This window comes from Zingiber officinale, chromosome 1B (genome assembly GCF_018446385.1).
Source record: "Zingiber officinale cultivar Zhangliang chromosome 1B, Zo_v1.1, whole genome shotgun sequence".
In the NCBI taxonomy this organism is placed as follows: Eukaryota; Viridiplantae; Streptophyta; class Magnoliopsida; order Zingiberales; family Zingiberaceae; genus Zingiber; species Zingiber officinale.
In genome coordinates this window covers 86,130,964-86,201,551 of record NC_055986.1, presented here as the reverse complement: position 1 = coordinate 86,201,551, position 70,588 = coordinate 86,130,964, and the positions used below count along the sequence as shown (strand labels likewise).

Genomic DNA, 70,588 nt, shown 5'->3' with positions numbered 1-70,588 from the left:
TCAATTGTCTGACCGAACTCTGCTTTGGTTTGAATTCTGGTCTGAGTCAACCTGGTTCGATCGATCGATCCTTGGGTTTGATCGATCGATCAAGCCAGTTCTTACAAAATAGAGTTAAACATAATATCCCTGTAAAACAAAGTTAGAATAGTATAATATATGAATAGTTAGATGCATGAGTAGTATTTGACAGTAGAATTATTCTGATCTCAACTTAGAAACCTTCCCAGTTTCTTCAGTTGGATCAGCGACCTAGAGTTTGTTCCTTTTCAGAATACGACCTCACTATCGCTCTTCTCTAGTTGCTTACCTTAACTTACCTGCCAAACATGGTCCTCCAAACCTGTTTGGATTTTCTCTGCTCAGTGTCTGATCCCTGATCCACTAAGACTTTTCCTACAATACTATATTAGCCAACAGCAATAATAGTAATACAAAATACTATGATAAAACTAAACTTAGATTTACCAAGATTCGCTAGTCCAATAGACCGATCAACCATGCTTGGAGTTCACTCATCCAAGACTTCCCGTTACCTAAGGTTGTTAGGACCTTCGGATGCGGCTAGAGAGGGGGGGTGTGAATAGCCGACCCCAAATTCGTATTTCTTTCTACAAATCAAGTTAGCGCAGCGGAAAAATAACAACAGAAACGTAAATGGAGAAATCAAACCTCAAGCACAGCGATGTAACGAGTTTCGGAGATGATACTCCTACTCCTCGGCATGTCCGTAAGGTGGACGAAGCCTATCAATCCGTCGGTGGATGAAACCCCGGATAACCGGCTAATATGAACTCCTTCTGGGTGGAGAAACCTCACCACAAAGTCTTTGCAACAGCAAAACAAAGGAGTACAACAATAGAGGAAACAAACAAGAACAATAGAAATTGTAAACACACTTGCTTGCCTTCTCGTCGGAGTCCGTTGATGAAGCAGCAGCTTCACGGCTCTAGCAGCTAGAAAACTAGCATGAAGCTCACGCGAAGCTTCAGCAAACCGAGAGCTCAGCAAAGCTCAAATAGCAGTAAGGAGGAAGAGCAAGAACTATTACTGTAGAGGCCCTCGACCTTGATATATAACCTGCGAAGAAGAAGACACATAAACTAGCCGTTGTGTCGCAATGGCTAGGGCCTGGACCGATCAGGCACACTCTTGATCGGTCCAGGAGTGTTCTGATCGGTCTTGGGACCGATCAGGCCTTAGGCTGATCGGTCCCCAGACCGATCAGCCAACTCTCTCAGAGAGTTGGCCTCGTCTCGATCGGTCTTGGACCGATCAGACCTTTGGAAAACCGATCCTCTTCTCCCTCTTCTGACCTTTCGGACCACCGTCGAAATTCAGTAAATTCAGCACGCTTGATCGGTCACCGGATCGATCAGGACCCCTCTGGATCGGTCCCCAGACCGATCCAGCCTTCCCTAACCGGTCCGGAGAACGAGCCAACCGACTCTCCATGTCCGGTCCAGAGAACGAGCTACCGAGCCCTCTCCGACTTCCACGTCCGGTCCAGAGCTACCGAGCCCTCTCTGACCTAGTCCGGAGAACGAGCTACCGAGCCCTCTCCGACTCCATTCGGTCCAGAGAACGAGCTACCGAGCCCTCTCTAACCTAGTCCGGAGAACGAGCTACCGAGCCCTCTCCGACTCCATCCGGTCCAGAGAACGAGCTACCGAGCCCTCTCTGACCTAGTCCGGAGAACGAGCTGCCGAGCCCTCTCCGACTTCGCATGCCAAGCTTCCATACTTGGACTTTTCCCGTGCCAAGCTCCCTGCTTGGACTTTTCCGTGCCAAGTCTCCATACTTGGACTTTACTCGTGCCAAGCTCCCTTCTTAGACTTTTCCGTGCCAAGTCTTCATACTTGGACTTTTCCCGTGCCAAGTCTCCATACTTGGACTTTTCCGTGCCAAGTCTCCATACTTGGACTTTTCCCGTGCCAAACTCCCTGCTTGGACTTTTCCGTGCCAAGTCTCCATACTTGGACTTTTCTCGTGCCAAGCTCCCTGCTTGGACCTTTCACCAGATGTCTGGTCAACCTTGACCTATCTGGATTTCCCTTACCTGGCTTCACTCACCAGGACTTTCCAACTGCCTGGCTTCACTCACCAGGACTTTCCCTTGCCTGGCTTCACTCACCAGGACTTTCACCTGGCTTCACTCACCAGGATTTCCCGAATCAGGTCGACTCACCTCGAGTCAATCAGATCAACCTTGACCAAAGATTACACCCACAATCTCCCAAGTTTGTATTCTGTCAAACATCAGAATACAACTTTTCTATTCTCGCCAAACATCATAATAGAAATTTTCTATTCTCGTCAAACATCAGAATAGAACTTTTCTATTCTCGTCAAACATCAAAATACAACTCGAGTCAGGTCAACTCGAGTCAGGTCAACCAGGTCAACCTTGACCTAAGGTTGCACCAACAATCTCCCCCTTTTTTATGTTTGACAAAACCATGAACAAGTTAGGTTAACCCGAAAACCTAACTTAGGTTTCCCAATATTCTTCCTTGAACATTCTCCCCAAACTCTAATGTTCTTCCTTGAACATTCTTTGGACATTCTCCCATTCTCCCCCTTTTTGACACACATCAAAAAGAGTGAATCAAGGTCAAGAGTTTATTCCTAATGAAAGTCCCATACCTTTCATTGAAACCCTTAATTTCCCCCTTGATACTAAAGTCAACAATCAACTTAGTGATAATCCCATATCACTCAAGTCTTTAGAGTAAAAACTCCCCCTAAAAGTTAACTCCCCCTTTGACTAATAGGTAAAACTCCCCCTAAAGGTCAACTCCCCTTGACCATTGCACCAACAATGTCTTGGAGAGTTTCAAACCTTTAGAAATCCAAAACACAAACTGTGTTTTAACTTTTAGCTGAAATTTCAAACAACACAGTCGAAAATCAGCATTTAGGCACGCCCGATCGGTCACCAGACCGATCAGGAGCTCCCTGGATCGGTCCAGTGACCGATCCAGCATCCCCTGGACCGATCAGGGAACCTCCTGATCGGTCACACATGTCGATTTCTGATTTCTGAATTTCTTCCTCCCGAAATTCAGAAACCCCTACAAAATTACAGAAAATTCCAAAAATTATAAAATTTTGAGGATACATTCCTCATAACATATACTATCATGGAAAAATAGTTTTCTATGAAAATAACTTCCATTTTCAAATCTTGATACAAAGTTTAAAAACTTTGAAATAGTTCAAGTTTACCTCAACTTTGTATCATCTTGCTCAATGATGAATGCTATCACTAGTAAAGCTTCATCAAGGTTTTTCAAATCAATTTTGAAATGATTTTAAACCATTCAATTTAGGACCACAATCTTAGGGCTAAGTGTACATGACTTGTACACAAGCTTTCCCTATGATTCTCCATTTTGAATTAGGCTCATCTAGGTACAAGAACTATGCACCTTGATCCTAACTCATGATCCTAATATCTCACACACATCTAAGGTGTATCAAACACATCCAAGTCAATTTTGATGTGAGATATGGGTTTAGGTCATCTTAAGCTAAGTTCTCATGCATTTTCTAAACAATAATTTGATTTCCATATCAAATTATGTTTTTGTCCTTAAATCAATTTAATTGATCATACATGCAAGAGATGATGACATGGCATAAAATAATATCATAAGTGAAAACATGTGCCAATGTCATGATGTCATGTCATAAAGTATGAAACTTAAATAAGGCATGACATATAATTAACCTAAGCATTATCATGACATTTCAAATGATAATAAAATAAATATGATGTCATGACATGGCATATGGCAAACAATATATGGCAAATAACATATAAAGGTATAGAAAATACCTAATTCTAGCCTTAGTTGCCATTTTTGATCATTTTGCCACAAATTCTATATTCCTAAGTGTAATAGACCTAAAATCATATACTAAAGATTTTTAGATCACTATGTGCCAATTAGATTGACCCTAGAGAATTCCTCGAATATGGTTGGCACATGCTAATCATCTTAGGAATAACTTTCCATTTCATTTTCAAGGCTTGATTACACCTTGAAAATTCCTAAAGTGCCACCTTTTGCCATGATTAGGTTAACTACCTATTCAAGTAAGGTTGGCACACCCTAAACCATCTAGCGTGATGGAATCACGCTCCTAGGAACCCAATACCTATTTGAGCTCATTGGGTTCACTAAATATTCACTAGGGATGACTTCCCTAGCAACCCTCCTAATGACCCTCCTAGGCTTTAAAGCCTTGGTCATTTGGGACTCATCAAGATCAACTCTAGGGGTGACTCCCCTTGTGACCTTAGTGATGGTCTTCCTAGCCCTATGTCTTGTTCCATAATCGAATGGAACATTATGGTAAGTGGGCTTGACCACTTGAGACTTAGGTTTGTGACTCAAACCTCTCATGTCCTTGGGCTTTTGCTTTTGACCCTTAGACCCTAGAGTTGACTTCTCCAAATTCTTAAGGGTCTTTTCTAAGGTGTCAAGTCTTGACCTCAAGACTTGATTTTCCTTTTCTAATACCTCAAGTTTTAATTTGTCATTTTTCTTTGAGGTATTCCTAGGCATATGTCTAGTTGTTTTGGGATTTCTACCTAGGTTTTCCTTAACCTTAGATGAATTAGTCCTAGGGTTGGCATTTCTAGTATTGTTCTTGTCTAGGCTAACATGTTTTGCACCTAAGCACATGTATCGGTTTCTAAGATTATCATGCTTATCATTATTGACAATTACAATAAAATTACTAGCATGTGTCTTATAAGGATTGCAAGAATGTGCCTTAAAGGATACCTTAGGGTTTGCCTTAGCTCCCCCTATAGATGTGCTTGGTCTCTTGTCCTTGTGAGGTTGCCTCCCCCTCGGACATTGCCTTCTATAATGTCCCCTTCGCTTGCATTGGAAGCACACCACGTGCTCTTTGCTCTTGCGTTTCGGGACTCCGGTTTCCTTGACCTTTGGTGCCGGTGGAGTCTTCCTAATCCTCTTTGGATATTTACTCTTGTAATGCCCATATTCCCTACACTCAAAGCACATTATATGTAATTTACTTGAAATTAAATCGCTTGAGTTACCTAGGGTTGAGGATGGATGTAAGCTCTCTTCTTCATCCCTTCCGGAGGTAGAAGCTTCTTCTTGCACCAATCTTGAAGAAGAACTCTCCTCCTCTTCTTCCATAGATATTGAGTAGCCCTCAACTTCTAATTCCTTACCTCCATGATGTGAGCTACTTGGCTCACTTGACTCCTCTTCATGGCTTGAATTGGAGCTCTCCTCATGGAACTTAGCCAAGTTGTTCCACAACTCCTTGGCATTGCTGTATCCACCTATCTTACACAAGATATCACTAGGTAATGAAAATTCAAGGATTTTCGTTACCTCGTCGTTGATTGTGGATTGGTGGATTTGTTCTTTCGTCCACTTCTTTTTCTTGAGAAGTTCTCCCTTTCTATCCACCGGAGGAATAAAACCTACTTGTACACAATTCCAATTTGCTAGGTTAGTCATAAGAAAATACTTCATTCTTACCTTCCAATACGCGAAGTCGCAGCACTCGTAGAAGGGTGGAATCGTGATGTCTTCTCCGAGTCGATCCATTCTCTAGCTTGTGCTCCCCCGGGTGTTAATCCGACGAAGAGAAACCTTGCTCTGATACCACTTGTTAGGACCTTCGGATGCGGCTAGAGAGGGGGGGTGTGAATAGCCGACCCCAAATTCGCGTTTCTTTCTACAAATCAAGTTAGCGCAGCGGAAAAATAACAACAGAAACGTAAATGGAGAAATCAAACCTCAAGCACAGCGATGTAACGAGGTTCGGAAATGATACTCCTACTCCTCGGCATGTCCGTAAGGTGGACGAAGCCTATCAATCCGTCGGTGGATGAAACCCCGGATAACCAGCTAATATGAACTCCTTCTGGGTGGAGAAACCTCACCACAAAGTCTTTGCAACAGCAAAACAGAGGAGTACAACAATAGAGGAAACAAACAAGAATAATATAAATTGTAAACACACTTGCTTGCCTTCTCGTCGGAGTCCGTTGATGAAGCAGCAGCTTCACGGCTCTAGCAGCTAGAAAACCAGCACGAAGCTCACGCGAAGCTTCAGCAAACCGAGAGCTCAGCAAAGCTCAAATAGCAGTAAGGAGGAAGAGCAAGAACTATTACTGTAGAGGCCCTCGACCTCGATATATAACCTGCGAAGAAAAAGATACATAAACTAGCCGTTGTGTCGCAATGGCTAGGGCCTGGACCGATCAGGCACACTCCTGATCGGTCCAGGAGTGTTCTGATCGGTCTTGGGACCGATCAGGCCTTAGGCTGATCGGTCCCCAAACCGATCAGCCAACTCTCTGTGAGAGTTGGCCTCGTCTCTGATCGGTCTGTGGACCGATCAGGACTCAGGTGGATCGGTCCACAGACCGATCCCCCCTCTTTCTTCTCTCGATCTTTTTCGCTCGATCGGTCACGCCGATCGGTAATCCTGAAACACATTGTTTGGTTACGATCGGTCACCGCACCGATCAACAACGTATCACCGATCGGTCACGGACCGATCCAGTTTAGAGCTCCCCTAAACCCTACCTAGTCCGGAGAACGAGCCACGAGCCCTCTCGACTTCGTCCGGTCCAGAACGAGCCACGAGGCCCTCTCGACCTAGTCCGAGGAACGAGCTACCGAACCCTCTCCGACTCCATCCGGTCCAGAGAACGAGCTACCCTCTTTGACCTAGTCCGAGAACGAGCTACCGAGCCCTCTCGGACCTAGTCACGAGCACCGAGCCCTCTCCGACTTCGCATGCCAAGCTTCCATACTTGGACTTTTCCGTGCCAAGCTCCCTGCCTTGTTAAGTCTCCATACTTGGACTTTACTCGTGCCAAGCTCCCTGCTTGGACTTTTCCGTGCAAGTCTCCATACTTGGACCTTTCCAAGTCTCCATACTTGGACTTTTCCGTGCCAAGTCTCCATACTTGGACTTTTCCCGTGCCAAGCTCCCTGCTTGGACTTTTCCGTGCCAAGTCTCCATACTTGGACTTTTCTCGTGCCAAGCTCCCTGCTTGGACCTTTCACCAGATGTCTGGTCAACCTTGACCTATCTGGATTTCCCTTACCTGGCTTCACTCACCAGGACTTTCCAACTGCCTAGCTTCACTCACCAGGACTTTCCCTTGCCTGGCTTCACTCACCAGGACTTTCACCTGGCTTCACTCACCAGGATTTCCCGAATCAGGTCGACTCACCTCGGGTCAACCAGATCAACCTTGACCAAAGATTACACCCACAATCTCCCAAGTTTGTATTCTGTCAAACATCAGAATACAACTTTTCTATTCTCGTCAAACATCAGAATAGAAATTTTCTATTCTCGTCAAACATCATAATAGAACTTTTCTATTCTCGTCAAACATCAAAATACAACTCGAGTCAGGTCAACCAGGTCAACCTTGACCTAAGGTTGCACCAACAAAGGTTACCTCCCCCTAGGACTTTCTTCATCTGGCTTCACTCACCAGAACCTAGAGTTACCTTCCTTTAGGGTTTTCTCCACCTGGCTTCACTCACCAAGACTCAACATTGGATCGGTCCACCAAGAATTCGATAGCGGGTCCTCCAGACCTATTGAATCCACCTAGCTTCCACAATCTACTGAGATTTTCCTTGCCTAGTCACAACTAGGACTTCCCTTGCCTAACCGTAGTTAGGATTAGTCACTCGGTTGACTTCTCACCCTTGTTTAGCCATGACTAGGACTTCCCTTGATCAAGTTTTATTAAACATATTTGTCGGACATTAAAACCTTGGAGGTCGATTGCACCAACATTCTTTATAGTAGAGTGGGTACACTGTGTAGATCGTTGGATTAGTCACCTCAAGGAGGTGAATAGTAAATAAATCCTAGTGTTGGCATTACTTCAAAATTTCTACTATAAATTATCATCAACGAAGCGATTGGAGCTAATTATCCTCTTTAACTCCTAGAGTGACCTAACACTTACCATATTAATAAAAGGTGTAAGATTTAAAATTTTTGTAAGGACTTTAACTTAATCTAAGTCTCCTCAATCACACAGGTAAAAAGGTATATATAAATTCTGTAAGCTAAATTACATGGTATAACATAATATGATCTAATAGCATAAATTATGACATCTATCATGACATAAATCATGACATCTAACATGACATAAGTCATGTCATAATTTTCATAAATTAATTTAGAAATAAATGTGATAAAGGATTTAATTTCCAAAACCGTAATCTCTTAATTAGATTATAAAATAAAATTTTAAATCTAATTCCATATTCTTTTAGAAAATATTTTTCAAATTAAGAAATTCCTAATCAAATTAGGAAATAAATTTTTAAATTAGATTTTCTAACAAATTAGGAAATAATAACCACGATTAAAGTTTCCTAACAAATTAAGAAAGATTTTCAGAATTAGAATTCTTAACAAATTAGAAAATATTTTCTAAAATTAAAAATTTTTATATCAAATTTAGAAATAATTTCCATATCCAAAATTTCCTAAAATTTTTAAATAACTTTAGATAACCTACAACATGTAAAACACATATCTACAATCTATATCAAAGCACACGATGGTCTCTATGCGCGTTTTAAAAATTTATTTTAAAAATAAACAGCGGAAGCATAATAATTTTATAAATTATTATAGCACATTCATCACACATATATAGGATACATATGAGTAGACATAATCATAGAATTAAAAACTCTTTGTCTAGATGACGTTAAGTGGGGACGACATCAACTAGCAATCCTGACAAGGATTGCCTTTATTGATATCCACGCCGAGATATCTTCAAGATGGCTTCTCTAAGCCACAAGTTTTTATCTTCGATTTGGTACTAACTAAAGGAAGAAACGGAGTGAACCGAGAGAGAATCCTAGCTCAACTTTGTGCCCAAGGGTGAGGGTAACCAGATGACATAAAGTGAGGTAACGGCAGCAACCTTTGTTGCTATCCGGTGTCACTAGAAAGTGGCAATGCTGAAATCGACAACAACGGGCATCAACGTCAAAATTGACAGCAAGGGATGTCAACGTCTGAATCGACAGTAAGGGATGTCGGTGCCAAAATCGACAGCAAGGGGCATTAGCGCCGAAATAGGCAGCAAGGGGTGTCAACACCGAAATCAATAGTAAATGACATCAGCATCGAAATTGACATTAAGGAGTATCGACATCAAAATTGGCAACAAAGGACATTGACATTGAAATCAATAGTAAAGAACATCGGTGTCGAAATTGGCAACAAAGGAGATTGGTGTCAAAATCAATAGTTAGAGGGAGAGGGAGAAGAGGAAATCCTAATATCCAATTCTAATAATGAATAACTTTTCTCATTGGGGAGGTCAATGACTTGAGGAGCAAGTCATTTCCGAAACTCAATAACCAATAGCAATCTGATCCATTATCATTATGTTTAGTTCAAACCAAACCATCTTGATTTATAACCAAACTATTTTCATTTATAACCAAACCAACTTTGGTTCATAACTAAATTGAACCAATTTGGTTTATTATTAAACCATAATAAATCCATCTCACCTACAATAGAAGTGACCCACCATTGTTTCCATCCAATAAATATCTTTCATATTTGTTTCTTATCTGGTCCTACCAGACTTAGTCTTTCTCAATCTAAGAATTCAATTCTCAAATTTATCTTAAGTCTTTCGGATATACTCGTAGTACGTGTGACCAATAAGTTCTTGATTTATATTGATCATTCATAATTAACTATTAATTATAAATTAATCATGAGTGATACCTTGTAGTATATCATGATCTCCTATTAATTAAAAAATCATAATCGATTCCAGAACCACTTCTGAATCGACAACTACATTTATTCGTGTGTCTATTCCTTTCACTCATTTTATACCCACATAGTTTAAGACATAATCTATGTATCAATCCCTACTAGGTTAACCTTTAAACCCGTCGACAGCTACAATTATTCAAATTACTCAAATATATGTCCAAGAAAATCATTCTCTTGACGTATAATGTTTTGGCCAAAGACTTATGAGTAATAATTCTAATAAGATGTCATAGAGTATATGTCTCCTTATAAAAGGAGTGATAAATTCTCTATGAGCTATTCAAACACCTTCGAATATATTAACTTATACCCAATTATCTCAGGATTATATATTCATATTGTTTAAATGTCAAAGTATAAGTTTTCATGATCAAGATTACTTGAATACCTCAAGTAAAATGAAACTTACACTCAAACTGTAATAAGATCTTCATAGACATGTATAGAATCACATGAAATTTCATAGCATATCACACACATCCAATGAACTAGTTATCCCATCCATATGTTAACTTTCAACATCTCAATGTTTTCAGTCAATGAAGACTGATTGCTTGGATAAACTAAGGAGCATAACATATGTTAGTCTTATAGAATTGATGATGTTCAATCTCATCAACTTATCAACTAGGGAATATTTCAATACATATATAATTACACATGGAGAGATACCTACTAATTATGATCAAATCATAATTTCTCTCATGTTATACATTATATTGTGAACTTTATTAATTGAATTTAATATCAATATCATATACATATAGAATGTATACTCAAATAAGAAATTTTATTTATTCAATAAATAATACAATATCTAAGGTAAACTCCATGATGCTATATTTATTATTTATATAAATACGAGACGAGATTTATTAGATTACCTCGCCCCATCTATGAAATAAGTGGAAGGAAGGCATCTGATTTGGAAATATTATCTGAAGATGTTGAGCAAAGCGACTAAGTAAAAAAAAATTGGTTCAACGGTTAGACTCTGAACTACTTCATGAATCGATTACCGATTGAAGACATCAACCACTTCTGGGAATTTTAAAGAACCCTTCACTGGTCGGTCGAGATCTCTCTCAAATGAGTCTAGATAGGAACAAGAGAAACTCAGTCTCGAATAAAGCAGAAAGGTTGAATCCGAACCTGTATAAGTGTCGTCCGATGATTGTCTTATGATACCTCTCAAATATAACAATTTCAAGTTCTAAAGTGTCCTTAAGTCTATACATGCCCAGATATATTAGTTTGAAAGTCATTAACAACAATTATCAAAAAAAATTTAAGTTTATGACTTTAAGGTAATTGACACATACATATAACTTATTGTAGGGATGTTAGTATCAGGCATGAACATCATAAATACCTTTACTACACTGCCTTCTTCATTATATGTTAACTCTTCTGAAATTTAAATCTATAGGTCCATCAATAAATTTCGGTTAAAACTTATTGATGAACCTAGAGAGCTTTAATTGGACTCATTCTAACTCTTGCGGATTTCTTCAATGCTCCATAGTCCAAATATGACATTCTTTATTGTTAAAAAAATATATATATTACTGATGGTATTGGCGTTGATTTTTAAAAATCAACACCTCAACGATGCTGATGTGTTAATCTGGTGTTAGTGTTTAAAAATTAGTATCATGAAAAATAGAACAAAGAAAATTAACAGCATAAAAGTGAAATCATCACTTCGGTGACCCCTCCAGAGTACTCCCCTACTGTCTGGAAGGGAGGTAAATCACGAGGGCTTTCGTCCAACAATTGGAATATATGTAAGGAGGGGTTGAGGCAACTAATTAGGCATTTCATGTACACCCGTTGAGAATCAACCTTAGACCTATTGATAGCAACACCTTTGTATGAACCAACTGTACCAACTCGTGAGAGTAAAACAGAAAAGATGAAAGATGTTAGATGCAAATGAGAGAAGAAATAAAATATTACATGTAAAGAAGAAAGGAAAGAAAATAGTCCATTGTTGGCAAGAGGAGGCAAAATGGAATTAGATGTGCCCTTTAGGAAGAATGAAATCATGGTGTGCCTTTTAGAAATTCTGAAATCTTAGGTGCGTCGTTTGAAAAATTACCAAAATTATATTATAATATTTAACTAATTTTAATTAAATTAGAGTAATTTAAATTAATATTTTTTTACTAGTCTTAGAATATTTTTAGGTGTAGTTATTTAGTAATTTTGAGTATATAAATAAAGATATTTTTAAAAAATAAAATATCTTTATATATTTATATTTATATTTATATTTAAGATAAGATACCTTCTAATACTTAATAATAAAAACAAAGAAGTCCTCTGACTTAGCTAGGATGGTAGGATAGTAAGTGAGATGGACATAGTTAAGATGGTAAGCGAAGGATAGATTTATCAAAGAATTAAATTTCTAGATTGATTAGTGTAAATTTGAAGGTCGGATCATTTAGTCTAGGATCTTTTGGATCAAGGGAGTTCCTATAAATTCATTGGTAGGGTGAATTATATTTCACCTATCCACCCATTTAACATATAGGATATAATATGTAATCAGATTTCTTAGTCCAAAAAAATGGATCAGAGGATGATCCATTCTAAATTGTGGTCAGATCATAATTACGATCTATTGTAATTGATTGTGATCTCTCCTTGATTTCACCGTCCCTTTCAGATTATAGTTCGGATCGGAACAGACAGATGGAAGTCAGCTCTTGCTCAGCGCCCGACAACTTGGACATTTGCCCACTTCTGATAGCTTCTCACCACCCTCTCTGATTCAAACTATAATCTGATAGGGACGATGAACCTAAAAAAGATTATAATCAATTACAATCATATCACAATTATGATCCAATCATAATTTAAAATGAACTATCCCCTAATCTATTTTTTTTTTTTTAACCAAAAGATCTACTCCTATATAATCTGCCCCATCAATGATGAAACAAGGACGTATAATCCACCCTATTAATAAATAGATAGAGATCCTGCACCAGTACAGATCAGTCGTGGATCGGCGGATCCTCTGTAAATTCCCACCTGGAGCAACTCACTTGTGCCTTTTTTTGCCCAAGAATGAAAAAAATAGCATATTTTTTTATTTGTTAACATATATTTCCCTTCATTTTTGAAATGTAATTATATGAAATAAATTGGATCAAAACAAGCAACGCCACCCCACTCAATGTTTCCTTTCCGCCTTATAAAAAGCTTCCCATCCCCTTCCTCCGCTCTGTCTTCTCCATTCCTCCACGCTTCTTCTTCCTCAAAAGGAGGGTTTTAAGAGCGAATCCGTCATTCCCGTCCTCCTCCTCCTCCTCCCACTCCATTCCCCCTCAAAAAAACATATCTTTAGCGAGAACGGAGATGGGAGGAGCAAATGGAGACGCGGCGGAGAAGCAAGAGGAAGAGGGGCGGAGGAAGTTCGCGGTGCTGCTGTGCGCCGAAGACTCTGAGTACATGCAGAAATCCTACGGGGGGTACTTCAAGGTCTTCGTCAGACTACTGGGGGAGGAGGGTGAGACGTGGCACGTCTACCGCGCCGCCCACGGCGAGCTGCCGACGGCCGACGAGGCGGACGCCTACGACGGGTTCGTGATCACCGGGAGCTGCAATGACGCGGAAGGAGACGACCCGTGGATCCAGGGCCTCGTCGTCTTCCTCAAGGCGCTCGACGTCAAGAAGAAGAAGGTCCTCGGCGTCTGCTTTGGCCACCAGGTGGACGACGCTCTGTTTCTTTATTTACTTTCCTTCTCTTCTTTATATGTTTAAAACTAAAATTTGTTTTTTTTAAATAAAAAAAATAGCATTTTTCATTTTATACATATCTTTCTACTTCAATGTCTAGTGTGTACACTAAAATCTAAACAACTTGAAGAACTAGAGATAACTTAAATAGAGGTAGAATTTATCCCTGAAATCATTTTGTATTTACTGTTAATTTTCTTCTGTTCTTGTGGAAAATTATAGTCACATAACCTTAATGTCACATGTTCAATGCACCCAATATAATCGGATATTTTTTGAGACGTGTACCAATTTTTTCCCCCAGTGGTCCTTAAAGATTAGGTACCTAATGTTTTTGTGGACTCAAGTGCTTAGGGTTTAAGGACTTTGCGATCCTACAAGATTTCTTGTACTTGAGGGACCACGAATATCCATCTTTCTTGGGCATTGATGATCCACTGAATAAATGAAGACAGCACTGTTCGGGACAGGAGACTGAGGACTATGTTACAGTGTTTCTTAGGTTACGGTAAGGAAGGTTCGTTGTGCCCCACCAAAGACACAGGAAAGAGATTAAGGCCATCTCCACAGCATCTTAATTTTTTGAACCACCAAAAGTGAAAAAAAGAGACTAAGAAGTTGGTTAGAAACATCTAACACAACATCTTAATTTTTGATGACATATAAATAAGAGAAATCTAAAAAAAGTTTAAAAAAATTTCAGTTGGAGATACCTAAGAGGTTGGTTCAATTTTTCGAACCCATCCTAATTTTTCATTGCCACCTGCAGAGAGAAAATAAAAAACTTATAAGAAGTTGTCATTGGAGATGCCCTTAACTCACTTAGACCAATTTTTTCAAAAATTGGACCGCACCAAGTCCCGTTTTGGGTAGTCTTGTTCGACCTATCGATTTAATTTTTCAAAAGCCTATGGTGGTCTTTGATACTCTGACTCTTCAGTTATCGTCTTCGTAACCTATCGTTTGTAGAATCGTGTGCCTAGGATTTAGGAACTTATTGAAGAACTTATAAGAGTGAGTATATCTAAGTCCACACGGATAGGCTTAACCTTTTATTTTAAAAAAAAATATGGAATCGTCACATCAACGACCCCCTAGAGTCGGTCACACGAATATGAAGGGAGGTAAATGTAGGTACACAGCTGAAAGGGCATAGCCGGGACGCTAACATCAGGCAATGACACCCCGAAGATCGAACCCTGAACCTTTCGGCCACGAAACCATACGCCCCCAGCTGAGCTACGCCCTGGGGACTAGGCTTAACCTCTTTTTGATAGTAGGAGACTTTGCTCTCTTTCATGCCATCTCCAATTATAAAATTTATTTTGGTATATTTTCAATACCAATTTAGTATCCTTTCAGCGCTAAATATTTTTCCAACTCCAACCAATACTCACCATTTCCTACCCTAAATAGAATATTCCTTAGAATATTCTATTTTTCCTTATTACTTATTTAAATTACAACTAATATAATAAATTTATAATATATAAAATTTACATAATAAATTCAATTCAATTCAATTAAATAATATTAATTTATAATATTTAAGAATATTTTAAATATAAATTTAATATTATAATATATTATATTTTTTTAAAAAAAACGACACTTACATCATCTGATGGTGCACTGTCAACTTACACTGAAATAGTATAAATTTAATATATATATATATATTGGAGTATATTTGGTGTATCTTTTACACTAAAATGGTGTAAAAAGACACGGTTGGAGATGATCTCAGCCCAATAGATAGGATTGACATGGAGCAAATTTGAGATCCGATAGCCCATTAGGCCTTGAGAGTATGTTCCTATAAATAGGACAGCAGAGGCTATGGTTAGGGGTTTAACATTAGTCTTCTTTCATTTTCATATTTTCTCAGTCTATTGTTGACTTGATTGTCGAAGGGGTCAGGTCGGCACTTGATTTGATCGTCGGAGGGGTCACGTCGGCGCTGCTAATAGATGTTAATGCGCAGGCAGAGACTGAGAGTAGGAGCCGCAACACTTTTAGTTTTCCTCTTGCTGCTGAAAATTGTGTTGTTCTTGTCAGTGAGAAAATTGTGTTGCTATATGTTGAAATTTGAGTTTGCATAATTTGAAATTACATATCTTTGATCTCGAAAAAAAACTTGAATTTTGCAACAAATGTTTCATACACAGTTCAGTTTGCGAGATTTGCAACAATGCAATGGCTGATTCCATATCTTGTTTGGGAAGATTTTAAGCAGGGCTTTAGGCGGGAAGACAGGGAGAGCCAAGAAAGGTTGGGACATAGGAGTCACTTGCATCCACCCCTCTCGCACCATCATCGATATGCAGTCTCCACTTGACATCCCCTCTCATCTTCCCGTGATCGAATTCCACCGCGACGAAGTAACAATCATCGGCATGGCTTCTTCTTTATCATTTCAGCATTTGCTAACTTGGTGCATTGGTTGGTTTGCATATGTTCAGGTATGGCAACTGCCTCCCCAAGCAGAGGTCCTGGCTTGGTCCGATAAGACAGGTATCGAGATGTTTAGGTACGAAGATCACATATTGGGCATTCAAGGCCACCCTGAGTACAACAAAGACATCTTCCTGCACCTCGTGGATCGCCTCCTCCAACGCAACCTCATTCAGGTTACTACTGAAAAAAACTTGTGCAACAAGAAGATGTATCTTCACTTGCTCAAGGACACTTGTTTTGCAGACTTGCCATGCTGAAAAAGCGAAGAGGAGCATCGATACACATGAACTAGATCGCGAAGCTTGGAAGAGGCTCTGCAAGGGGTTCTTGAAGGGGAATCTTTCATGGTAGCTAGCAGCGATTTCTCGTTCGGTTGGAAATCGAAGGAGAATTGATCTCAACTGAAGCTCTATATTTCGTACATAGGGACTCATGTTCATGGTGAAACGGGAACAGTTTGATTAATGCAAATGTTAATACTTGTTAGTTTGCTCTCGAGATTGATATTAGAACAAGAAACAATATAAATTGGATAAAATCAAGATTATCATGAATGATATTATTTATGACCGTTTGAGTTAGAATTGGCATCCTCAATATATTGTAGCAAAAAGATAATATCGCTCATCTTAAGCTAGGCGGAGTACTCAATGATCATAAAGAAAAGTGATGCGATTTTGGCAAATACATCAAATACTTTCAAACTCAATTACTTAGACAATAATTAAAATGGTAATGTCTCTTTACGTTCTAGGAGTGATGCCTTTACACGTTCTGGAGTCGGAGTCTGAGTCTACATATGCTTTTGGATTCTCACAAATTACAAGAATCCTTAGAATAAGATTCTAGTTTACATTGCATATAAATAATGTACAATAGGATTATAAATGAACTAAATGTTTGATGAGTAAATTTGATGTTTAATTTAGTGATAGCTTGTTTATGTTCATTCAATACACATAAGATCAAGTAAACAAATAAACTTGAATAATTTGTTAAACTAAGAGGGTGTTTGGTTCTTTCCTAGGAATAGGAATCGGAATGAGAATCATAGTATTGTGGAATGAGAATGAATATGAGCATGAATATCACTCTTAAAAGTAATGTTTGGTTAGTTGAATATTTTCTATCGGAATAAATTTAATTTTTTTTTTACCCTTAAAAAAAAATAAGAGAAAAAAAATTAAATGTGAGAGAAAAATACGATGAGAGAGAATGAAGAGAAAAAAAGTATGATGTGAAATAATGAAGAGAGAGAAAGTGCGATAAAAGAAAATGAGGAAAGAGAGTGTGATGGGAGAGAACATGATGATAGAAGATGAGAGAGAAAATATGATGAGAAAAAAATATGCTGAAAGAAAAAATATGATGAGAGAGAAAGTGCAACCAGAAAAAATGAGGAGAGAGTGTGTAATGGGAGAGATTGAGCAGAAAGAAAGTATGATGAGAGAGAAAATATGATGAGGAAAAAAATAGGGAAGTGAATGTGATGGGAGAGATTGAGGAGAGAAAAAATATGATGACAGAGAAAGTGTGTTGAGAAAAAAGGGAAAGAGTGTGATGAGAGAGATTGAGAAGAGAGAAAGCATGATGAGAGAGAAAGTGTGATGAGAAGAAAGAGAAAAGAGAGTTGATGTGAGAGATTGAGGAGAGAGAAAGTGTGTTGAGATAGAAAGCATGATGAAAGAGAAAGTGTGATGAGAAAAAAAAGAAAAGAGAGTGTGATGTGAGAGATTGAGGAGAGAGAAAGTGTGATGAGATAGAAAGCATGATGAAAGAGAAAGTGTGATGAGAAGAAAGAGAAAAGAGAGTATGATGTGAGAGAAAGTGTGATGAAATAGAAAACATGATGAGAGAGAAAGTGTGATGAGAAGAAAAAAAAAAGAGTGTGATGTGAGAGATTGAGGAGAGAGAAAGTGTGATGAGATAGAAAACATGATGAGAGAGAATGTGTGATGAAAAGAAAGAGAAAAGAGAGTGATGTGTGAGATTGAAATTATGATGAGAGAAAACATGTGATGAGTAAAAAAAAGAGGGGAGAGAGTATGATGGAAGATATTAAGGAGAAAGAAAGTGTGATAAGAGAAAAAATGTATTAAGAAAAAAAAAGTATGATGAGAGAGATTAAGGAGAGAGAAAGTGCGTGATAAAATGATGAGAGAGAACAAGGAGAGAGAAAGTGATATGAAAGAAAAATTAAATAAATATATTTTGATATTTGATATTAAGGGAGAAAATTTTAGTTTTGGTCAAGAGTATTTTTGGAACGAGAGAATATTTTAATTGTTAAAAATAGAGTAATGACTCATTGAAGGAGGAAGACATGTGAATGAGTGATTACCCAATTATAAAGATTCATTCCCTTATTAGTATTTTCATTCCTATAATCCAAACATCAACAATGATAATCAATGTTTGCTATTCTCAATCCCCACTCTTATTCCCCTAAATCAAACGCCCCCTAAATAAACACTCTTGAACATATTTGTATTCAACTTGTTAATGTTCATGAATAAAATATTCACAAAGAAAGCGTATGAATCATACTTATCGATAAAAATTTCATTAACATAGTAAATAAATAAATAAACTTTCAAAATAAATAAACAAACTTGTATTATCAAATTCAACAACCAATCGAATAAGTTTAGAAATATAAAAATTTTAAATAATTAAATAAATTTGAATTTAGAGTTTAATAATATAATATGTAAATGAACCTAGTTCAAACTTGTAAAATAAGAAATCAAATCAATTTCAATAGCTTGATTTATAAAATTTAACTTGGCTTAGCTCGATCATACTATAATGTACACTACTTAGATATGTAATGATTTTTTATGAGCATTTTCGTTTAATTTGTTTCTGATATTTTTCATTATAAATCGACTGTTGAACAATTATCTATACTAAATAACTTATTATAAGCCAAAAATTTGGAAAATAGAACTCACTCACAAATAACTTTAAAATCAACTTAAAAGATAAATTAATTTTGTAAAGCACTAAAAGAGAGAGTACTATGTGAGAGAAAAGGATGTGTTATAGTAATTTTAAAAAAATCAGGGAGGCATTTTGTGAATTTTACAAATATTCACATGGCGTATTGCAGTCACATGATATCACGTGGGGAAAAGCAGAAATAAGTAGTTCTTTAAAATTTTCCAAATCTAGGGGCATGATTCGAAAAATTCGCCAGGAAAAAGAAATTGGGTTCGTCTGGAATCGTTTCTCAATCGGACCGACCCCGACCAACTCGCCGTCCCGAACCGACTCAACTCATCGGGAAGACGAAGCAGAAGAACCCCACGTCGTTCTCACCCCTCCGTCTCATCTGTGGCGACGGCAGAAGTAGAGGCGTGGAGCGCGGCGCGACTGACTGACCGACCAGGCGACATGGTGAGCTCCGGATCCCTGCCTCGTCCTCCGTAAGGGTCCGCTTTTGATTCTTGTGCTCTTTCCTTTATTTTTGTCTCTTTCCCGCAGTTCTCCATTGCGGCCATCAACGAAAGCGACTCCGGCGGCAAGTGGGAGCCCCTTGCCCCCACCAAAGAAGCTCAGGCACGCGTCGTTCTTTCTATACATCTCTTGTTCTCGTTGTTGGCCATTCGGGGTTTAAACTGGTTGAATATTCTTTCTGATCCGTTATCATTTGCTGTGTTACCTAGTTGAAAAGTTTACTTTTTTCTTGACAATAATTCGTTTCTGGTAATTCATACAATTCTTGCTAATGTTAATAGCTTCTATTCTGATGCATTGTGTTCCTCAAAAAGAACACAAATGTGTATGTGAGTTTATTATTTGTAATCTAATATCGAATGTCATAATATATGATCCGATGGTAAGAATCCGGAACCCCATAACGAGGGGTCAACACCGCGGGGAGGTCAAAGGGCCCAGTGGCCCGCCGGAGAAGGACGAGCCGACCGGATTTAGAAGAAAGGGACATCTGGTAGTAAAAGGCACCTGGTAGGGACCAGGGTTCCGACGCTCAATGAAATAGTACATAATGACCGAGCGGAGGGACGGGCCGCCTGGCCGACGCAGGGAATTAAGGCCGTCCGGACGACGTTCTTCGCCCGGTCGGCCGGACGGACGTCCCGGCCGGGCGGTGGGTAAAGGCGTCAAGTCGTATGGCTACGCCATACTCCTAGTCTGGCAACGGGGTGTCCTGTTGTCCCATCGAAGACATGCTCGGACTGTAGCAGTATGGTGTCAGGTAAGCTCTCTGACAAGTGCATACCGAGGTGTGGGTTGCTGACACGTCCGCACCTCGGTGAACGTGCATTAGTTCTCTCCTCGCTCTATATATAGAGCCTCTTACTTCGCCGCAGGTAAGAAAAAAGAAAAAAATCATCTCTGGAGCCACCTTTTGCATTATTTGCTTGCCTGACTTGAGCGTCGGAGGGCCGTCGCCGGGACACCCCTCCGGCCGGTTTTCTGCAGTTCGCGAGCACTCGAGGATCCAGGAGGGCCACGTGCTCAAAGGTCCGCCGACTCCCGATTCGACAGATCAAATGGCGCCGTCTGCGGAACGCACTGCATCCGAGCGGACGAGGCGGACGACAACACACGGTGGCGCTTTCACGAAGAACTCGACGCTCTGGAGATGAGGGCCGCCAAACTTGTGGAGCAAAACAGAAGCAAGCGAAATGAACGAGCAACAAGCAACATCGCTGGTGGCCGAGCTAAGCACCTCCACCACCGTCCGATTCCATCGAGCCTTATTTCGCACCTGAGCCGCACCGACTCAAGAGATAGAGGATTTTCTTCCGACGAAATGCCTAGGCGAGACGACAGGAAGGGGAAAGCTCCCGAGCGGACTCATCTCCCGAGCGGATCAATCGCCTTTTCGGAGGCTATTCTACGAGACCCCTGCCCAAGCACTACGTGCCTCACGACGATCGATGCGAACAAGCGGACCGTATGATCATCCGGTAAGTTCGATAACACGCCTCGCTCCATCATATACGGATGGAGTAAAGTCCGAGTCTTTCTTACCACTCTCTCGGAATCGGCTCAACGAGGTTGCCGGACGGATCCATCACTAGTTTCAAGGATTCCGAACGGCCTTCCTCCACCACTTCGCCAAAGTCGGCGTTATCAAGACAAGCGTCCACTGTTCGCCATCAACAGAGCCGAGAGAATCGCCGAGCTTACATCCAACCGATTCAACCAAGTGGCGATGGATATTCCAACGGCCACATCGGAGACGATGATGAATGCCTTCACGCCTGGTGGATGGGGACTTCTTCCGGCGCTCATCCGAAAGCCGCCCGAGATTACGATCACATGCTACATCGGGTTAACGAATACATAAACGTGGAAGAAGCGCAAGCCGCCTTAAAAAGGAAACTCCAACCAAGCGGGCACTATTCACGCCGAATCTGAACAAGACGCCGCAGCCCGCCTGCAGGGACCAAAGACCAAGCAATCCGAGCCCCCACGCGGATCACACATGACGAGGCACCGCACCCAAGCCAAAGAAGAGATGGACCCCTATGTTCGCTCCTTCCACCGGACGGACACGCACAACACGAGGGATTGTCAAGTCTTCCTTCGTGGCTAACCCTGCTCCTAGAATGCCGAACGACGGTCTCCTCCCAAATGACGAAGACAAAGGACCCGTGAAGCCGACCGGACCCGCACCGAGAGGCGACATCAACAGACACCCGATCGGCACCGATCTCCGAGACAGGAGAATCGCCGGGCATCCAGAGAACGGTCCCGCCCGTCCGCGCGGGAAGAGGAAAATAGAAGCAATACTTCCCGAGGCGAGATCAACGTTATTGCTGGTGGGCCGACCGGAGGAGACTCCAACCGAGCCAGAAAGGCGGGCGTCCGGCAGCTCCAGATCCACGCAGTCGGTTGCAGCCAGGAGCGGGCAAGTGGACCGGAAATCACTTTCGGACCCGGGGACTTAGAAGGAGTTGAAGTGTCCCACGACGACGCTCTGCTCATTAAAGCGGTAATAGCAAATTACACTATTCACCGCATATTTGTTGACACAGGGAGTTCGGTCAACATCATATTCAAGAAGGCGTTTGATCAGCTGCAAATTGATCGAGCCGAGTTGCTTCCCATGACGACCCCGCTCTACGGGTTTACGGGCAACGAAGTTCAGCCGGTCGAACAGGTGAGCCGCTCAAGAGGACCAGGACCATAAATTTCGTGGTCGACTCTCCCTCATCCTACAACGCCATTTTGGGACGACCGACGCTCAGCGACGTTCCGATCTTCCATAAGATCAAGTTCCCGTGGAGGACAAAGTGGGAGAATACGAGAGACCAAATGCAGCTCGGCGATGTTACATCGAAACGGTCGAGCGTGCTAATTCGCTGCTGAAACGCCTTGATCGAGGTAAACGCCATCACCGAAAAGCCACCCACTTTAATTTATGAAAAAGAAGAAGTGCAGATTCATCCAATCCGACGGAGGCTACCACCTTTATCGGTCCGATCCGGAGGAGAAGCGAAAGAGGGTCGATCCAATGCCTCGACGGAATCATGATGTATTCGTGTCGATACATGAGTTGCCGAATTTCGCCGAGCATACAAGAAGACGATTTACATGTCTCGACCGGACGCCTACAGAAAGGAGAAAAGAGATTTCCGAAAGCGTAACTCCATCATCCGGCGGAAGTCGAGAAGCTTTGAGGCCGGCCATATACGCGAGGTGCAGTTCCCGAGCTGGTTGGCTAACGTAGTATTAGTCTCAAAGCCGGGCAAGAAGTCTGCATCGACTTTCGGGACTTAAACAAAGCACGCCCAAAGGATTTTTATCCCCGCCTGGATAGATCAATGGTGGACTCTACGGCCTGCTGCGAATTAATTTGCATGCTCGACGCCTACCAAGGATATCATGCGTCGCCCGGGAAGATCAAGAAAGTAAGCTTCAGGGACATATTGCTATAATGTGATGCCATTCGATCAAGAACGCCGGCCACTATCATGAACAAAGTGTTCAGGAGCGATCGGCGGAATGAAGTCTATGATGGACATTCTTATCAAATCCGTCCGAGCGGCCGATCTCTTCAAGGACACGGAAGAAACCTTCCGAGCGCCACGCAATACTGAGTCAGCTAAATCCTGATGCCTGCTCGGAGCAAAAAGGAGGGCGCTGGGTATATAGTGACCGAGCGGGAATCAAGCAAATCCCAGCAAGGTGAAAGCTCTACAAGACATGCCGCCTCCAAGAAATACAAGGAAAGTACAGCGGTTGACCGGTCGGATAACCGCATTGTCCAGATCCATCTCCGGCCGACCGAGCCTCCCTTCTTCAAATTTGCGCAAGGCCACTAAATTTCACTGACGAGGAGGCGACCGCTCAAGAATTGACGATCTTAATTCCACACTTAGCCAAGCCGATCGGGGTGAGTCACTTTATGTTTATCTCCTTCAACCGAGTACGCAGGCTCTAGACTTAGAAGGTCCAGTGCAGGAGGTGTATTTTCCGAGCCATATTTTAAAAGATCAATCTCGTTACACCGCTCGAGAAGTTGGCCTTTGCTTTGGTTCTAGCCGCCCGACCATATTTCTTGGCTCACACCATCATTGTCCTGACGAATCCCACTAGAAGAGCATGAATCCAGAGCCCTGGACGCCTCATCAAGTGGACTAAGCAGAACTCGGTGTTTGACATTCAATATCAGCCCCGCCGGCGATCAAAGCGCAATCCTTGGCCGATTTTGTCTGTCAACGGCCGGCTCTTACGCCGGAATATATACGTGGATGGGTCTTCCACTCGGAAGTGGGATCGGAATATTACTACTCTCACCTCAAGAAGAAAAGATGCGACCTATCCGTCCGGCTAGATTACAAAGCTACTGTAGTACGAGGCCCTTATACCGGATTGCAGCAAGACGGTGGAGCCGGTCGGTGACACTTTATTCGATTCGCCGTGAACTTTCCCAAGACCTTTCAAATCAGCGTCGCTTAAACTCTACCGAGGCCTTCAAAACTCAATGCTACTTTCCGAGAGGTGCTTATTCGTAAGATTCCCGAACGGAGAACCAAAGCGTACGAGGGTTAGCCAAACTCGCAAGCTCACTAACGCCGGCCGCCATTCTCGCAACCAATTGAAAAAATACCGGTGGCGACGCCGACCGGATGCAAGGCCTCACGCTTCCAAGCGACTGGAGGACACCTATCATAGAATTCCTCCGTCGGCACCACACCATCCGATGAATATGCACGGCCTCGTAAGAAGAGCGGTCGGTTTACACTCATCGAGATCGCCTTTACAAGAAAGCTCTGCGCTGCTTGAAATGTGCTCGGAGGACTCACCACATCCTCCGTAAGTGCATCAAGGATCACGCGGGGCATCCGGCGGCCGCCAAGAAGATCCTCTCGCCGATACTTGGCCAACTTTACAAACAGACGCTCGGACAAGATTCACCGCCTTTCATGCGTATATCACAACTTCTCCCACCGACCTGCCAAGGAAATGAAGGCGTCAGCGTTTCACGCCCGTTCGATATCACGGTCCATTTCCGATGGCGGGCAGAGGAAATTTACTAGTCGGTCGACTATTTCTCCAAGTGGGTGGAGGCCGAGTCACTGGCGAAGATCATGAACAAATGGTTAAAAATTCATCCGGCAACACATCATTTGTCGGTTCGATCCTCGCCGACTAGTGTCCGACAACGGGCGGCAGTTCACGGGAAGATGTTAGAGGATTGGTGCAAAAGCTACGGCGCAACATTTCACGTCCGTGGCCTATCCTTAGAGCAACGGTGTCAAGTCGCCAACCGGAAATTCTTCAGATCGCGCTCGGCTCACCATTTGGGAGGAGTCACGAACGGCGCCGAAAGGCGTGGGCCATCGAACGACGCCAGCAGGACAGAGTCACACTGCTCCATTTGTATATGGCGGCGAGGCCGTATTCCGCAAGTCGGCGAGTCCGCCCGATGATCCGAGCTACGACGATGATAACGCCGAACGAGGAACACGGTCGGATTTGTAAGAGGAGAGGGCAAAGGCGTCCGTTCGGTGATGGCGTACCGGTGGATGAAGCAAAACTACAACCTGCGCGTCATTCCCAGATCATTCCAGTTTGGAAGAAAGTCAAGCCGGTCGGCGACGTCGGCAAGCTTGAAGCTCCGTGGGCAGGTCCCTTCAAAATCATCGAGAAGCTCCGTATTATTCGAGGATGAGGAAGGTCGGCACTAGATAAGCCGTGAGCGAACCACCTCCACCGAGGTGAAAGGTGCATGTAAATCATCTTGTACTTTTTTCGATCAATACTTGAAATGCAAATAAAAATCAAGAAAACAAATATAAGGCATCGCCAACGAGGATCGGCCCCGTGCCGCTCGGACGGAGGTAAATTATCCGAGTCAAATGCTCAACGTCGAAGACCCCGTGTATCGGTATACCCAAGCATCAACACGATTCAAGGCCCGCGAGCCGACGGTGGGAGGTTTATATCCGAGGGCTCAAGACGAAGGTCCCGAGCCGCCACCGAGGTATATCAGACGAGCCAAAAGCTCAATTGAAGACCGCTGTCGGTCGCCGTGTAAACGCGGTCCAAATTAGCTTAAAAGCCCGTCTAGCCAGACGTTAAACCGTAGAGTAGGCCGACCGCTATAATATCCGCGAGCACCGACGCAATATCGAGAGCGAGCCGCCTATAAACGTCCGAGCGGAAAGTCGACAGCCCAGACGTTAAATCGAGAGCCGCGCCGACCGGCTATAAATATCCGCGCCGTCCGACATTAAATATCGAGAGCGAGGCGGTGTCTATAAACGTCCGAGCGGAAAGCCGCCCAGCCCAGACGAATCGTAGAGCCGCACCGACCGACTATAAATATCCGCGCTAGCCGAGCACCGACGTTAAATATCGAGAGGCGAGCCGGCGTAACGTCCGAAGCGGAAAGCCGACGAGCCCGTCAAAAATCGAGAGCCGCACCGACGCTATAAATATCCGTACGCCGAGCACCGACGTTAAATATCGAGGCAGGCGGTAGCCGGCCCTCATCAAATAAAACCCCTTTGGTAAGGAAGCAAAGGATGGTTAATCGGAATTAAAGAGGCAAACAAGTTTGCGCGCCGACGGCTAATCAAGCGCGTAATGAGACATTAAAGATAATTCGCTCGCCTAGCGAGGTGCCGAGCGGGATGATTATAAAGAATACTTAGTAAGTTCTTGCCACAATAAAAGGTGAAAGGAATAGAAGATCATCTATTACGCAAGCCAAAAAGTCATTACAGAGATAGCCGGGCCGTATGAATACAAAAAGTTTATAAAACGCCTCACATCAAAATCAAAAGAGGCGTCGGATGGTGTCCATCACGCTAGATCCTGGGATGGTCACGGCAGTGACCTTCGTCTTTAGATATCCCACCGCTTAATCGCCTCCTCGAACGTGAGGATATCTTGTCGGTAAACTTCTCTCCGAAGCCCTCCAAGCAAAGGAACGCTTCTCACTTCACAAAGCGGCCGACTCTCTTGGTATTCCTTGAGCGCAGAGTGGGCGATCTGGCGGCTTGAGCTCGCCAAATCTCCGCCGAATCTTGGAGATCCGCCGAGCGCCTCCTTCTGGTGCGCAGGGCGTCCAAGTCTTTGATGCGTTGTTCCAACCCCCTGATCTCCACCTTCATACGGTCCATATCATTGATGGCCTGTTGCTTCCGAGTGTTCGCCGTTTTGAGCTCCTTCTCTCGTTGCTTGATCATCGCTTCAAGCCGAACGACTTTGCTCGCCAAATCGTTAGCCCTTTTCCGTTCGGCATCAAGCGATTTTTTGGCCTTCTCCAGAGCGGCAGTCGACTGCCCGTTGCCCCCCGTGGGTTTTTTGTTTTTTCAACTCGTCCTCCAGCTCGGCCAATCGATCGCTAATAGCGATCTGCTCCACCCAGTTCTACCAACAAATGTCCACAGATTAAAAACATAATTCGAATATGCAAACAAAGAAAAGGAGAGCATACCTCGGTGGCCTGTTGAAGGTTGCTATCGCCGAGCTGCCCAGGAGTCATCTTGGCTATGCGACGCCGAGCATCTATCCAAGCTTGGGCAAGAGGGCCCGTCAGAGTAATCTGCTGCTCGGGGACCATTGGCCGATCGACCATATGACGCCCGAGGGAGGCGAACGGTCTTTATCACCGCGCTCGGCTCGCTCCGAGAAGCGGCCTTATCGACGACCCACCGGCGAGAGGAGGAAGCTCACCCATACGCGATACGGCGCAGAGTTCGAAGGGCCGGACGGCGGCACCTCAGCTGGCGTCAAGAACCCCGAGGGGTTGGGGTACTCTCGAGGGAAACCGTCCCGGACAGCACCGTCCCCGCCCCGCTCGGGCCGTGGCTCATCAAGTTTAGAAGCATGGGCAGATTCTGGTCGCCGGGCGCTTCCGAAAAGTGCGTGGCGGCACATCATCGCGAACGACCTCTACCTCACCTCGGTAGGAGGTTCCAGTCGCCCGCCCTCATTGTGAAAGGCAGACATCCGAGGCTTCGGGACACCCCCCTCACCTTCTCCGCCGGCCGGATCGGATGGAGAGGCCCGCCGGCGGCCTCCTTGTTCGTCCACCTCCTCAACTGAGCGGCCTTCATTTGAGCTTCTCGAGCTCGACACGCCACACGACTTCGAAGCAAAAATAAATCGCTTAGAACAAAACAAATGGGAAGATAAGGAAACTTACTCATGCTGCAGGCAGATCGGTGGGATAGAAGACAAGCCGAATATACGACATTACTCCGAAGGAGCATCTCGTCAATACGATAATACGACCGACTAGCCGCTCTACCGCATGGAGATAGTCCGCGTCCTAAACTTGCTGAGTTCTTGGCATAGTCGTAATCGCCACTGCGCGGAAAGTCGGCTACTCGAAAACGATATAAAAATGCTCCTTCCAATGTTTATTGGAGCTCGATATGATCAAAAACACGAAGCCTATCCTAGACTGGAAAACAAAGGTACCCCACTCAGCTTGCTTGGGATAGAAGTAGTGATCGGGAAATTTCCGAATTTGTTCAACTACTAAAACTATCCCCGCCTGACCTCTCTGTCCCCGGACGCTTTCCCTAAGCTGAGAGTGCTAGCTAGCTGCCAAATGAAAGCGTCGAAATAAACCCCAATTCTATGAGATTAAATGATACTCAATTTAATGGCACCCTTTAGGGAAAATCCAAATTGGTAAAACACTGGAACAACCAAAACAGTAATGAATGACGATCAAAAGCGTCCTCTCCATGGTCGTGTACCATAGACCTGGAGCGCCGCCGGGCGACTGTGAAGTGCTAGTCATGGTCAAGGGACGAGAATATAGGATTCCGAGGGAAGGGGCGAGCAAAGAATGGAGAAAAGCCGATTGAAGGAAACAGGTAACAAGAAGAAGAAAACGCTGGGAACAAGAAAAAAGGCCTTACAAACAAAGAAGATGATCGAAGAAGGGCTGAGGTTTGCCGAAGAGTTGAGGGGCGAGGTCGCCGGAAGAGAAAACGAGCAGAGAAGTGCCGGAGGAGAATGAAGCAGTGAGGCGGCGGTGGAAGCGGAGCCGCGAGCTTTATATTGCCGCCCGGAAGCAACCTCCACTGTCCGATCCAGGTCGTTGATAACGAGGTCATCATCCAGCCGTTCATTTCAAACGGCGGTCCCATCGGTGACGCCACCGCCGTGACAAGCGACGATCGCCACGCGTCGAGAGATATCGGCGCGATTAACGAGCCCTTACCGCAAGCGCACACGTGATAAGCGATGGAGGAGCATTGGACATGGATTCCGAGAGAAGCACAAGGCCGCATAAGATATCTGCGAACGGACGAGCATCCTTACGCTGCACGGCGGCGGACTAACGCAAGGATCATCACCGGATCGGCCGATCGGACTTCGCCTCCTTCGACTAGACTCGAGGGAGGCAAGTGATCCGATGGTAAGAATCCGGAACCCCATAACGAGGGGTCACACCACGGGAGGTCAGGGCCCAGGTCACGAGAAGGACGAGCCGACCGATTTAGAAAGGACATCCGGTAGTAAAGGCACCGGTAGGGACCAGGTTCCGGCCAATTCAGAAACGACATAACGACCGAGCGGAGGGACGGCCGCCCGACCGACGCAGGAATTAAGGCCGTCCGGACGACGTTCTTCGCGGTCGGTACGGATGACGTCCCCACGGGCGGTGGGTAAGAAGGAACACTCGACACGGTCAAGTCGTATGGCTACGCCATACTCCTAGTCTGGCAACGGGGTGTCCTGTTGTCCCATCGAAGACATGCTCGGACTGTAGCAGTATGGTGTCAGGTAAGCTCTCTGACAAGTGCATACCGAGGTGTGGGTTGCTGACACGTCCGCACCTCGGTGAACGTGCATTAGTTCTCTCCTCGCTCTATATATAGAGCCTCTTACTTCGCCGCAGGTAAGAAAAAAGAAAAAAATCATCTCTGGAGCCACCTTTTGCATTATTTGCTTGCCTGACTTGAGCGTCGGAGGGCCGTCGCCGGGACACCCCTCCCGGCTCGGTTTTGCTGCAGGTTCGCCGGAGCACTCGAGGATCCAGCAGGGAGCGCCACGTGCCCAGTGTCCGTTGACTCCTGATTCGGACAGGATCAATATATATGATTTTTATTTTCCAGAGTCAACTTTGTGTAACTGGGAGTTGTATTTTATAAGAAAGTTTTAGAATATTAGAGGAGAAGATATTTTAGACACTAGCTAGTTACTAATGTATTAGTCATTGACTGATACATGGTTAATATATAATCACACTTCCATTAGGCTTCTTGAACCGTGAATCAACTGTAGGATTTCCATGGTGTTTTCCCCCTGGTTTGTTGCGTTTATGTTAAGTGAAATATAAACATGGCTAGTTATAATATTGGTTAGTGGCTGTTGTTGTTATGCTTCATATTCTTTCATGGAATGGGAATATTATTCAATTTAGAGTGTTATTGAGAAAATATTAGTTTAATTTCTTGGGGAAAGCATAACACTATAAACGAGTCAAGCCGAGTCAAGCTTTGTGGTGTTTGAGCTTGTTTAATAAAGTAACCAATTCAAGCCAAGTCGAACCTAAAATGAACTAAGCCGTTGAAATGATTGTTCAAGCTTCGTTTGTTTCTTTTTTATGAGCATGAGCTTGGTTCGACTTGAGCTTGGTTCAAGCTTGGTTCATTTAGATGTTATCGAGCTCTTAATTCAAGCTTGTTTGATTGTTTGAGATTTTTACCTTTTAAGCTTGTTTTTTGGTTATGGAGCTTGATAATATAAATTTGTTTGTTCATTTTGAAAGTTTCTTTGTTATTTAACATGTTGATAAGAGTTTTAGTAATGAATACGATCATGAACGTTATTCTTGAGTATTGTTCATTCACGAACATTAACGAGCTGAACATATATATGTTCAAGCTTGTTCGTTTAATTTAATGAGTTTTTCAAGTTTGTTTATTTAATTGATCTTGAACGAACATAAACAAGCTCTTATCAAGCCGAACACCACCAAGTTTGTTCACGAACATTCGGTTCATTTACAACCTTCGAAAGCAGAATATAGTGGTTTGAGAACCAAGTAATATTTTATGCCTTTGTTCTTCAATTGTTGGTATTATGCTTGAATTAGTGTTTTGAAGGGCATAAATCATAAGTGGTAGAAGGAGCTGAGCTCCTCTACTGCCCAAGGTTTTATGAACTGATTCCAAACAAAGGTGCTTAATTGAAAAGAATAGTAGAAAAAGAAAAATTGAATCTCAACACAAATTCACTGAAACAAAACTATCGTTACATTTGATGAACTTAATGAATACAAGTTGGTTGCTAATTATCTACTTATATGATTTGGGGTGCCATCCACAAATCTTCTACTTCTGTGTCTAATGGATTGGCAAATTGGTCAAAGGTGTAGTGTGCCCTAGCTTCTGAACTTTACTTTGTGAATTCTGTGTACCTGCTGCCACAGGAGAATCAATATTTACATAAGTTTTTGCTGAAGGAATTTGGAGCTTGATGGAAGTTATTACAAGATTTATTAGCAAAGCATATGTGATCAAGCTTGGTAAGCTTGTGGGCGGTTGCAAAGGTTGTCTCATCCTATTTTTTGTAGGGGTGACGACAAGTTGAATTTTCTTCCAAACATAAACAAATATGTAGGAGTTTCTTAGCGAGAACCAAACTTTGTGTTACCTAGCTCCGTATATTATGTAAAAGAGCAAATGATCTCCTACATTAAGGTTTCGAAAGGTCACCTAGTGAAGTGCTTGCTTGGGTCCCTCTTGTTTATAGAAGCATTTTTTCTGAGTTTCACTTTGTTGAAGGTGAGTTCCTATTCTTGCCTCACTTAGAAACTTGATGTTTTCAAACATTTCATTTCATAATTTCCATAATTTGGCTAATAATTCAAAATATCTTATAGTTTTGATAATTCTGAGAACAAATTGAAAAAGTGTCTCCTTAGCAACTATGTATTTGAGTTGTGTGTTATTTACTTCACTACTTTATGGAGGTTCCGAACTGATGCACCAATCTTGTGAATTTTGACCAGATTATATCATCCATTGTTTTTTGAAAAACATCTTAACAACTATGTATTAGAGTTGTATGCTAATATGTTCTTTACTTACCCACTTCATTGAGGTTCTATTAAGGAGCTTGATCAATGAGTTTTGATAAAACATCCATCAAAAACTCGATACACTTAATCTGATGCCCCTCAAATTTGTTGAATTTACGAGGAATTATATCATCCATGTTTTATCTGTTATGAAAAGGGTTCAGATGACTTTGTTGGACCATCTGATTTTGGAAATACATGTAAACATAAAATAAACCTTACTGCAACTATTTATTAGGTGAACTCATGTCCATCTCGAAATTAGTTTTCATGTATTTGTGCTAAATATGCTTTTAGTTTGCCTCTTGTATCAATAATATAAAGTTTGATTATGTGGTTTCTTCTAACTGGTCTCTACTTTGAAGCAAAGTTGCATCAATCTTAATTTATAATGTAGAAGGCATGTCTTTTAGAGCTTGGGTGATGATTTTTAGAATGTTTGAGAATTCTAGTAATTTTTTATTTGTACTTAGTTGAAACAAAGAATACTTGTTAATACATGAGAGTTTTATGGTATTTGCTATCTCCACTTCTTTTTATTTGGTCTGGAAGATTCTTTAATCTTGTTCTCAGATCAGGTTATGACTAGTTGAGATGAAATCACACCCCTAACCACATGATGTTGGGTCCCAATTCTTTTAAGTATAAGATAAGATTGTAATGAGATCATTTTCTATCGTTGAAGAACTAGGTTGACATTGGTGCACCTGTCAATTGTGAAAAGTGATGAGAACAAAAAAAAGAGAAGTTGACACATAAAAATTCTTCCTTGGGCACTAAACTTTGGTGCAATTTGAAATGAAAAAAACTATTTCATTCAAAGAAGTGCTAGTTTAAAATTTTTCATGCTACTTTCTTCTTTTCTTTTGGATGTTAATGTCTTTTACCACACTTAAATAGTATTACAATGTAATTTGTAGAATCATTATTTGTTAGAACTGAAGAATTTGATTTTGATACACATAGACAAGCAATTGACTAAAATGGTTAAAGTTGAAAAGAGCAATCTTCTATCCCAACCTGATGCAGCACCCTGGTGTATGAGTCATTCACGAGGAGCATGATCCTGTATCTCTAAGTCATGCCCTCTTCTATTGCCATTTTGGGTTTATCATTTCTGAGTATTCTTAGCTGCTCTCTTTCCAAAAAGCTCGCTTGGATATGCATAGTTAACATGATATTTACTACTACAATCTTGCATTGGAAATTTTCTTCTAAAATCTGTCGACTACTATCTTCTTTTGTGCATTTCGCTATTCTATAATGTTTGGGCACTTCACTTATTTGATTTTCTTTTTTTTATGCAAAAAATCATTTGTTCAAAATTCTTATCCTCTTGTTTTTAGGAATTTCATCTTTCCCAGACGTATCATGAAGGCCTCCTGAAATTGCAAGATAAAGATTATATAAAAGCTCGTGAGCTTTTGGAATCAGTTTTAAAAGATCCTATTATATCAAGTGCTCAGGTAATTAAGATTAAAAGTGAGTTTTTTAGTATCACTTATGCTATGCTAAGATTTGTTTGTTTTCATTAGGTTGGTAATGTTCCTAGTGACCGGCATCTATTACAGCTAAGGTTTGTAGCCCATAATACTCTGAATGCATGTATATAGAGTTTGCTAAACAACTCCTATTACTATAATGGTTCACTGCTAATATAATAATTTTATCTGCTCATTTTGAGTCAATTATTTCTAATGTAAAGTATACAAGATATCTAGTTTGTGTCGGGGGAATGTGAAGGATGGCATGCATCAAATTTACCTGACATCATTTTTCTAGCATCTCTAGCGGAGATTGAGTAAGGAGGTGACCAATTCTTTGAGGTCATTGAACTGCATTGATTAGAACTTACAAGGGGGGATAGCCACTAGTGTCTAATAGGAGGAAAATGGTTGACACCACTGAGATAGATTGATTAGGATTTAGGAGGGCGATAGCCACTAGCGTCTAATAGGAGGAAAATGGTAGACCATCCTGAAAAACAGAAGAGTTTATGTTCTTTGTTTCATGCTTGTTTTTTTTTCTAATGTTGTCACGCTGGTAATTTTTAAATGGTTAAATGGTCAAAACCATGTAGAACATTCAAACATGCTTCAGCAAATAGAAAACTTACTGGTTCCAGTTTGGATTGGCTGATTCTTAAAAGTTTCAATTTTTTTGGCTTCAACTCAATCTGAACCTTCACTAAGGCCAGGTTCATTGAGTTAAACCACCATGTCATTCAAAAAAATAATAAACCAGACTAATCTTGGGATGACCGGCCCGGCCTCACGGAATTTTTCCACCGTCCATTAGGATCAATTGGGAAGTGCTCACGGCGGGCAGTTCAAAAGCCCAACATCCTTTGGTTGCGTGCCTCATTTGGAGGAAAAATTCCTTCAAATATGCCATAGTTGGGGATCGAACTGCGGGTGCCTAGGTGACAACTTGGATGCTCTACCGCTGCACCATAGCCTCAAGGGCACATTGATTGCATTCAAGGACTTAGAGTTTATGGATAGTTATTGTTTTTCTGATGATTTATTTACTGCAGATTCTTGTCACTGAAGAATCTTGCAACTGTCTTCCTTCAACTAGGCCCTATGCATTATGAGAATGCACTTCACTGCTATCTCCAAGCTACTGAACTTGATGAGACTGACTCAGTTGTTTGGAATCACCTGGGAACGTTATCTTGCAAAATGGGGTTGTTGAGCACTTCAAGATGGGCCTTTGAGCAAGGACTATTATGCAGCCCTAATAATTGTAAGGCTACATGATGCTCCTTGTAGATAGAAGTTCAATGTATGTATCAGTTTGTTCTAGATTTATAATTTGTTTTCCAATATGATTGTAATTTCTTTAGGGAACTGCATGGAGAAATTACTTGAGGTACTGATAGCCATTGGGGATGAGGTTGCATGCCTTTCTGTAGCAAATCTAATACTTGGACATTGGCCATCACATTCTCGCGCTTTGCATGCCAAGGAGACTATTGAGGATTCAGAGCCAGTCAACGGTAAGCCGTTTGCAGCTCGTGGTATTGATAAGTTAGAACCCAAACATGTTAGACTTGAATTTCCTGAGAAAAGAAAATTGGAAGACAATGAAATTAGCAATATTAATAAATGCAAAAAACGCAAGCTAGCCATAGAACTGCAGTTGACTGGAGCAACATGGTCAGCCCTTATAGATGCAATCCTAGGCATCTTTCATCAGTCAGCTACTGAAGATTCTGTGCCGGGGTTTATGGATGATCATGACTGCAGAAGAAATGAAAATTTTTCTAGTAAGCCTGGAAAAGGATTATCTGGTGATGGAACCTCTAATTGTAGGAGCTTTGGAATCCAAACCATTGAGAGCATGGGTAGGTTTGCTGATGTGAAGATAGATATTCACTTGAATGAATTTCCTGAGATTACTATTGATCCTGCTAAAGGGAAAGATCAAGGCTTGTCTCCTGTTGGTGGATCTGCATCACTGGGTCTCCATGTCCTGGAGAAAACAGCAATAGTCAAAGAAAAAGATAGTAGTACAGATAGAGAGCATCCCCAGGAAAGGCGAAGCACAAGAATTGAAAGGCTTAGAAGTCGGAAATCAGGTAAAGAAGAATCAGAAGCCAGTGGAAAAAATCAAGCAAATATTGTCTTTCAGATTTTGGAGCCCTTTGTCTTACGAAGGTCAAGAATTGAAGATCAACCTTGTACATTCACTTCTGATGGCACTTCCCCAGACTATGCCACTTATAACTCTGAAGTTGAACATAAGGATGTTGTGCAATTTGTATATAAAATTTCCAAAAACTCTGGCGCTCATCATGTTGTTCATTTGTTGTTGGAAGAGGTTGCCTACAAGCATATTCCTTTTCAGGATAGTTTTGTCAAGTTGCTGGAATTAGAAAAGTTGACTAGAAATTGGGGTCAGGATCGGTCTCCATTATGCAGCTTATTTCTTGCTGAGATATACTATGACCTGGGATCGTGGGTTGCTAACAGATCAAATCAGTTGGAGTATCTTTCTGAGGCTTCTTATCATCTTTGCAAAGTTATTGAGTTGGTAGTTTTTGATGGTACAAATGACTTAATTGGTACAGACAATCATTTCAGCAATACCCTAACTATGATGGAGATGAATGATATTAAAGGAGGATCATTGCTTGCAGATGAAAAGGTTGAGAAACAAAGTATGTTTTTGTCAAACACTTCTGGAAGTAGTGTAGGAGAAGCAAACTTAGGTGATTCTCTCTTGCAAGGAAAAAATGAGCATGACTCTACTATAACAGATGATACTGCTTTTTGGGTACGTTTCTTCTGGCTAAGTGGTAGACTCTCCCTTTTTGAAGATTCCAAGGCAAAAGCCTTCAATGAATTCTGTATCTGTTTGACACTTTTGCGGAATAATAAGAAATTGGAAGAGGCTTCTGATTTTGTCTTTCTTCCTCATTGCAAGCTCATGAGATTAATAACTGTTGATAGAATCCTCCATCAAATTAACTTGCTGAAATTGGACTCATTACTAGGGAAATCTTCTGATGAAATGATGGATAAAGGAATGTTCATGGAATGCATGAATATGCTCTCCCCTCTTCTGCTTTCTACTAGAGAGGTGTATCTGGATATTATGTTTGGTCCCCTGAAAGAAAAAGATAGAAATATGCCTATGGAGTTATCTGCACTAAATCTTCTTATTTCAGCATGTGAAAAGACAGAACAGATGGATCTTCAGGTATATCTAAATTGTCACAGAAGAAAACTTCAAATGTTGACTGTTGCAGCTGGTATGGAATCTCTTATATTATCAAGGGGAAAAAACCTACTGCTCAAATCTTGCGGTGCTTATGAAGTTGACTTGGCAGATCCACTGAACAAAACCTGGAAAGTTCTGGTTTCTGAAGAAGTAAAAGATATCTCTCGAACTGTAACTTGTGTGAAGAATTTTATTGATCAAGGTGGCTATAATGTGAGTTGCTCGAATAGTTAAATATGGATTAAGCTTTGACCTTGTTTTTTGGTTAATAAAAAAATGAAATTAAAAGTAATTTTTATTAGTCAATGTTTGAGTAAATATTCAATGCTTGAATTGATTTTGTGAGTTCAAACTCCATGTCGAGGAGCTTGGTTTCATATGTAGTCAGCATTCTGGCAACAGAGAGATATTCCTCTGCATTCATGGTGGCACTGGTTTGTGTAAACTAATTAAGGTGTCCTATTCTTTTGGACGGTAGGAATTTGGGGCACCTGATAATCCTCATTACCAATTTTCAACACAGATTATCACCTATCTGTCTTTGTTTCTTCCTCCACATCATGCAGGGCTTGAACTATTTGACTATTTTATTTGCATTTAGGGTCTCTAGATCTGCACATAGGATTATTCATCCCAGTGGTCAAGTGCATTTGATTATGGTGTACTACTAGAATGTTTTCTTTAGTTATTAGAACATGTCAGTGTGTTTTAGAGGTCTTGCACATATATTTTATGGGGCTTCATATCTTTGGCTGCACGTTTGTGTCAATGTACAGGAAAACAATACTTTTTTTTTCATCATTCAAAGGTTCATTGGTTGTGTGGGAGCAGTTCAATGTGCATCAAACAAGGGCATCACAATTTTAATCTTTTAGCCTTTTATTTTTACCTTCTTGCTGAGGTGAGTGTTCAGGAGGTTCAAGAAATACCTAGGCTTTCTTCTTTTACCATTTGAACCTCTAGTGACATAATGAAATTTTGCTATTTTGACATGAAGGGCAATCTTTGTGTTTTTTCTAGTGTGCTTTCTTGTAGATTTCAAAATTGTGGCAATGCCAATAAGCTTCTGGTCATTCTTTATGAAATTTTCCCTAAATTTGATCAGTGAATGCAGCCAGTCCATTAGAGATTGATCTGCGAGGTTCTTGTTGCAGCTAGCCAGCCTATCCTGCAAATCATGTTCCTTTTGGCTTTACCACAGTTGCAGAAAACCCCAACTTGTTCATTTTGTACTTATCAAGATTGTTCATTTTGTTTAGGAAATAATGCTTCCTTGTTGGGAGTAACCACATTATTTCAATGTGTTGGAAGTAACCACATCATTTCAATGTGTTGATGGTATGGTTTAAGTTTTATGATTTGTTATTGCATATCTAGTATGCAAATAGTCGTGATGATACGACTGGATAGTACACATGATGCTTGAGGAGCTTGTTGACTTGATGAGATTGAGTTGTGGACTTGTTGATCATAGATATCATGTGCTCGAGGTTGGAGACTTACATTGAGTGGAATGAGGAATTCGATGGACTCAGTCGGATCAAGTTGTGGAGGTGGCGATCATGGAGATCATGTGCTTGAGAGCTTGGCTTAGATTGTGTTATTTCATTGAAGCTCAGGTGCCAAACACCAGAAGAATTTTTATAGTCGACTTAGAAGTCAAAGAGATGTGATTTCTGGGGTGACCAAAATGATTATATCCCAAGTGCAATCAATTTATTAATTGACTGGCCTTTTAGTAGCCAAGTGGCCAGAGAGTTGTTGATATCTATCGGCTATATTTGCTACCTTAGTCAATTGACTAGTTGACTGAAGTTGTAAAAATATTTGAATATTGAAGTCTTTGAAAAAAAGGTCTTGGATAGTTTTTGGACACAATTTACATCACAGATTTTCTATGCTCAAGTGGAGCAAGTCCTCCAAAAGATCCAAGAACTTGATAAGGGTTGAAGGCCTCAACATCTTAGGCTATTGTTAATTTTCTCTCTTCTCACATTCATATCTTAAGAAGAGGTGATAAAGGTTCTTACATTCATTTCATATCTTAGAGGTTAGAGGTGAGGATTATTTGCAAATGAAATCCTTGTTTAAGGTCAAACATATGATAGCTTGTGAAATCTGATAAGTCGGGTCAAGGTTTCAGCCACCTTATTATCTTTCACCCTATAAGGGGTGATAATAGTAAAATTATTTAGAAGCTATGCATTAGACTCGTTATAGTCTATGGAGTAAGCAAGGAGTTTCTAAACCATGTAAACTATTCTTGTCATCATTGTGTCTATATTTCTCTTATTTTCATTTTTGTTACATATTCTTGACACAAATGAAAGACAGACGAGCACTTGTAGTGACTAAATGTTGGATTGTTTTTCTATTTGTGCGAGTGATCGAGATTTTTTTATTTGTTGTCTATTTGTCCCCTCTAGTTGAAGCACCTTTGACCCTAACATTGGGTGTTAAAGTGGGGTGCTCAATCGTTTGAACCCTCTTGTTCAAGAGAAAATGATTGACTATCAAGAATTCAATTTTATCCACCTAAGTTGAGGGAGATTTTTTTTTGCACATTGCATCTCGCGGATGGAAAGGACTTCGGCATGAGGCATGCAATTAACAAGGGATATGAGCCACTAAGGGATTAAGATCGATACCTCATTCAAATGGATAGATGGAGTCCTAAGCAAAAGGAACCATTACATATCTGATGGAAAAACTATATGCTTTGATGAGTTTCTTAACTAGTCTAGAGCCAAAAAAGGTTGAAAAATATAAGTGTGTGAAAGACCTATGAAACAAGTCAATAACCGAGATATTCTAAGAAATTCTCTTAATAGATTTTTAAAGATGCTACAATGAACTTCAATTGTTGATGCATGCACAAAATCAAAGGACCTATGAACCATTTCATCGGAGGATATGTTTTGCAACTATGCAATTGCATAAGGCTAAGCACATTAGACAAGGGAATTACATTTGTGGCAAAACAACAAAGTAAAGGGTATAATTTTACATCACCATCATTATCATCATCCTCTTCATTGTTGGAAAGTGATGAGAAACTCAAATTGCATGCATATGAGGTAGGAAATGAAGAAAGATAAAAAATGGAGCACAAGTGAAAATAAACAAAAAAATGCTCAAGGATAGAAGAATAATCTAGCAAAAGAAGAAAGTAATTACAAGCTTTAATTGCTATGTAGTAGCTCACTTCAAGATCAATTGTCTCAAGTTGAGATAGAAAGAAGGGGGCAATGGGAGCTACTTGAAACAACACATCATTCTTTTAAGAAAAAGAAAGGCAATGGGGAAGAAATATCTAGCTCTTATGGTAAAGGACAATTTGGCAGTAAGCTCTAGCGATGAGGAGATAAACATTAGTGAAAGGGGAGCATCACTCAAAAACAATGTAAAGTTGATTATTCCTTTGTAGAAGAAATTTTTCATTCTATTGCTACTCTAAGGCTCTAACTAATTCATTAAATAAATCTAAGATTAACAACAATGGCCTTAAGAAATAAGTAAATAAATGGCCTCAAATACCTTGACATGATCATAGGAAGCTAAAGGATAAATTGTAACAAAGCTGGTTTAGAATATAAATCAAAATTTAAGGAAAAGACTAATGCATCATTAATTGTTAGAAGCCAACCAAACAACAAATCAAATGTACATTTCTAGGAATGCCATTAAGAAAGCAAAGAGGTGGCTAGAAAATGGATTCCAAAAAAGTATTTAGTTAACCAAATTGGGTCCAATCCATTTTGGATTTCAAAACAATTGTTTTATTATTCTAGATTGGGTTAGAGTGCATTAAGGAATGGGAGAAGAATGAAATGGGGGAAGAATGGTTAGATTCTACCTTGTGAGTATGTTTTTGAAGATTTATTTGTAATTGCTTGAGAAGGATAATTAGGACATTTGTTTGATATTCATACTATATTGGTTGATTCACGTTGTTGTGTCATATTTGCATGCCTTGTATTTATATGCCTTAATTATGTTTGATGTGTCATATTTGCATGATTGATTGGTTTGAGTGCCCAGGTATAAACATAAATGCTAACTTGTTTTATTGTCACACAATTGATATATATATCACTAGGTTTATCACTTAGTATCATTCTAGATGTATCATAATTGCCCATTCGTAAGTTAGATGCACATAATTTAGTCGTTTACATGCTAACAAATGTTCAAGAATTAGTAATTCATTATAAATTGGTCATATGACATGTAGAATGACACATAATTAACATTTTTGAAGCACTCTAATTTTGTTACAAATACATAGAATATAATGAATTTGCACAAGGACATATTTTTCATATGCATAAAGCACTATAGTATACTTGCATGTTATAATTTTTAGTTTTTTTAGTATCAATTAAGCATTTTTGAAATTAAGAACCTACCACTTATGGGAATCCAATCAACTTAACAGTTGACTATTGGACTTAGCACTTGACTAAACTTATAATAGTCAATTGAATGCTCTTATTCAATCAATTGGAATTGCCATGCTAGTACCAGATTGAATGTTTCATACTTATTATGCCTTATTTCATGCTTTTGGTTATTGTATGTTTTATATAATCTTATGGTACCATGATTAGACCTATTTGACCATTGGGAGCATGTAAAATATGATATATGACACATAGATGAACCCTAGATATGTGTCTTAACACTTAAAGTGTTGATCACTATGTATTACATTTTAACCATATGACCACAGTAAGAAGAAATTTTTGATCTTAGGATTTTCATCATTCTCATATATAAGTTTTCTCATTTTCTGATCAATCATTAATATGCTTATCATTATTATATTTCTTCAAATGGGAAATGTGAATTTGATATAAAAGATATGCATATGTATAAATTGCTTTAATGCTTACATGTATTGATCGCCATGTTTGATTGTTAATTATTGTGATCATGCTTGTATATCCTCATTTATCGCTGATTTAATATGTTTTGATGTGTGACAAATAATAAACTTCCATAAATCATGCTTATTTGAAAGGTGAAATGTAGTTTAATTCAAGAGTGGTTAGAATGGATTGAGGGGAGCTTAGGTTGAGGGGGAGTTTTGAGTTTCTGATTTCCTTGTTAATTTTCATTCATGATTATTGTATCTTTAACTTAAATTGATTTCTAAACATAAAAAAGAGTGATTGTTGGGGAAACAATCCTTTTGGTTGAGCTTAACCACACTATTTTGATTTAAGTTAGGTGTTTTTTGAAATTTATATTGCTTATATAGTAAGTGGGTAGTCATGACGATTCAACTGGATAATACACATGGAGCTCATGGTGTTTTTGGACTCGATGAGATTAGTTATTGACTTGGGAATAATGAAGATTGCGTGCTTGGATGCTGGAGGCCTAGATTTCTTGTAGCAAATAGTTGATAAATTCAACAGGATTGAGCTGTGGATATGACGATTATGGAGATTATGTGCTCAAGAGCTTGGCTTGGATCAGGTTGCTACATTGGAGTTTGAGATGAGCTTGATGGACTTGATAGTTGGAGGCTTAGATTGAGTGTTGAATTTAGTCATGGAATCCTGGACTCCAGAGTTTGACTTGTATTGAGTTACCTCACTTGGGCTCGGTACAGAGCTTGGTGGACTCGAGTGCTAGAGGTTTGGACTAAGGTGTTGCTTGGAGCAGGTTGCTGCGCTGCACTGGAGTTTGGAGATGTGCTCTCTGGACTCGAGGATCTGAGAGCCATGAGTGATTACGTTGACTGATTGCAATATTTTGGTTAGATGATCCAAGAGCTTGGACAAATGTCGAAGGCTTTAACATTCTTAGTAATTTAGTTTCTCTTTGCATTCATATCATGTCTTAAGGAGAGGTGGAGTGTATTTGTGAGAGAAATTCTTAACCTTGTTAAGATTGTAATAACTTATGCAATTCCATTGGTTGGGTTAAGCTTTGAGTTTTGTATGTAAATGTTTATCTCATTACCTCTCGTGAAGTGCAAATAATGGAACTATTTGGGGGTGGCATGCTGGATGCATTCTAAGCCGTGGAGTAGGAGCGGAGTCTCCGAATCATGATAAATAGTCCTATTAGCATTGTGTCTTTATTTATTTTATTTTCTTTCTGCATATATTTGATACAGATGGAACATACGTGAGCACTCTCGCTGCTAATACTTGGATTATTTTTGCAATTGTGCAAGGGATCAAGATTTTGGGTGCTAGCCAGATCTTCATTGACTTGGCAAAGGTAGCTTAAGGGTATGAATTCATGTCGATTAGTTGAAGCGTTAATTCTTTAATCCAAATTGAGCTAGAAGGTTTGTTTGAATGACCTTGCGTGTGTTCTTCATCTCATTCAAGAACTTTCCTGCCCATCAAAGGGCATGGAATGTTTTCCTAGGCAAATCAAGGGCAGCTCAAATCAAGGGAGTTGCAAGTCAAGGGCTCAAGGCCGTTTGATCAAGGTAAGGTAAGGTAGGCTAGCTCAACTCAAGGCTTGGATAGCTCAACTCAAGAACATGCTCGGAAACTCAATCAAGTCAAGGGCATGTCTGGTAGTCACTTAGGGGCTCAAGTCAAGGGCATGAGTCTCTTTGTTTGAATGAGGCTTGAAGCCTCAATTCTTTAATCAAAATTGAGCTAGAAGGCTTGTTTGAATGTCCTCACATGTCAAACTCGCCAGAAGCAGAACCAGAGCTCGTAAGGTTACAAGTACCAGCTTTCAATAATGAGTTTGAAGTCCCTACCGATGACTAACTGGAAAGCTCATTTTCACCTCTCCCAAAGCTAACACATTTCTGAACTATCACTTCCCTAGCTGAAAACGACAAATCATTCAAACATTAGTCTCTAACTTGAAACTGTCTGCTCGACGTTCCACACTTGAATGCTAATTGCTGGAGGATTTTCAAATACAAATAGCCATTTGTATGCTGTCTTCTGATCAGTTATGATGAGCTCTCAAATACTTTAGTTTATGATATTTAGATTGCTCAATAGGATTTTTACTAACTTGAACATGGTCATCATGATTTTTTTTTCTTTATTTTTCTTTTCTTGAATGAATTTATAAGCAAGGCTCTATGGTGCATACCTACCTCATATTAGTCTATATTTGTATAAATATGAAAATATCTTTCCTACAATCAATTTAATTGCAAAACAGTTGCAAGTATTTGGTGCAATTTAGCTAAGTTGTATGTACCTTTAGTATCTTTCTAATTTTGTAGCTGGCTATAAATTTTGTTTAGTTCCTTGTCCATAAGGTTACCTTTCTGCCAATTTACTGTGTTCAGAAGACATCCATTGTTTTACCATTACACTATTGTTGTTTCCTGTTGATTCCCAATATCATGTTATCTATTCCTGATCCAATTTTACTCTGTTTTTTAGATTGTTTTTCCCATCTTCAAAAGGCAATAAATGATTGTGAATGTGTCTCCTGATTTTTAGTCCACCATAGAATGAGTAATGCAAAGATCATTTTTGAGGGTCTATGTGATAGCAAACTGACACCATCTTTACTTGCAGGATGATTTCAGTTCCTTGGTTTGTGTGATATCAGATATTCAATTGCTGCTCCTGACAGTTATGTGCAGTGCAATAAGAACAATTGTCAGCCAAAAGTTTTCGAGTTCAGTAACTTCAGGTCAAACTGATCAACTGGAGAGCTGGTGCCTTGTAGATGCAGCCACTGCGTTTTGCAAACTCCAACACCTTGACTCTTTTGTTTCTATCAAAACCCAAGTAAACTCTGTGTACTCACGAAAATATTCACGATAGTTCTTTTCTCCTGTTCCCCATGTCACTAGTTATCATTCATTTTTATATCATAGGTTGACCTAATTGTGGCTGTTCATGATTTGCTTGCGGACTATGGACTTTGTTCTTCTGGTAGGGACAGTGAAGGGGAGGAAGGCAAATTTCTTAAGTTTGCAATCAAGCATCTTTTAGCTCTAGATGTAAAATTTAAACAATTGACTGGTATGTGGAAAATATATAAACTGAAATGCACTAGTTTTCATAAAATAGACAGAAAAATTCTAACCATGAGATGCTTGACCTATATTTACTTTTAGGTGCAAATGGACAAGAGGAACCTGCCTCTCCACGTAAGCACCCTCAAGAAATTGTCTCTGTTTGCAATGTCACTTATGATGAAGGTGAAAAGGGTGATGATGCATTGCATACTGGAAAGAGGGCTGAGTTAGACTCTACAGTCCAAGAAAGTCATAACACTATAGTTGGCGATACTACTAGTTCTCTTCCTGAGGAAGAAATAGAGGAAATAGAGTTGACTCTAGATACTGCCTTAGATCAGAGCTTTTTTTGCTTATATGGACTCAAGTTAAACCTGGATTCTTCAAATGAAGATGAACTAGCCATTCATAAAAACACTAATCGCGGAGAATACCAAACTAAAGAGCAGTGTGCTGATGTATTTCATTATCTCTTACCTTATGCGAAGGCTCTATCAGTGAGTTTCCCCACCTTCATATTTTTAACTTGCGAATAGAAAATTTAATTAGAATATTGTTCTTTTGATGATAGAGAGCTGGTTTGGTTAAACTTAGAAGGGTGCTTCGGGCTATCCGTAAACACTTCCCCCAGCCACCTGATGACATGCTATGTGAGAATACAATCGACAAATTCCTAGATGGTGTGGATTTATGGGAAGATAAGCTTCAAGAGGTTTCTGGACTTGGTGAAGGTCGTGAATTGATAACTAATATTATATCTAATGCAAGAGACCTTGAGACTACAAAAAGATCATCCATTGTGAGGTTTGTTTGATGTTTGGAACTTTGTTTCTGTAAATCTCTTGCAATTTTTTCTAATGTTTTTTTTTTGCTAAGATCTGTTTTATATTTTGACTTATAATTTCAGCTCTGAGCAATACCTAGAGGTTTATGGCAACTTGTATTATTTTATAGCCCAGGCTGAAGAGATAAGTGCTATTGACAAATATGCTGGTTTTGTACTTAAAAAAGAAGGAGAGGAATTTGTGGAACAAAGTGCAAACCTCTTTAAGTATGACCTACTATACAATCCCCTGCGATTTGAGAGCTGGCAGAAGCTTGCAAATATTTATGATGAGGTATTGAAATCATATAATGTGTTCTTCAAGCATTTCAAACACATGCAACTTATCTTTCATTACTATTTTAATGAATTCTTATTTAATAATTAATTTATGCAATTGTTGATGATGAAACCTCTTTCCTTTTTATCATGTATTTCTTGGCTTCACAACAGGAGGTGGACTTGTTACTGAATGACGGCAGCAAACATATAAGTGTATTAGATTGGAAGAAGAATACTGCTCTGCATCAAAGAGTTGAGGCTGGTCGAAGGAGGAGTAGACGTTGCTTGCTAATGAGTTTAGCTTTAGCTAGTACTCCATCTCAGCAGGTATTGTTATCTATGGTGCTTCCAAGTTAACTGGGATACTATCTCGATTTCTTGATTAAATAGCTAATCACCTAGTCCCTTTTTCCTTGGTTTGTTCAGAGTCAAATCCATGAATTATTGGCTCTTGTCTACTATGATAGCCTTCAGAGTGTTGTCCCATTTTATGACCAGAGATCTATTGCACCAACAAAGGAATCTTCTTGGATGGAATTTTGCAAAAATTCAATGAAACATTTTGAGAAGGCTTTTGTGCTCAAGTACTTTTTTTGTATGCCTATGTTCTATGTTTTAAAATTGTTTGAATACATAACTGACAGTAGTGTTGCATGTTTCTAATTTAGATCTGAATGGCTCCATGCTTTTTACCTTGGAAAACTGTGTCAAAAGATGGGGCAATCACCTGTTAAAGCACTGTCTTACTTTAACAAAGCGGCTCTACTAAATCCTTCCGGTGTTGATCCTGTGTACAGAATGCATGCATCAAGAATGAAGCTGCTATATATTCATGGATATGAAAAAATAGATATTCTTCAGGTTTGCCAAGATTACAATTAGTTTGTTTGATGAGTGTTTTTCTTGGTGGATGTTATTTTTAGCTTGTTATAGAAGAGTATTTTATTGCTAACATAAAGGAAATTTTTTGGTGTATCTGTGATCCAGCAGATCACTCATCATGTATTAGCTGCACTCTGAAAGATTTTCTTACAACAACATAGATTTATTCTTAACATTTTAGCATACATTCTCCTGCTTGATTGATATATATTGTTGATTTCTTTTGGCACAATGTGATGTTTGAATTTCTCTTATATAAAAAAAAAATTGACTTGCTTATGTCTATTGCACTTAACTCACTGTATACTGTTATTCCTTTTATTTTCTATTCCCCTCTAATTCTGTTTGTGTTGCATTTAATATGTTATAAGGTGCTAATCTTGTTACTGGCTTAAAATTTTACCTTATTCCAGATTTCATGTTGTGGTTATATGGAACTATGGAAGATTTTCAATAATTTATTACTGTATGGACATATGTTGTTATTCTAAAATTGATAACCTGTGAACCTGAGGTTTGATAATGTTGATACCTCCACGATACAAATAGATGAAAATTCTAATGAAATATAATTATTAAAGTGTCTTCTTATTTTACTTATAATTTTTATTGTCTGATAGGCTGGTAGTGATTTGCACTTGTGGCTTTACATTTTGACATTTAATTATCTGTTTCAACACATTCCCATTTAAGCTCAAACCAAGCAATGAATCATGCACCTTCCACCTACTAATCATGTATGTTCTAGCACATTTTTTGGCTGTGTATAATTTTGGGAATAGTAGCAGTAATAGCATTTTGACCATGCTTCCATGCTAGAATTTTCTATTGTTCTTTGGTTCGTGTTCTCTCAGTATTGAAAATAGCCCCCTTTAAACTGGAACACCGAGACCCAGAATGGGATCTTTTTCTCTCTCATCCCTCCTACTTCATGAGTTATTTATTCTTTTGGTCACATCAGTGTCTTATGATGATGAACTTGTTATGCAACATTTGGTGATGTACCAAGCATTGAAAATTCTGGCCAATGCTCTGTGCAAATGAAATCATTGCCCTCAATCTTGAACTTCTAAAATGATAGAAACTTTCTTTAATTTATGGTTTAATGAGTTGATGCCTTCACTTGGAAAGTACAAGAATAATATCCATAGATTGGCATATATTTTGGTTATTCAATCCAGTTAATGTTTCTTAGTAATTAATAATTCAACCATTCAGGATTCAATAAAAGTGAAACTTAATTCTTGCAAGGTAATTAGGCAAAAATAGTTATTACTTGTTTTCTAGAACAATAGTTTATATTAGTTATATCGTATCTTTTGCAGAATCATTGTTCAATGATATTCTATTTTAAACTTAGCTCATATTTTTTGAATGCCTATACTCTGTAGAAAATATCACTACGATAAGCTTCCTCAAACAAATAGTGTTTATTTTTCCTACAATACGTGGTTCGTCATAAGCTTAATATGTCAACTACTGATTCATCCTACCTATTATTCATCACATTTTTCTAAGTGAAGTGATATTTTCTTCGATTATCATTATGTTGCTCTCTATTTTTTTTTGCCATTTTGCATCAATTGCCAATTATAAAACTACTTAATACTATATGAGGGTGCTTATGTTCTTTTTGTGTGCATGGCTATGTGATATGGTTGACATGATTACTTTCATGTGGTTTCAGGCTGTTGCTGCGCATGTCTTTCATCAATCAACTAGGGAGACAATCTTAGACATGTTTCAAATGTCAAATGAAGATCTTATGCAGTTTACTGCAGATACCACTGATGTCCCTGTTCAAGATGATCTGCAGAAAAGAAAGAACATCGATCCAAAGATATTAGAAAATGCCTGGCATTTACTTTATGATGATTGTCTCGCTGCTCTTAGAATCTGTGTGGAAGGGGAGCTGAAACATTTCCACAAGGCAAGGTACATACTTGCTAAAGGGTTATATAGAAGGGGGGAGTCTGGAGACGTGGAGAGGGCAAAGGAAGAGCTCTCCTTTTGTTTCAAATCATCTCGATCTTCATTTACTGTGAACATGTGGGAGATTGATGGCATGGCAAGAAAGGGAAGGTAACTCTCTTTTTATTAGTTTATTATCTACTGTTCACGTTCTGTTTCATAGAGCCTAGTGATGATGCATGTTTGCCCTCTACTCAAATACTACCCTTGATCCAGGAGGAAGAATCCCGGCCTTGCTGGGAATAAAAAATGTCTCGAGCTCAGCTTATCTGAAAGTTCTAGGAAGTTCATTACTTGTGTCCGTAAATACCTGTTATTCTATTTGAATCTTTTGGAGAAAACTGGGGAGTTGTCGACTTTGGAGAGGGCTTATTCGTATATCAAAACAGATAAGAGGGTAATTTTTTTTTTCTTTTATTAATACCTGCTATTTGTTCTTTAACAGCATCTATATTGTGCATAGGCCATTTTTTATTTAATTCTATGAATGGACTACAATATGTCCTTTTAACGATAACAAATCTCATTATATACGCTCAGTTTGCTTTATGCTTGGGAGATATCATACCGGTTGCTCTTGGAAAGTACATCCAGGTTCTGATTTCATCAATACGGAATACTGAGAATTATAGTGGAAAAAATAATCCCTCTTCGATGGAACAAATGTTAGAAAAATTGTTCAACATCTTCATGGATCATGCGAATATGTGGACAGATATAATCACCTTACCCGAGTTAAAGATGGCAGACCTATCTGAAAGCAATCTCTACAGGTAGGTTAAACTTTCTTGCGATTGCATCTGTATCGGCCTGATTGCTCATCGACCTTGTTTCCTGTGGCAGTTACATTCACCAGTACATCCACTTGCTGGAAACTGACATTCGTTTGGATGCGCTCGAAGCCATTAATGAAAGGATCAGGAAGCGATTTAAAAATCCTAAGTTAACAAACAATAATTTGGCCAAAATTTGCAAGCATGCATCTTTAGCATGGTGTCGTTCTATCGCCATTAAGTTGGCATTAATTACTCCTCTAACTGATACCAGAGAGCTCAACCATAAGCCAGGCAGTTCAGAAAATAGCCTACTACTTTTTGTTGACTTACAGCCTGACGAACTAATGGTTTCACAATCAGAAGGCACTTTTCAATCCAAGGGGCTCGATATGAACTGGTTTGAAGCTTTATGCAAAATCAAGAACGTGCAGGTTAGACAAGCATTAGAAGAAAATATGGAGGCTGCCGTTGCTTTGATGAAATGTACCTACAATTTCTATCGAGATAGTTCTTGCGGGACACTTCCAATGGGCATCAATGTGTACACAACATGTTTTTCCCAGCCATCTGTAGAAGGGTTACAGCAGCAAGGAAAGGAGATGGTTAATATCCTTGATTTAAGTATCCCAAGGAAGCTGCTTTTATGGGCATACACTTTGGTGCACGGGCGATATTCCAATATCTCAACCGTCGTAAAGTATTTCGAAGATGCCAGGGTAAATAATAATTGATTTAACTACTTGTAAGACTCTTCCTGAGACCTACTTTGTGGTTGAACACAGGCAAGGATGAAGAGGGGCACTGTGCTGGCTACAACATCACCAGCAAACGTACCCACAGCTGCTGCTGCTGCTGTTGCTGCAACTGTAACTCATGCAGGTTGGTTACATTCATCTAGGACATTTTTTTACTACTAAACAGTATCTGGGTTCGAATTTTCTCCATTCAATTGAGTTTTGATGTAGCTTCTCGGTTGCATATGACATGATCTTGGTTGACAGCATCAGGAGCTTGTAGAGAGAAGCCCGAAGGCAATGAACATGCTGAAACAGAGGACACTCCTTTATGTTCCACGGCTCTGCACTCCGAGGAAACTGTGCGTGTTCTTGTTCCCGCTCTCAGTGAAGCTCAGAAATCTGCCGCAGGATCTTCACAACTTCAACGTTGCAGCACCACAAAATCAGATGAAAACACCGATGGGTGGAGCGGCAGCTAGCATTTGTTTGAATGGATCAGTCAACTTACACCGCCAACAGTTTGCCTGTGCAAGAGATGTCGGAATCAGAAAGGCACTAATTGTTATCATCTGATATTGTTGCAGGAGGCAACTTATCCTACTGCGACAACAATACCAGGAGAAAAGGCCAGTTCTTTGAACATTGAACCATCGAGGAAGATGTAATTTTTCTTCTTCATATTTTGTAGTTTTTTTAAAAAGCTAAGTGAATTATCACTTTTTATTGTTTTTATCAGATATTTCCTTCTGCTTAAGAGCGTGGACTTTTGTTTTTACTCTTGTTCCTTCAAACCGTAAATGATCTTGCCAGTATTTTCTTTGATTGTATATTAAGCGAGTTTTTTCTAAGCTAGCATAAGGTATTCAGCTGGCTGACGAATGCAGGTGATCGGTTCGGTCCAACGGAGGGAGAGGTTTCTCATGGGGTATCAAGATAAATTTAAATCTGAAAGTAGTCATCCGTTAGATTTTAGGATCGAAATTTGAATACATCGAAAGATTTTAAGATTTAGGAACGAATTGACGGAGATATTAAAAATAAATGAGTCATCTTTTACCTAATAAATTTAAAAGTAGTTGTAGTCTAACATTTCAAGTTTATTAATGTCCTGTGATCCTGTCCGAACGCTGAATCGATGGATGCTGGGTACGTGGTGCTCTTCCAGATGATGACGTAGACCTCTGATCGGCCGTATGAATCTCCGGCGAACCTGCAAAGAAGTCGGGCCGAGAAGGGATTCCCGGCGACGACCCTCCGACGCTCAAGTCAGGCAAGAGGAAAACGATGAAGTGACTCCAAAGATGAGAGATCTCGTACCTCCGACGAAGTCTGATAGCTCTTATATAGAGTTGTGGGGAGGCTTGTGCACACCTACCGAGGCGTACACGTGTCCTGTACCATACCTTAGTATGGACTAGCCAGAGGAGCATGCCTGACACCATACTGCTACAGTCTGAGCACCTCTATGATGGGACAACAGAACCTTCCGTCGTATGATTCTGCGTATGACTTGGTCATCGAATATGCCTGCTGTCAGAAGATGTTCCCCAATGTCCCCTTGTCTCCTTTTTCCCTGAACTGAGCGTTCATCCGCTCGGCAGGCATCGGTCCGACCGACCGTAGATGTCGGTCCGACCGGAAAGACTTCATCCCATCGCGTGCTCGACTAAGAACGTCTCTTTACAGTATTACCGATTTACACATCGACCGAGCGGGCTGCCCGCTCGGCCCGGCGACCTTGTTCACCATGAGCGTCGGAAACTCGACTCCCTGTCGAGTTGTCTTTGATTCCACCAGGACCCGTTCGGCCGGTCGACCTAACCCTTCTCCGGTCGGCCGGACCTCATGCTGACCCTTTTAACTTTTGACCACCACGTGGCGTTGACTTCCCTCCAGAGGGTCCCCCGTCCGAACGGCCGGATCACTTGCCTTCCCTTCAAGTTTAGTCGAAGGAGGCGATTAGTTTGACTGACTGGACCGCCAGTCACGCCGAGCGGCGTCTCTGTGAAACTATCTTCCGCTCGACCCTCACGAGGGTAGCTATGGCGTCAGTCAACGCCAACATTCCTCGGATCTCTTCGAAATTTGCGCCAATCTCCGTCATTAAGGTCGAGCACGCGCTCATTAAATGCGCTCCAGTAGCCGAATGCCACGTGGCGCGCTATCGTCATCGTACGACGGCGGCGTCGCGGGCGACAAGACCGAGGCGGTTTAAAATGGACGGCCCGATGCGTGCTTCGGTTCCCGTGACTTGCATCGGACGGTTGAGGCCGCTCGGGCTCAACCCTATAAAGCCTTCTCCTTCTTCCCCTCCTCGCCGCATTCTTTCTCTCGCGTGCCCAGAAGCTTTCCCTGCTGTTTCAGACTTCCGACGATCCCATTTTTCTGTTTCCGGCGATCTCCAGCCTCCTCCTTTCGATCCTCAGCTTCTTTGTAAGGTCCTTACCCCTTCTCTGTTATCCTCGCATTTTTTTGCAGTGTTCTCGCTTTCTGGTCACTGTATTGCTTGTCATCTTCTTCCTTCTGTCATTCGCTTTTCCTCGCCTTTTGTGGTTTCGTCCGTTCAGACAATGGCTAGTTCTTCGCAGCCTCAAGACCCAGCCCTCGGCCCGTGGTATACCACCATGGAATCGCGCTTCGATCGGCGCGACGTCGATATTTTGATAGACACCTTTGACATCCCCTCTGACTTTGAAATTATCTTACCCTCACCCTCCGCTCGGCCTCACAAACCGCCGCGCGGAGCTTTCTGTGTTTTCCGTGACCAGTTCATAGCCGGTCTGCACTTTCCAGTCCATCCCTTTATCGTAGAAGTTTGTAATTTTTTCGGCATTCCGCTCAGAAGCTTGGTCCCTAACACCTTCCGCCTTCTATGCGGCGTTGTTGTCTTGTTCAAAATTCACAACATTCCCCCTCCGACCTGAGGTCTTTTATTATTTTTACTACCCTAAACAGTTCGAGCTGGGTACTTACATGTTCCAGGCTCGCCCCGGTTTAGTCTTCTTTAATAAACTGTCCTCTTCCAATAAACATTGGAAAGAGTACTATTTCTATCTTCGTCTTCCCGAGCGGGCCTCCTTCTGAACCCAGTGGCAGGTCAGACCGCCAATCTCTCCTGAACTAAAGAGGTTCAAGACCCGACCGGACTATCTTCACGCTGCCAACATGCTAGCCGGTCTGAAGTTCAACATCAACAAGTTCTTACCCGAAGGGGTGATGTACATATTTGGCCTGAGTCCGATCCGGACCCCCCTCCCGAGCGGCTTCGGTAAGAATTTTACTTGTATATTCGCCTTGATTGCTAACTGATTTTCTCATTTTTCCTTTGCAGCGGACATTGTCATGGAGTCCGTGATGGCCGGAATTTTGAAGAGGAAAGCGGCGGCGCTCGAGGCCGCAGCTGCCAAGGAGATGGAAGCGCTTGGCATTGAGCCGGTCGGCTCACACGAAGGGGAGAGCGGGACTCACGAGGAGTCGGCCGCTCAGTCTTCTCTCCCGGAGCTAGCGGTTGGCGCAACTTCTGGCCAAGGGCCTTCCGTCCGGGAGGAAGGTTCTGGTCAGGAGGAAGAGCGCCCGCTGAGGCAAAAGAGGCGTCGAACGGAGACACCACTTCGCCCGGCCACTTCCGCAATCCAGCCGTCCGAACGGACCACCGCCGATTCTCGCGGCAAAGCCCCAGCGGTTGAGGCGATTTCGTCCGACCGGACCCCATCCCAGCTAGATGCGTCCGCGGACCCCCTCGAGGCCATTCTTGTCAGCACCCTTCCGCCCGCTCCCCGCCAAGTCCAACGCTCGGCGGTTTTGTCCCAGTTTTCTGCACCGGCCTCAGATCCTTCCCCAGCTTCCGCTCAGACGACTCCCGGTCGGCATCGTACCATCAGGGTCTCCTTGCATCTTCCCACCGAAGAGTTAATGCCCGAGTCCGATCGGCCAACCGCGCCTGAGCACATAATCACTATGAAGGGGCCCCTGGCTGAGATGTGGCCGACGCTCGGGCACGCGTCGCGATGATTCCACTCAGAAATCTGGCCAACAGCCATATGCAGCAGGCCACTGGGGTAAGTGTGTTTTCTTCCGAAGTTTTTTATGCCATAATTCCGATCGTCTATTAACATTCCTATTCATGCCAGAGATGGGTAGAGGAGATCGCTGTCTCCAATCGTCTGGCAATGGTGGACGAGGAGTTAAAGCGGCTGAAGGCTTTGGGCGGCCCGTCCGACTCTCAAGGTCCCACATACGCCGAGCTGCAGAAAGAGCTCAAGAAGACCCAAGATCTGTTGGCGGCTGAGCAAAAGAAGACAGCCGGCCAGGCCCATACTCTGGTCGAACTTGAACGACAGGTCAAATCACTGGACCGCAAGATAAGTCTGGCAACCGAGTGGAAGAAAATGACTATCTCCGATTTGGAGAAGAAAAATGTCGAGGCTCGGGGCCTGGAGCAACGAGTGAAAGAACTGATGGAGCAGCTGGATGGCGAGAAGGTGAGCCGCTCGGCCGAGGCGACTAAACATAAGGATGACCTGAAGACTTTGCAGGAGTCTCTCGAAGCTTCTCAAGTTGCCTTCAGGGAATATCAAGAGGCGGAACCCGACCGAGTCGCAGCCCTGAGGATGAAGCATATCCGCTCGACCGAATTTTCAGGAAAAGTGTGCGAGCGGATGTATAATGCCTTTGAGCTTGCCATCACCGCCACGACGGACTACATGAAGTCCAAGGGTCAGCTCCCTGACTCTGCCAGCATCCCGGCCCAAGACCACGCGGCGCTCCTCAGCACCATCCCTAAGGACCTTTATGATTTTCTAGAATAGAAGTCTTTATGTAATTCGGTCGTTCGGCCAAAAAAACTTCTCTTTTTGTAATTCGGCCGCTCGGCCTTGATTCCTCTAACTTCAAATGAAAAATTTATCTTTGTGCAACTTCGTTTTTACTTTGCATGCTTGTGGGTGATTGGTCGGAGCCTATGACACACAACTCGGCCGACTAGGCCTCCCGAGCAGGCGTAGGTGGTGTGCGACTTGTCCCTACTTTCCTTGTCGCTTATTTTCAAGCGTCTTTCGTTCCAGCCGGAGGGTTTATAGTCGTTAGTTCGACTCTCGATATTTAAAGTCGGAGCTCGACGGTCTTCCGGCCGGAAGGTTTATAATCGCCGGCGCGACTCTCGATTTTTAACGTCGGAGCTCGACGGTTTTCCGGCCGGAGGGTTTATAGTCACCGGTTCGACTCTCGATTTTTAACGTCGGAGCTCGACGGTCTTCCGCCCGGAGGGTTTATAGTCGCCGGTTTGACTCTCGATATTTAACGTCGGAGCTCGACGGTCTTCCGCCCGGAGGGTTTATAGTCGCCGGTTCAACTCTCGATATTTAACGTCGGAGCTCGACGGTCTTCCGCCCGGAGGGTTTATAGTCGCCGGTTCGACTCTCGATATTTAACGTCGAAACTCGACGGTCTTCCGCCCGGAGGATTTATAGTCGCCGGTTCGACTTCCGATTTTTAACGTCGGAGCTCGACGGTCTTCCGCCCGGAGGGTTTATAGTCGTCGGTTCGACTCTCGATATTTAACGTCGGAGCTCGACGGTCTTCCGCCCGGAGGGTTTATAGTCGCCGGTTCGACTCTCGATATTTAACGTCGGAACTCGACGGTCTTCCGCCCGGAGGATTTATAGTCGCCGGTTCGACTCTCGATTTTTAACGTCGGAGCTCGACGGTCTTCTGGCCGGAGGGTTTATAGTCGCCGGCGTGACTCTCGATTTTTAACGTCGGAGCTCGACGGTCTTCCGGCCGGAGGGTTTATAGTTGCCGGTTCGACTCTCGATTTTTAACGCCGGAGCTCGACGGTGTTCCGCCCGAAAGGTTTATAGTAGCCGGTTCGACTTTCGATTTTTAACGTCGGAGCTCGACGGTCTTCCGGCCAGAAGGTTTATAGTCGCCGGTGCGACTCTCAATGTTTAACGTCGGAGATCAACGGTCTTCCGGTCAGAGGGTTTATAGTCGCCGGTGCGACTCTCGATTTTTAACGTCGGAGCTCGACGGTCTTTCGCCCGGAGGGTTTATAGTCGCCGGTTCGACTCTCGATTTTTAACGTCGGAGCTCGATGGTCTTTCGCCGGGAGGGTTTATAGTCGCTGGTTCGACTCTCGATATTTAACGTCGGAGCTCGACGGTCTTCCACCCGGAAGGTTTATAGTCGCCGGTTCGACTCTCGATATTTAACGTCGGAGCTCGACGGTCTTCCGCCTGGAGGGTTTATAGTCGCCGGTTCGACTCTCGATTTTTAACGTCGGAGCTCGACGGTCTTCCGCCCGGAGGGTTTACAGTCGCCGGTTCGACTCTCGATATTTAACGTCAGAGCTCGACAATCTTCCGACCGGAGGGTTTATAGTCGCCGGTGTGACTCTCGATTTTTAACGTCGGAGCTCGACAGTCTTCCGGCCGGAGGGTTTATAGTCGCCGGTTCGACTCTCGATCTTTAACGTCGGAGCTCGACGGTCTTCCGCCCGGAGGGTTTATAGTCGCCGGTTTGACTCTCGATTTTTAACGTCGGAGCTCGACGGTCTTCCGCCCGGAGGGTTTATAGTCGCCGGTTCGACTCTCGATTTTTAACGTCGGAGCTCGATGGTCTTCCTCCCGGAGGGTTTATAGTAGCCGGTTCGACTCTCGATATTTAACGTCGGAGCTCGACAGTCTTTCGCTCGGAGGGTTTATAGTCGCCGGTTCGACTCTCGATTTTTAACGTCGGAGCTCGACGGTCTTCTGTCCGGAGGGTTTATAGTCGCCGGTTCAACTCTCGATATTTAACGTCGGAGCTCGACAGTCTTCCGGTTCGGCTGACGATGCCCCATACTTGCGCTAATTTTCCGATTTTTTACTCCTGCATTTCAAGTATACAGCCGAACGGAAAGTATACAGCATACATTACATTGGCGCACCTTTCACCCTATCCGGTAAGGCTGGAGGTGGTTCACGCTCCATGGTCGATCCAGTTGCCGTCCATCTTCATCCTCCAGATAATAGGCACCTGAGCGGAGCTTTTCGATGACTTTGAAGGGGCCCGCCCAAGGAGCCTCTAGTTTGTCAACGTCCCCGACCGGCTTTACTTTTTTCCACATTAGGTCGCCGACCTGGAATGCTCTGGGTATCACGCGCCGATTGTAGTTCTGCTTCATTCTCTGCCGGTACGCCATCAGCCGGACGGACGCCTTGGCTCGCTCTTCCTCGATTAAGTCCAACTCCACGTTCCTCCGCTCGGCATTGTCATCATCATAGTTCTGGATCCGGACGGACTCTACGCCAACTTCAACTGGGATAACTGCTTCGCCGCCGTACACTAAATGGAACGGCGTGACGCTTGTTCCCTCCTTTGGAGTCGTGCAGATAGCTGTGCCTTCTGTTTCTGTTGATCCACGAGCTTAGTTACTCTTGCCTCGATTGGAGCGTCGAGCTCCTCCTGGGAGAGCATCACGGTGTGCTGTCGTCCAGCTTCGTCCATCTCTTCCGCTCAGATGCAGGTGCGTTCCCACAGACGATGCCAATTTGATCCTGTCCGAACGCTGAATCGATGGACGCTGGGCACGTGGTGCTCTTCCAGATGATGACGTAGACCTCTGACCGGCCGTATGGATCTCCGGCGAACCTGCAAAGAAGTCGGGCCGGGAAGGGGTTCCCGGCGACGACCCTCCGACGCTCAAGTCAGGCAAGAGGAAAACGATGAAGTGACTCCAAAGATGAGAGATCTCGTACCTCCGGCGAAGTCTGAGAACTCTTATATAGAGCTGTGGGGAGGCTTGTGCACACCTACCGAGGCGTACACATGTCCTGTATCATACCTTAGTATGGGCTTGCCAGAGGAGCATGTCTGACACCATACTGCTACAGTCTGAGCACCTCTCTGATGGGACAGCAGAACCTTCCGTTGTACGATTCTGCGTATGGCCTGGTCGTCGAATATGCCTGTTGTCAGAAGATGTTCCCCAATGTCCCCTTGTCTCCTTTTTCCCCGAACCGAGCGTCCATCCGCTCGGCAGGCATCGGTCCGACCGGCCGTAGATGTCGATCCGACCGGAAAGACTTCATCCCATCGCATGCTTGACTAAGAACGTCCCTTTACAGTATTACCGATTTACGCCTCGGCCGAGCGGGCTGCCCGCTCGGCCCGACGACCTTGTTCACCATGAGCGTCGAAAACTCGACTCCCTGTCGAGTTGCCTTTGATTCCACCAGGACCCGTTCGGCCGGTCGACCTAACCCTTCTCCGGTCGGCCGGACCTCATGCTGACCTTTTTAATTTTTGATTATCACGTGACGTTGACTTCCCTCATGAGGATCCTCCATCCAAACGCCCGGATCATCCTGTAAATGTAATACTTGGGAAACGGGAAGGACCCGTTGCACCGTAACCCGCCGAATAAGTGCCTTTTTAAATTTTTTAAAAAATAAAGGGTGCTCGTTGATAATTTAGATGATTAACGCACGCCGCACACGTCTGATTTTTGCCTTTTAAGTACTTTCCCAAATTTAATTCATTATAATCTTATTTTATACCTAATAATCTTAAATAAGAACTTGTATAAGAGCCACTGGCCGAAGAGCGGGCCGTGGTGGATCAAGAACCTCTCGCAACCCCCGTGCCACCGCAGTGGCCACCGCACACTGGCCGCGGCCGCGGCCGCCGACGTAGATTTCCTTGCTCCAACTAGCTAGTCCACTGCAGCCATCGCACCGCCGTTTGGAACCTGCGGCCCTCCTTTTTGTCTTGGAGCGGAAGCCTCGACAGGAGCTTGGCTCGAACAGAGCCTTGCTATTCTTCCTCCGACCACGCCGAAATCGAGCAGAGACCAAAGACCCTGTCTTTCATCCTTCTCCTCGTTGCTTTCTTGCTTTCTTTCGTTCCTGGATTCTCTTCCGCTAGTGCCGCTTTGCCTTTCTTGTTAAGAAATCGAACTATAAAGGCGCTGTTTTTTGTGGGTTGGAACCAGACTGCGAGAGGGAAGTTGCGGCAACATGTCTTCCTTTTTCCCCTCTCTCCCTAAACCTAGATTCGGGCTTCAATTACATCCCAAGATCGATTCTTTGGCGGTTTTCGATCGATTTCGGTGTTGCGCTTCTTTTGCTCCCGTTGCCGAAATTGCTTCCGACAGGATCAAGTCGTTTGCGCTCTTCGATACCTCAACGACGAGATTCTGTAGTAGGAGCAAGAGGAGGAAAAAGATCTTTCATAAGGCTTTTGCAGAACAAGAGGTGGATGAATTCGAGATTCGGAAGAGGAGTATGGATGTTGAAGCTGAGATTTATGAGTTCATGCAGAACTCCACGAAGCCGAGGGTTTTTCCGACCAAGCAGGAGCTCATTGCTGCAGGGAGGGCGGATTTAGTGGATTACATGATGGCTCTCGGTGGATGGCTTACCTTTGGTTGGGACATTAATGATAATGAGGTAGATGATAGGTTGCAATCGGCAGGTAGAGTGGAGCTGGAAGACGGGAAAGTAAGACCAGAGAGGGCTACGGTAACTGTTCTTCCAGCGAAGGATGAAGCTGCTGAAGATGGTAGAGTCTACCAAGAGAGGGCTTCTAACGATTCTTTGATGATTGCTCATATAGGTTCTGATGGTTCTGAGTATTGTTCCTCCACGCCATCTTCTTCCGGGAGATCATTGTGAGTGAAAGATATGCTTGCTGAGACTATATGCTCTTTTATATTCTTTCTATGCACTATGTTTTGGTTAACTTGCCCTTTTGACTCGTCTTCTATTTTTTCTTGGTATTCAAGGGATACAGAGGATTGGGAAGCCAGTGGGGTTGAGGGGATATTGCACAGGCTGGAAAAAGAGAGGAACTTGTCTTTTGTTACAAGTAGAAAGGTAGTAAATGGTCAGGACTCGTGCAGGAAATCTATGGTTGATCGAGATGAAAAAAGTAAATTTGCATCTGGTTTTTGACACATAACCGACGAGATTGAATATTATAGATGTTTCTCTTCTGTGGTCTAACTGATTTTGTTAGTTATTACTTTGGTGGAATCTAAACATATAATAGCATCTTCAAGCTGGTTAGATCCTTTTAAATAGTTCAGACACATAAAATATGTTCTTCAATGCTATGCATAATGAAAATTTAACTGCTTGCTCTTTTTGTCCAAAATATGGATTTGTCTTTTTTTTTATAATGAAGAATCATCTGATTGAGTTACAGGACCATCCATCTTACTTGTATTCTGTCACTGCATAGGAATTAGTGCTACATTAAGAGTTTTTGAAATGATGTGGGGTTATACCAGCCACGTTGACTACCAAATGCTAAACTGGTTTAGTTCTTGATTTAGGGCACTAGTCATGGATAAAGCATGCATTTAAACATGGATTATACTGTTCTTCAGCAATAGTAATCAATACAAGACTGAAGAACCAAGAGCAGTGCAGATAGAAGCAACTTCCAACAGTATGATGGTGGATTATATTGAATGAAGTATAACTTACAGTTCAAGAGTATTGCTTTTCTCAATTGTTCCAATATTCCGTTGCAATCATCATAAACCCAGAATATCCGTACTTATTGGACCAGATGAGATTCGAGTGAGCCTAGTATTACATTTCAAACAACTGTAAGATTAGTGATGAATATTGATTTTTATACATCAATCTGATTCAGATTTTATTTTCTTAGTTTCTAATATCAAATGTGAAGGCAAGTACGTTGTTCAAACCACAACAATTAATAGATAAGGAGAATTAGAAATGATATCATATGATATATCTATAGCTAAGCTCAAGTTCAGTTATCTCGATTTCTTTGCTTGGTTTGTTGGCTTTTGTTTGATTGAAACAAACAAGTTTGTCTTTTATTTTCATTTAGTTTTTATCTGGTGTTTTATTGTCAAATCTTGGTATTCCTTGTAAATGGTCATTATCCATTGTTTATTAACAGTCATTTTTTGATATCAAGTCATATTATCAATGTTTTGGTTTATGAAATCTTTGTGAGTTCAGATTTGAATGGAATTCCCTTCTCTAAATGCAGAGTTAGTTGCTCACAAACTTAATATTCAGAGTAATGGGGGAAACACTATATCCGAGTCATCAGAATGTGAAACTTGCATTTCACAAAATGATCATATAAATGAGGTAGAAACAAAATTTAAAGATGTCAACGGCACAAAAGGTGCATTTCCTGACACGTGGAGGAGTTGGAGTCTTCAAAGGGCTCACTTTTCTTTGACAGATTTTGAAGGTAATTTGCTGCTGCGTTCTACTGTAAGTTTCTGTATCAATATTGTTACAAACATTGTGCTTCCCAGCTGGTGAAATTGTCCCCAATGATGACGGAAGGCTCTCAGAAGATCACCCTTTAGATGTTGAATTTTCTAATAAAAAGTTTCTTCTACAAGAACAGAACTCTACATCTTATAATCAAACAGATGAAAAGGCAGTGGATGAAAGTAAGATACATTCACCTCTTCATTTGGAGGTTGATCTTTATTCTGCTGCTCACATACTTCAAGCTAGAGTTGATGATGCTACTTCACAAAAGGTGTGTCATGTCCTATATTTTTCCTCTTTTGTAGAATGTACATCTGTTCATATTTGTTTGGTTATGTTTGTATGCCCTATATTTTATTTGGTTTCAAAAAACAGGCAAAAAACTCTATCTATGCTCTGTGGGATCTTTCAATGCAATGTACCACAAAATTTCTTGTTTAGCACTTAAATAGAGATGTACAAAGTCCAACGCTCGTTCAATTGCTGTCATGAAATTGTCTTAAATTGGGCTACCATTTCAATTATGTTAAGGTTTCTAATTAGATAGACAAATCATGTTAATATGACCAAGTTATTGGAAGCATAAAAATACAGATTGTTTGCAATCTGCTGTTTGATTGGCTCGATATATCTTCAATAGATAATGCTAAGCGCATAAGTGCTGGATATAAGCATCTATCTTTAGTAAGGATTTCAAAGAGTTACCTAATAAACAGTTGCACAGAATAAAATCTCTTTCTTCCTTGGATCTTCTTTCAATGTATTGTTTCTTGATTTAAGTTCATAATTGAACTTTGAATTTTTTAGTTTATACTTTGTTATTTGTTTATTTATTCAACTATTATCGTCATATTTATTATATTGGCAAACTTATATGATTCCAACTAGTATTCTCATTCAGTTCTGGTTCTCCAGCAAAACTCATTATATGAGCAACATATTCTTTCTGATGCCTTGGAATTCCAAGAAACTGAAATTATTAAAGCCAGAAATATGTTGAAATCTATTCAAGCAAAATCGAAGGTTCTACATGGAAAATTATCACTTGAGATTAGGTTTGCCATTCAAATCTTGGAGTCAAATTTTTCTGAATTCTTTAGATGTCATATCTGTAATCCTGTGATTTTTCACGTAGGGAAGCACAGAAAATATTAGAGATGAAACAGAGTAAAATTACTGTTGTCAAACAGCCTTTATCACTGCTTCGTGCAACCTATATCATCTGGCCTAACTCTGCTTCAGAGGTTTTGCTTGCAGGATCTTTTGATGGATGGACTAGTCAGGTAAAATTTACTTTTGGTTTTCAATTATCGGTTTGCTTAATGTACGCAATTCAGCAATATATGAAGAAATTTTGTAGCTTATCATTGTAGACGATTATTGATGATCATTAGCTAGTGTACTCTTGAGGTTTTACAGTCCTTTGTTTGTTGCACACATGCTCTAACTTAATGATGAGATCATAGTCTTGTCTGAAACGCCTTGATTCTCCTTCCTGTTCACTTTTCTCTTTACCATAACTTCTTTTGTATTCACTGGTTTCTCTGAACTCTTTAACCTAGCATACTTTTTGGCTCAGTTTAATTATCGCCATCCAGCAATGTTTTTAGATCATTTTTCTCGTAACTGTAAATCTAACAATATGGACGGGCTATACTCAGAGAAAGATGGAAAGATCAAACTCAGACACTTTCTCTTTGCAGCTAAAGTTGTATCCTGGAAGATTTGAGGTTAGCAACAATACTTGTTGATAAATCACTCTTTTTTACATGATAGAAAGCATGCTCAAAGTATCTTTTTTTGACACAGATCAAGTTCATTGTTGATGGTGTGTGGAGAGTTGATCCGCTTCGACCTACTGTGAACAACAATGGTCACACGAATAACCTTCTCGTCATTGAATGAAGATACATGTTCCTGGTATGCTTTTTGTATAGTGATTACAGAGTTACACATCTGTTGTTAATCCAATCTTATAGACGATCTATGCTCTTATGACCAAAGTAGAAGGATGTGGGTGTTTATTTATTTTTTGGAGGTGATCATGATAACGAGCGAGTGCATATGTATTGATAATCAATAGCCCTTTATGCGCCATTTCCTGTATCCTTCCATGCTTTTGATGCAAGTTGTGAATAAGTTGCAAACTCTTCGCTTACTTTTCTTTAGATACTAAAATGGTTCGATGCTTATTTCTAGCTGATAAATATCATACATGGTTTGTTAGGAAGCTAATAAAAATATATATATATAATCTCAGTTAACTTTGTTAGGAAGCTAATAAAAATATATATATATAATCTCAGTTAACTTCATTGACTATCCTTGGGTAATCGGACTATCCTTGGGTAATCGGTCTGACCTCACGAAAATTTTCCACCGGCCATTAAGATAAATCAGGAAGCGCACGCTGCAGCTAGTTCAGAAGCACAATATCCTTTGAAAGCTAATCAAGCTAGAATTTTTTAGTGTGATTAGAGCTCAATAAGTTTCTAACAAATTCATCAGAACACAAGCTTTAACTCAACTTGAGCTAAGCATGAGATGGGCTTTACACATTCTAATAAAAGTTAGAGCTCGATAAGTTTCATAATATATTAATTTGTACACCATCTTGAAGCTTGATCATCATTTTATAAAAGTTCAAGCTCGATAAACTTCCTAACTGACTCGTTAGAACACAAATCTTGGAGCTCAATGGAGCCTTAAGTCACCTGGGCTCAATCAACTTTTAACCTATTAGATAGAACATACTTGAGATTGCATACATTAATCCATTAGTTAAACTATTACAGAGATGTCACTTTTCCATCAGCTATCTCACCCAATAAGAGAGTAAAAATTTATGACCATTGTAATAGTAATTGATGATCCTCCTTGAGACATCACCTTACAAAATACATTTAAATAGATTGATGTACTTATACATGACTACAGATAAATAACCTGAATCCATGGATTTTATTGATCCCGACACATTACTCATCTTAGGCGGAAGAATGTTATGTCACTCTCTCCACTGCAGCACCAATCTGCATATGAAGCCAATCTGTGGCTGAACTTTGCTCATATTCCCTAGTGTCATGCGGAGTGAATGTCAAACTGGAAACCGTGTCATGTCCCTGTGCACCAAACTGAAATGGAAAAGCTATGTATCAGGGTGGCTGCAATTAGAAAGATTGAGTAAAGGAATGAAGTTATGTATCAATAAAATGAACAAATGCAAATTATGATCAAGACAGACACAAACCACAATCAAGTCAAATGCAAGCTAACTTTCATGAGTAAGAATCATGACCAACAGAATTTCAGTCAAGAATTAAGTCAACACCACAGAGAACAGGGAGTTAAGAAGGTAACAATACATCATTTCATAAATTCATGAAGTTGAACAATAAATCTGCAATAGAAAAGGCAGACAAACTGATAGAATTATAGTTGGGCGATGGAAAATGACCACTGTTTGGCTTGAGCAACATTTATTTATCCCTTAAAATTGATATATCAACAGTTGACCTAATAGCAACTTGATGATATCCCTTTAAACAATCACATTACCGATTTGTATTAGTTAGCAGTGACTTCAGAGTGTATATGCCTTCATAAGAAGGAATCCACAAATGAGGCACAATGAACATGTTCTCAATGCAATCATCACATACATTCCAAATGCAATTAGTCTAAATGTTTTTCTAAGAGCAACAAACAAAAGAAAGTATTGCGATTCAAATGATTACATTCTCAAATACAAATAGCGAAGTGTTGACATTTTGACTTACATCTTTAACCGTGACAACCTCAAAACCTGAATTCATGCTAGTAGTGACTGCTTCAAGCTTCAGTGATAGGAACTGCAATATAATATAAGACTACCTTTGTGCTTTAGGTTAATATTCAAACACTACAAATAATGGAGTAAGCATACCTCGACCTGGCTCTGTAGAGCCTGAATGTAATTTATTATCTCATCCAGAATACATGCTTTGCCAATCACCTACTTATATGAAAAACCTCGATTAAAAATGAAGGCAACTCCACTCCAGTACATGATATCAAGTGGCAGGTACTTTTATACTTTCTAGTAAAATATATAAAGAAAATCCTTATTGTGCACCTTATTACAACCTGGCACCAAATCCTGAAGAATCTTCATTCGCTCACTTATCTTCTCTCTCCTTGCCTACAATGGACATGGTCAAGGTTCCAACAATTGCATAATATCTCGAAATTCACGGTTTAAAAGTTTGCAACTGTTATTGTGAACCTCCAATGTATCAACAGATGCCCAAGTATGAGATTGAACTGTTTTAAATTAGAAAAGACTACATCGAACATGCTTACTCTTTCAGCCAGGCTGTGGTTGTCTGTTGCTTGACCCCTCCTGGCCCTCACATGGATGTAGTCCTGCTTTTGCGGTTCGGCAGGTTGAGGATTTTCATCATTTATCTTATCACACATGCCTGAACTTGGCTCCACCTCAGTTTTTGCATTGCCATTCTCTTCGGTGCTCATGCCGTTAGGGCGTTTAGCTTCATGGTCCATCTAAAGAACAACATATTCAGTTAATCAATAATCAATTCCAACAACAGAAAAAAAAACTAGTGAATCTCAAGATAATACCTACCCATATAACAAATATTCACTAAGATAATATATTCTGGTAATTTGTTCAAGTATCCTGAACTCTTTGTTCTTGTTGTTCTTCCTAGATAATAAAAACCGATCTATTACTTTCTTAATTTTGAGTTGGTTATCTGGAGAGCCTGGTTGCTATTTGTTTGTCATTTAGATACTGTATTTACCTATTAGTTGACATCTTAATTTTCAGAATCTCTTATGATCACCAAGGCTTAAACTATCATATGGAAGAGGTTTCTTACAACTGTTTTTCCTTCCCTCCTTTCTTCCACATTTACGTTGGCATTGTTTACTCCTTTTATATATGTATGTTACTCTAGCTATTCTAGGTGCCATTAACACAAGTCAGATACTGAGGCAGTCCTTGCTGCTGCGTCACTAAGCTATGTATCTGCCCTAGAACTGCCAAAATGTGAACTCCATTATAATTCTTAACTATTCAAATTTAATCCAAATATGAACAATCATGTGTGCACAGTAGAAACGACTTTTATTAGAGATATAAACTCCAAGATTGTTTAATGATCCGACTAAAAAAGGAAATTTCCAACCTTCCATGTGAAAATTGCTAACATCGAACCAAAAACTTTTCCCTCAAAATGATGTGAACTTTACATTTCAATGGAATGAGCCTTTGTTTGCACCTCATCAGCACAGTTACAGATTGACTTTGTATTTGCTTAAGAAGATTGCCATGATGAATTTATTATAAGGGCAATTAACATTTCTTATTCACTAAGCTCATCTCTTATAATGTGTATATCTAGTATTGTTCCACAGTACTAAAAAGAACGACGAAATCCGGTAGTTCATCTATCACGGAGAAGGCAGCAGAAGCAAATCGCAGTGTATAACAAGAAACAATGCTTGAAATTTACTTTTAGTAAGCAAGAAATCTAACCAAACTAAATTTTTGTTGTTCAAAATCACCTCCACATTTTAAAGCTCGCAACTTTAGCGAATTTAAGTAAGAAACCAACCAAACGAGACAGAGATCCCCAGTACCAAGTCATGGCCGTCACTGGTGGAGACAAACTTGGACGAGTCGTCCTCGGACGAAGCCAAATCCTTCCTCTTCCTTCTCCCTTTCACACTCCCGGCGCTTTTCGCGTTGTCCATTGAAACCCCCGTCGAAGCCCTACCGCCCGGTCGCCGGATCGGGGGCCCTAAGCCCGGCTGCCCTCCGACCATGGGGAAAGTCCATGCCTCCGGTCCCAGCGACGGCATTGACGGCGGATCCATCGAAGCAATGTATATTAACCTTGGAGCATGCGGTGGAGCGAGCTGGGTTGCTTCGGATCTGTAGCTAGCGGAGAGGAGGAAGGTCGGACTTCGGAGAGAGCGAAGAACAGTGTTTAGGAGAGAGAGAGAGCGATTTATTGAGCTGCATCGTTAAACTTAATATTAAAATTTTTCTTCAATAAATAAGTTTCAAATCTTCCCTGAATAAATAAATAAATTAGTAGAGAAAATATCACTTTGCCTCTCCCTAGTTTAAAAAATATCAATATACCGCTTATATTTCTTAATCATTTCCATTTCAACCCTTAATTGAACTCAAATAATTCTCACGGGGGTGAAAGGTACTTACTTTGAACGTCTAGGAGTGAAATAAAAATTGTTTACTTCCCCGGGAAGAACATTAGTACGTTTTTATAAAACACCATATAATTATGTTTTTTCAAATGAAGCCCTCATGGATCACAAAAAATTCATGTGATTTCCTCGTGGACTCCCCTTGCTACTATAAGTTAGACTCTCTTGCTCATGTCTCTCTCTTGTCACCGTCCTCACCGAGATCGGCAGTATCTTCCACATCCATCTCACTTCGATCGATCTAGAATTTTGGAGAAGCGAGATGGGGCAGCAGTCGCTGATCTATAGTTTTGTCGCTCGGGGTACGGTGATCCTGGCGGAGTACACAGAGTTTACGGGAAACTTCAAGAGCATCGCCGCCCAGTGCCTGCAGAAGCTCCCCGCCAGCAACAACAAGTTCACCTACAACTGCGATGGCCACACCTTCAATTACCTCGTAGAGGATGGATTCAGTGAGTGCCTTGATCCAGATCCGCTTTGCAGTAGGGGTTATTTTTTTGTACTTTAGTCGATTTGTCTTCCTCGTGGTTTTTAGTGCGTCAGTGCGAGCGGCGGATCTGTGAATTTGAAATTAGCGATGTATCTTCTGGTGGATATGGAGTCCAATTTAGTTTTCTTTGGTTGATTTTTGATAGATGTTCGTCGAGTAGTTCGTTTTTGCCCCTACTTTTTTTTTCTTCTCTTGCATTGATTTTTAGAAATGTTTTTCTACGTTTGGGTAAGTTGGTAAAGTGTATTTATTGGAAAATAGCATAAGAAGTAGTTGACTGTTCTTCAAGTGATCCGATTTACTTTGCCATTCGATTCTAATGAAGACGTTGTTCTTTGTTTCGTTTTCTTTGTCAATAATTGAAATTACTACCAGTAGTCGATAATTGAAGAGAAAGCTGATCTAGAACTGCAGGATTTCTAGGGAGAGCCATTTGGATCCGTAGTTAATTGAGTTTTAGAGGAAGTTGTCGTATATGAGTTTAAATTTATGTAGGTATCTCATTTCGTAGACGTTTTGTTTAGTTAGTGCATCATTTTGAGACTTGCAACCTTATATGTTTGTTTTGAGAATTCGTTTCTTGTTTCTTGTTTTCTTTTGTTTGTTGTGTATAATCATGGATTAACCATTAGTTATTGAACGAAATACCGAGGCTGTGTTTGGTAGATTGGTATGAACTTATCTCTCTCTCTCTCTCTCTCTCTTTTGTTATCAAAACTGTTTATTCATTGCCAAGGTTTGTTTCATTAAATTATTCAAAATTAGATTGAAAGCATTTGTTTAAATTGCAATAAGAGTGCTAGCAATTTGAAGTTGTTGATAAAAAAATTTTGCTTTGGAAACGACAGTTTTAATTAAGTATGACGATTTAAAATAATTCCTACATTATTCAATATATATTTTTAATGTAATTTTTATTTGTACTATTTTATTATATTTATTTAATGATGATAGAGAGTTAAAATTGCATTAATTGCTCTTAAAATTTATAATAAAATCCAATTTATAGGTGAAGGATAATATCAACAAATAATGAATTTATTTTAATGAAATTCATTTATCTAATAATACAAATAAATTAATATGGCAAAGTAAATGATTGTATTTTTCTAGCAAAAACTCAACAAGACACGACAACACTATTCCACCTATGACAAAGTTTTACTTTATTGTTCAGGCCCTTAGACATTGGCACTATTAGCTACTACCACACAAATTCATCCTCTATTTGAAACATAAGGCCTTAAATTTCATTCAGTCCCAAAAGAAACTAATGTCAGGTGAGTTAAGTTCCTCTATTACTACACTTATGTTCTGAAATATCACACTTGAGTGGATAATAAATCTGTTGATACACTAAGTTTTGGTTGTAATGAGATTTGACTATTGTGAGATAAGTATTCACTTGTTGTCACCTATGAATAGTTTTTAAATGGTTTAAAGGAGAACAATTTGGTAAATTTTATGATAAAAGACAGTTACCTATTTAATGTACGCACTTATGCATTCCTAATAGTTCCTTTAAATACTTTCTTATTTAGGAAATCCATGTCAGTAGTGTAGCTGAACACTTTAGAAAAGACAAGATATCTCTTTTGTGATGAATTAATTTATTGCCCCTTATTGCAATGAGATATTGAATGAATTGTATCACAATATAACACATGTCAAACACCAAAGATAACTAGGCAAAGCATAAGACTATACCCACCATTGCTTATAACCATAAGTCCTACAAACACATTAGCATGAACTTCATCTTTAATCTTAGGTTTACCTCGGACATTGGAGTCATGACTCAATTTTAGAAGTGATAGATTGATTTTAAAAAATAACACATTTCATTCCATACGATAAAACATCTACTAGTAGCTTTTTAAACATGTTGCATTAAAGGGAGCTATGTTGATGTCAAGAGTAAAATCATTTTGAGTATTGATGCTTATAAAATTCAAGCCGACACACATTATAAGTTAAAGGATCTACTATGCACTTCTCATTCACCTTAAACGTTTTCCTAAAACTGATTTAAACAACTTCATGCTCGTTCTTTTAGTCCATTTCAAATTGTGAGGAAAATTAGTGTTAATACGCATATGTTATTGATTTACCTACTAATTTGAACATTAATTCAATTTTCTATGTTCAGGACTTACATTCAAGTTTTCCTCTTTGTCTTTATTTGCTTACAAATTAATGTTGGTTCCTGTCGTCCCATCCACAACATATTGTAGACTCCTAGACAATGATATCTTTATATGAAGGCACTCATAGGTATCTAGTCTGTTGGAAAAGGTGCTTGAATCATTGAGGGTGCGCTTCGATATTTTGCTCTTGAACTTCTTGAAGAAATAAAATGATAATCATTCATTTTAGCCAGAGAGTTGTCTCCACTCTTCACCTATGTGTGGCGTCGCCAGACTTTTTGGAGTGTTCCATCCCTCACTCGACGGAGTGAATTTCTTCTAGGTGGGGATAACTCAAATTAGGAAAGAGATAGAAGAACTATTCTAGATTGGTTGGTCTGCAATAAAATTAGGAAAGAAATGAATAAATTATTCAAGATTGTCGCATCTAGCACAAATTTTAATCAGACATTTATTCATTTGATAATTGAGAGTCAATTAATCTATTCTCTTTTAGTAATAATCAAGAAATAATTATAATCCCAATACAGTCTACTACATTTTTCCTTATTTAAAATATTTTCATATTTTTTGTAAGTCTCGAGTCTATAACTGAAGTTGTCTAGAGTCTTTAATCTTCATCTTTGAATTAATACAATTTTTAATTTGTCTTCTCTGTGTTAGAGTTCTCCTCTGTGTGAGGTTCATTTCTTAATTTGTC

At 40.9% G+C, this 70,588-nt stretch overlaps 5 protein-coding genes across 9 annotated transcripts in view; 4 read left to right on the top strand and 1 right to left on the bottom strand.

The window, feature by feature from the left end:
- The first annotated feature begins 13,055 nt into the window (after positions 1 to 13,055).
- On the top strand, positions 13,056 to 16,628 carry LOC121969220 (gamma-glutamyl peptidase 5-like). The gene is made up of 4 exons (XM_042519186.1): positions 13,056 to 13,575; positions 15,831 to 15,986; positions 16,068 to 16,235; positions 16,306 to 16,628. The coding sequence occupies exons 1-4, from the start codon at positions 13,225 to 13,227 to the stop codon at positions 16,411 to 16,413; spliced, it is 783 nt and encodes a 260-aa protein (XP_042375120.1). The 5' UTR covers positions 13,056 to 13,224; the 3' UTR covers positions 16,414 to 16,628.
- Positions 16,629 to 19,241: 2,613 nt separating this feature from the next.
- On the top strand, positions 19,242 to 50,595 carry LOC121969206 (calcineurin-binding protein 1-like). Of its 2 annotated transcripts, XM_042519169.1 has the most exons (20): positions 19,242 to 19,461; positions 19,549 to 19,623; positions 32,947 to 33,066; positions 33,136 to 33,176; positions 34,137 to 34,348; positions 34,449 to 36,541; positions 43,849 to 44,064; positions 44,154 to 44,301; positions 44,397 to 44,794; positions 44,869 to 45,101; positions 45,205 to 45,415; positions 45,574 to 45,729; positions 45,829 to 45,986; positions 46,071 to 46,263; positions 47,972 to 48,366; positions 48,472 to 48,652; positions 48,796 to 49,028; positions 49,099 to 49,747; positions 49,814 to 49,910; positions 50,033 to 50,595. In XM_042519169.1, the coding sequence occupies exons 1-20, from the start codon at positions 19,459 to 19,461 to the stop codon at positions 50,245 to 50,247; spliced, it is 6,027 nt and encodes a 2,008-aa protein (XP_042375103.1). In that variant the 5' UTR covers positions 19,242 to 19,458; the 3' UTR covers positions 50,248 to 50,595. The 2 variants fall into 2 exon arrangements, with proteins under 2 accessions (XP_042375103.1, XP_042375111.1); XM_042519177.1 differs by lacking the exons at positions 19,242 to 19,461; positions 19,549 to 19,623 and having other exon boundaries at positions 32,984 to 33,066; positions 34,181 to 34,348.
- A 7,739-nt stretch (positions 50,596 to 58,334) lies between these two features.
- Positions 58,335 to 63,164, top strand: LOC121969186 (protein PTST homolog 2, chloroplastic-like). 3 transcript variants are annotated; one of them, XM_042519153.1, is made up of 8 exons: positions 58,335 to 59,417; positions 59,532 to 59,632; positions 60,779 to 60,988; positions 61,056 to 61,288; positions 61,933 to 62,072; positions 62,153 to 62,300; positions 62,679 to 62,747; positions 62,827 to 63,164. In XM_042519153.1, exons 1-8 carry the CDS (start codon positions 58,765 to 58,767, stop codon positions 62,920 to 62,922), a joined length of 1,650 nt encoding a protein of 549 aa, XP_042375087.1. In that variant the 5' UTR covers positions 58,335 to 58,764; the 3' UTR covers positions 62,923 to 63,164. The 3 variants fall into 3 exon arrangements, 2 of the variants coding, with proteins under 2 accessions (XP_042375087.1, XP_042375079.1); XM_042519145.1 differs by having other exon boundaries at positions 59,532 to 59,677; XR_006108519.1 differs by lacking the exon at positions 62,827 to 63,164 and having other exon boundaries at positions 59,532 to 59,677; positions 62,163 to 62,300; positions 62,679 to 62,691.
- A 592-nt stretch (positions 63,165 to 63,756) lies between these two features.
- On the bottom strand, positions 63,757 to 67,068 carry LOC121969172 (transcription factor BHLH089-like). 2 transcript variants are annotated; one of them, XM_042519128.1, is made up of 6 exons: positions 66,661 to 67,068; positions 65,359 to 65,559; positions 65,132 to 65,197; positions 64,943 to 65,011; positions 64,797 to 64,886; positions 63,757 to 64,151 (listed from the first exon to the last, which is right to left on the bottom strand). In XM_042519128.1, the coding sequence occupies exons 1-6, from the start codon at positions 66,895 to 66,897 to the stop codon at positions 64,020 to 64,022; spliced, it is 795 nt and encodes a 264-aa protein (XP_042375062.1). In that variant the 5' UTR covers positions 66,898 to 67,068; the 3' UTR covers positions 63,757 to 64,019. The 2 variants fall into 2 exon arrangements, with proteins under 2 accessions (XP_042375062.1, XP_042375068.1); XM_042519134.1 differs by having other exon boundaries at positions 64,797 to 64,868; positions 66,661 to 67,066.
- Positions 67,069 to 67,410: 342 nt separating this feature from the next.
- The window catches only part of LOC121969164 (vesicle-associated membrane protein 721-like), a 7,452-nt gene continuing 4,274 nt past the window's right edge, over positions 67,411 to 70,588 (top strand). Inside the window, exon 1 of the mRNA XM_042519115.1 lies at positions 67,411 to 67,703. Within this exon, the coding sequence (XP_042375049.1) occupies positions 67,514 to 67,703 (190 nt within the window). The 5' untranslated portion in view covers positions 67,411 to 67,513. The remainder of the gene's footprint in view (positions 67,704 to 70,588) is intronic.

What these genes read in the sequence shown, in the direction of transcription:
- LOC121969220 (XM_042519186.1), top strand. Translation starts at nt 13,225, where the DNA reads ATGGGAGGAGCAAATGGAGACGCGGCGGAGAAGCAAGAGGAAGAGGGG. An exon ending in GCGTCTGCTTTGGCCACCAG is followed by an intron (nt 13,576 to 15,830) that starts GTGGACGACGCT and finishes TTGTTTGGGAAG; the next exon opens with ATTTTAAGCAGGGCTTTAGG. An exon ending in TCGAATTCCACCGCGACGAA is followed by an intron (nt 15,987 to 16,067) that starts GTAACAATCATC and finishes GCATATGTTCAG; the next exon opens with GTATGGCAACTGCCTCCCCA.
- LOC121969206 (XM_042519169.1), top strand. An exon ending in AAAAGATCATCCATTGTGAG is followed by an intron (nt 45,102 to 45,204) that starts GTTTGTTTGATG and finishes TTATAATTTCAG; the next exon opens with CTCTGAGCAATACCTAGAGG. An exon ending in AGTATTTCGAAGATGCCAGG is followed by an intron (nt 49,748 to 49,813) that starts GTAAATAATAAT and finishes GGTTGAACACAG; the next exon opens with GCAAGGATGAAGAGGGGCAC.
- LOC121969186 (XM_042519145.1), top strand. Translation starts at nt 58,765, where the DNA reads ATGTCTTCCTTTTTCCCCTCTCTCCCTAAACCTAGATTCGGGCTTCAA. An exon ending in ATGATGCTACTTCACAAAAG is followed by an intron (nt 61,289 to 61,932) that starts GTGTGTCATGTC and finishes CTGGTTCTCCAG; the next exon opens with CAAAACTCATTATATGAGCA. An exon ending in TGTATCCTGGAAGATTTGAG is followed by an intron (nt 62,748 to 62,826) that starts GTTAGCAACAAT and finishes TTTTTGACACAG; the next exon opens with ATCAAGTTCATTGTTGATGG.
- LOC121969172 (XM_042519128.1), bottom strand. Translation starts at nt 66,897, where the DNA reads ATGGATCCGCCGTCAATGCCGTCGCTGGGACCGGAGGCATGGACTTTC. An exon ending in CCAGTGACGGCCATGACTTG is followed by an intron (nt 65,560 to 66,660) that starts GTACTGGGGATC and finishes GTTGTTCTTTAG; the next exon opens with ATGGACCATGAAGCTAAACG. An exon ending in ACCACAGCCTGGCTGAAAGA is followed by an intron (nt 65,198 to 65,358) that starts GTAAGCATGTTC and finishes TGTCCATTGTAG; the next exon opens with GCAAGGAGAGAGAAGATAAG.